The 72,089-nt window shown below is 39.8% G+C and overlaps 1 long non-coding RNA gene across 1 annotated transcript; it reads left to right on the top strand.

The window, feature by feature from the left end:
- The first annotated feature begins 40,100 nt into the window (after positions 1 to 40,100).
- LOC144589133 (uncharacterized) lies at positions 40,101 to 67,733 on the top strand. Its single transcript, XR_013545038.1, has 2 exons — positions 40,101 to 50,999; positions 53,656 to 67,733. It is a non-coding gene; the product is annotated as an uncharacterized LOC144589133 (long non-coding RNA).
- Positions 67,734 to 72,089: the final 4,356 nt, after the last annotated feature.

The raw sequence follows: 72,089 nt of genomic DNA, 5'->3' as shown, positions 1-72,089 counted from the left end.
TTTTTTGTGTGCAATAATCCCTGGTCCTTGTGGCTGGGTAGAGTTTGTTGACCTTTTGCAGGCTGTATTTTTCAGTATTGGGAGCCAGGCCTTGTTTAGTTTTAGGCCTTCTTCTTTTTTGTTGAAGTTCTGTTGATGTTTATCGATTTCGATGGCTTCCCTGTGCAGTCTAACAAGTAGTGTTAATTGGACCTGAGATTTGGTGTTTGGCTGAAGCTGGCATAGTCTCCAAGACCACATGTTATAATGGGGCTAGGGGAAGACACATAATGGGATGCAATTTATTTGCAATAGGCAATAGTCAAGAGTCTCAGAGTTGATGTGTGGATGATGGAAAGCCACATACAAATAAAAGACCTACTGAGAAACTGGGAGAGGGTGAAAGTTCTATCTATTATGACAAACATACTAATCCTCCTATGCTCCTGACTCTTTGGAAGGATATACTGGCCTGAATCCTCTTCAGATGTCCCTGTTCTCATCAGAAGCCAGCCCTCATAGCATGACTATCAGTCTCATTACTGTAAAGTAAGAGGTAAAATGGAAAGACTTAAACTCTGCAAAGTATACATATACAGTATTGTATTTGAAAATGGGGCATTGCTTCCCTCTTTCTTTCTCCCCACCTGCAAATCTTAATCATGTTTTTTATCAGATTGTTAATATTTTAAATAACCATGTTTTTATTTTTATTTTTTTTAAAAAAACCCAAAATATTTCTGTCTCCTGTTGTTGTAGGAATGACAAGGGGTGGAAAGGGGTGTCTCTGATCTTTCGTTCAGCTCATGACCAATATAGGATATGTAATTGTTGGTAAGACAATTAGACTGATGCAGTGTAAGGCAGCTTCGTTTGTTTCTTTCTCTGACTTTCTTTTTCTAGAAGACAAAATGCTTCCTTTTGTAGACTACAAGTCCCAGAATCCCCCCACCCATCCTGAGTGGGAGTTGGAGTCTAAAAACTACAACTTTTCAAGCTCTGCCTTTAACCAGCAAAGCATCTGATAGGAGCAACATTTCCTTCTATCACAAATGTTTCTTTGACCCTTTAATAACCTTTGCCTTGGCACATCCAGTGTTGTGGCATAAGGTCATCGAACACCAAGGGGATGGGGAGAGGCCATGGAGGGGGAAATCAGGGAGCAGAAAAAAAATAACATCTCAACATCTGTTCTGGTTCCTCCGCCAAAATCTGGAGGGAACATTGTTGCCAGTACAGCAGCCGTTCCTACAGCTTTGCAGTCAGCTTGTATGCAGTGCCAGCGTTAATAATGTGGGCTTCCTGCCGTGGGGCTGGCATTGGCAGCTTACTAATTAGAATCTTCTAAAAGTGGAGACTTCTGAACTGGTCATTTCTCTCTCTCTCTCTCTCTCTCTTTCTCTCTCTCTCTCTCTGCCTCCCCTCCACTTTCGCCCTGGTTTTGGCGTAAGGTTTAGGTGATATTTTTATCTTGGCCTTGGGTAGAGGATGGGACTGCTTCCCTCCTCCACTTCTTTGTCTTTCAGTCTTTCTTCAAAGAGAGCAGGACGAAATGATCCAAAGACTTAATAGGTTGAACTGTTATAAAGGCCAACTTGCCTTGGGGGTGCATAGATATGACTGGTTGGATTTCACAGCTCATACGTTTTCCTGAATAAGCTTGACAGCGAGATCCCCTATACCCAAACATGTTTTACAGAGCAGTCTATGCCTGACAGAGAAGTGTACCACAAACAAAAAGAATGAAAAGGAATATGCAAGGAGTGTCATTAAAGGAAAATACATGCTATTGACTTTGGTGGGTCTTACTTTAGAGTAAATATGCAACCATATCATGATTGCATATTACTCTAAAGTAAATATGCAGAGTAAATATTACTCTTCTCATTAAAAAAAGCCAGATTTGGCAAGTTTGGGCCATGAAGCCTGGTTTAACTGATATATACAAGGAGTATGATGTTAATGTTGCAATGTTCGCAAATAAAGGTGTATGCTGGGAAATGTATTTATTAATTATTATTTATTTATTTCATTTTTATACTGCCCATCTGGTTGCCAAAATCACTCGGGCAGTGTACAAGTAGGATAAAACAATAATATAACAACAAGGATAGCCAACAACAGCCAAACAAAATATAAAAGGTACAGTACTAAACAAATTACATTAAAAACCACATAATAAAACATAAAATAAAATGAAATGTAAAGTAAAATGAAAATGACAAGGAAGATCTTGCACACCACAATCTTACACAACTCTCAGTGAATGGCTCTGAGGCTGTTGGTGTGAAAATGTCAAGGAGTGATGGTGTTACTGTTTGAAATAGAAGAATCCATCAAGTGGGGTTTCTCCCACATATGAATTCTTTGCTCTCACATTCTTTCCAACAAATGTGTGAATAAATTTCCACTCCCAAATAAGAAAAGTTCCTATGTGCTACTGCTGCCTTGCTCTTTGCCCCATTTCAAGAATGGAGAATTGACTTCTATTCATTCTCTTATATTTTCCTGCCTCACTCTCTGTCTCCCAGTCTATCCTGACAAGTTCTTGTTTTGGATCAATGTGAGTTAGAACTGTGGCCCCTTATACTACTTTCCTTCCCCCCTTTGATCTGGTTTTATTCATGCCAAACTTCCATTTCTATAGTCATTTTCTTTCCAATGTAATCCACTTAAAGAACTTCCAGACCAGAATATACTCCTTCCTTCTCCTTCATCTACTCCCTCCTTCCCTCTCATATTCATTCCATTCCTCATGATGTCTTCGCTCCTTGTCTTCTTCCCTCCATTGACTTGCCTGATTTGATAGTGCAGATTTCAATTTTGTGAGTGTTTTCCTAATATAGGGAAAACTCTGAGGAGTTTAAAGAACAGCTTAGAAACATTAACACTTTTTTCGTGTGTGTGTGTGTGTGTGTGTGTGTGTGTGTGTGTGTGTGTGTGTGTGTGTGTGTGTGTGTGTGTGTGTGTGTGTGTGTGTGTGAAAACAGTGTATTATATTGATCCTGCCAAGGATGAAGCAGAAGGTGGGACACAGCAAGAAATACTCTATTTTCCCCTCACTATTCAGAGCATCATCCAGAAGCAGGCCTGCTCTGTCCTGAAAAGAATACTTCTACAGCTGACACCATAGCTGATGCCAGGGGGAGTTCTAATTGTGTACCCAGGACATATATGAGTTCAAGAAGAGGGAACAGAATGGTATAATAGATCTGAAAAAACCCTGACTGTAATAAAAATGCACTCCTCCAGCAAAACCAAATAACCCTGAAGTGGAAGGGAAATAGGAGGAATTGATTTAAGAGTCCAGTAATGTCACATAAATTTGTTAAACTAATCTGAATAGATGGACAACTGAACTTTCTTTTAAGTAGAAACAAACAGAATGTGTGGATGGGCTCTCTGTCTTCATCTTTTTCATCCCCACAAAGAATGTGATAGGTCTTGAAGTTTAGAAAGAAGGGAGCACCTTCACCTCTCATGAGGCATGAGGAAGTGGACTGGCTGGAGAAAGCTTGGGCCTGATGTGGGACAGAGCCAAATGTGTCAACAACAGCACTATTATATTACAGCTGTCAATTAAGATAGTCATTTGCTAATGTACAGTAAGTGAGCAAGTGACTTATCTGCTTTACTCTGTTAAAAATGAGTGACTTGGGTTTGAAAATAAGCATAGCTGTTCAGTCTATGAGGAAAATCCAAAAAGAGGTTTAGATAACATAAATGCTGGAACACTAAAAAAAAAAAAAAAAAAAAAATAAAAAAATAAAAAAAAATACCAGTCCTACAGGACTCTGGAGGATCACTGCAGAGTATGTGGTGGGGCTGGCGGAAAAGTAAAATAGAAAAGTCCAAAACTCATCCTCGCTAAGTGTTAAAGCTAAAGTATTTCATACATTTAGGCTAAATTTGATTTCCAGCTTTTCTGATATGGAATTTTCCATGTTTCTGATCATGTCTGTCATCACTTTAGTGATTTCGGTAATTACAGACTTTCCCCCATGCTTCCCCACAAAAGAGATCCTTAGAGATCCCTAGGAACTTTGGAGAGAAACTGGAAAATTTTAATTTCTGAAGAACCACCATGGTGGCTGATATCACCAGCCTTATGCAGCATAAATTACACTACTGGATGTCAGCCAAGAAACTGGGTACATTGATTCTACATCCCATGAGGTGAAACCTGGTATGCCCACATCTCAAATGTCTTCTTTAAGTGGGCAGTCTATAAAAGAACTTTAGTTTAACTCAGATCCAGCCTGGAAACTTTGTTTGAATTTTCAGGTTCTCATTCTGCATTGCCCTCCATACCATAAACTGAAAGAAAGGAGGAAGGTAAGGAAATTAGATCAAGAGAGATGAGATTAAGAAGGAAGGGGAAAGGGAAAGGAAATGGTTTTTGGTGGGGGTGAAAGAGTCTTTTTAAAAAGGAATGCAGCTGCTTCCTTCTTTCTAAAGCTCAAAACAGGGAGAGAGGAAGAAGTCAAATCATACAATCATGTGCCATAAGTCAATCCTGACTTACGGCAACCCATTTCAGGGTTTTCCAGGTAGAGAATACACAGAAGTGGTTTACTATTCCCTTCTTCTGGAGGTGCCCTGGTACTGCACAGCTTGCTCAAGGCCACACGGGCTGGCTCTACTCATAGGAGGCGCAGTGGGGAATCAAACTGCCCACCTCTAGCCCCACAGCCAGCTACCGAAACCACTGAGGTATCCAGTCAGCTTACAGCAGTGTTACAGATAGAAAAATATGCATAACAGATCAGATGCCAAGGTTACCGTGCATCTTGAAAACCTGGCATCCAATCCAATACTTGACAAACCCCACAGACACAATTTACTCTGACACAGTTGAGCGCATGTGCAGAAAAAGATTCAAAATAAATCACATTCATAATTGAGTTAAAATAAACAAGCCCCTAGTGGGTGTTTTAAGAAACTTGCTTTTCGAACTGAAAAACATGCTTCCCGGCCAAAAAAATGCTCGCTCAGCTGCATGCAGTGTAAATGGATATTTTAAAATTGATTTCAAGTGTGCAAAACCCAATGCAAACCCAGGAATATTTCAATGTGCAACCACACCTTTACTCTGTTAAAAATAGGCTGGCTTTTCAAAAGCATTGCTATGTAGACTCAAACGTATACACAACAAGTAACTTCGTTGGTTTCATACCTGTGTGTGTGTTAGACCAATCTACAAAAAATCCAAAAAGTACCTCAAAAGTTAATCTTGTCAGTATATGTGGGTATAACGGCAAGCTGAGTGTTGAAATCAATTGTACAATACAGTGCTCTAGGTTTAGAAGTTGAACTCCTTCCCACTCTATGGGCTAATTCCAAAATTTTCCATTTGAGCTGGCATGTGCATATCTCTGTTCAGTAACCCTACATTCAGCCTCTAACTGGGAAATGGAAAGAGCCAGCTATTGGCAATCTTCCTCACCCTCTTCCTTAAATAGAAGTCCTTGGCATTGTCATGCGTTCTGACTGGTAATGCATTGTGATTGATATTACAGACTGTGTCCAAAGTGCAGAATAATAGGAGTCTTCTAGCAGGCATGTTCTTTTCACAGAAGCATATGCAATTCAATTGACTAGCTGTCAGGGTGAGGGGAACTGCTACCCCTTGATACTTCCCATAAGTCAGGAAATACAATGCAATAATTAAGCCATTTCAGTATATGGATGTTTGGCTCTTGTAAGGTAAAGGTAACACTGACGTTCTTTCCCTTGCCATCTGCTAATGAAGCACACAAACACATACACACAAATACACACACATTTGTGTGTATGTGCATGTGTGCATGCATGTCCTTCATTAGCAGATGACAAGGGAAATACTGTTCATGTTACCTTACTTTACATGAGTCAAATAGCCAAACACACACACATATATGTAAACAGTAGAATGTCCCTCGTAAGTTACAATGCCTGGCAGGGGAAGGTGTGTGTGTGGGGAGAAACTAACTTCTATGCTCAAGAAAGCAGATAAGTCACTTGTTCACAACCATATTGCATCTGCACCATATCTCTATTCTGAATGCTCTGGCTTTTCCAGGCTGTGCTCCAAGGGAAGTTTAGAGGAGATGGTAGCCACCATGCACAGGGATTTTGGGAAGTACCATAATAATTTCAGGAAGTCCAGAACTTGGAAAGTTATTTTTTAAAAGTAATAGCAGTTATAGTTCCAGGCTCTTAAATAGTTAGTTATAATTATTCAAAAAGTAACTCCAATCATTATTTCTACTTAATTTTTTTAAAAAATAGGGTTCTACAAGCCTTTGATACAAAATATACCTGCAAAACTAGGAAAGGTAAAGAATACTCATTAAATTATTTGTTCTCTCCTGTTTAAGTGATCTTGACTTTATAAAATACATCAAGAGGGAATTGTCAAGACCTGAGAATTTTTTTCTTCCAGGAGAAAAAAAAATGGGTGCCATTTTTCCTGATCAAGGGAAACCATACGTTGCACAGAACTGTCTACATAAAACTAGTAGAGTGCAACTAGTAGAGCAAGGAGGATTATTTTGCAGTTCTTTGAGGATGATACAGTGGAAAATTTACCTCCTTGGAATTTCAATGTAATTTAACGGTTCCTCAGTTATTGCAAAAGGAAATCAAGTCGAAGTAAAATATTATCTATAAAAAGGAAGTTTCACATTCTAAGGCTGGCATTGCCTCTTTTTTGCAGCCTTCTGCACCAATCAGGTAGGCACAGCTTCATACTATGTATGAAGGCTGGTGAAGTTAGGAGAGACATTGGGTATCCACCTTAAAAAAAAAAACACCCAGTCCTCAAGTAATGCTAACAATAATTGTAAATCTAAACAAAATACAATCCAATCCCCAGGCCCATCCTTGCTTCTCACATGGGCTGCTCTGTGCTTGGAATATCCTCACAGTTAATCCTGTCCTCTTATCTTCAGCCATTTCACATGTGGAAAAATTGTGCTTGCTGAAAGATTCCTGCACCCAATGGTAGAGCCTGGGGGGGAAAACCTTTTTTGGCCTATAACTCCCAGAATGCCCCAAGCGGCCAGTTATATATACAGTACAAAGGCTGGATTAGCCCCCTGTAATTTTGCTGACATAAAATCAATAATTTAATATAATTTTTTGGGGTGGGAGAATTGCCTTCTACTGCAAAAAGCTATACAGCAAAAGTCAGTTATTCATTAGTAATGTATTCTTCTGAAAACTGAAGAAAACCTTTTCTTTGGCTCTTTTCCATTTTTTTAAAAAAAGATTTATTTTCTGTCTCTTATCTGTACATTTCTTGGAAACAAACTGAACATATTCAAAACATACTAATATAGTAAGTGATTTATTGACTTGCATGACTGATCCATCCACTCATTCTTGTCTACAGCAGTATCTAGTTCTGGGAGCATTAGAGGGTTTTTGTTTTTATAGGAAATATAATCCAGCAAAAGGAAACCGAGACTTATTTTGGAACATATTTCTTGAGCACATAATGTCCCAGTTATTTTAGAATGTTTTCCATATTCAGCAAAAAAATTACACTTCTTTTAGATCCATAGGTTGTCCTAGGTTGGGTTGAAACTAAAAAAAATACTTAGATACTTTTTAGAAAATAAGAGCATATCAAAATTTCCAAAATTCTTCATAAGCAGGAGAAAAAGAACTTGAACATTTATTTTAAAATTAAAATTAAGGTGGAAGAAAGGAAAATTGATAGAAAACATCGATCCAGAGAGAGGGCTTTCAATCCTTACTTCTCAAAAGTCTCAGCTTGGATATCTATGCATTCAGCCAAGTATGTGATCCTATTAATTTTTACAGAATTTGGAATGCCTGGCTAAATTCTTCTAGCTGCACAGCAGAAGTGCAGAGATTCAAAGAGTAGAATCAGTTTTTGTTTCCCAGAATAATCCACACCCTTTTCTCATCAACTGGCACTTAATAACTTAATCTGCAACATTAGTAGAAGAATAATAATGTTTCATTTACTTACAATTGAATAGATCAAACAGCAAACTGAAAACATGACTGCTTTTTCACAACAGGCCTTAATAGATTCTAACTTTCAACAGACAGATTGACTTCAACAGACAAAAGAGAGAGGAAAAGAAACAGAGTGGAGAGGTGAGGCTCTCTTTGAACTCAGAGTCAGGAAGGAATGATTGGCCAGTGCCAGACAGATTGACAGTCATCCTAGCCCAAAAAGATCTCTCCCAGCCAGACCTACTAAAGGCACTATGTGAGGTTACAAAAAGCTCCAACAATAATTACACAATAGGCATGTAAATACAGTCCTCACCATGCCTGGGTGTACAAACTTAGTTGGGTTGGTGCAAATGGAGGGTGATTTCATTCACTTTTTGAAGAACCTTTAAAAATTCACACATCTTCTCATAAACAGAATGAACTAATATAGAGAAAGCAAGACTGACTTCTCCATCCTCAAAAAAATAAAAACTTTTCTGTTAAGAAACATTATATTTGCTTTGTATGTCACATAGTGGAATTCAACCCTATACAGAAATAAGTCTCACTGAGTTCAGTAGTATTTATAGAACTGAGGTTAATGGGGTAAGTATTTATAGAACTGGAGCCCAGGAGTTTAACATGGTAGATGAAATTTAATCCTTTGTAGGTAATTTTTGGGAAGCTTGGTCAAATTCTTCTTTGAGAAACTGGTAACAATAATAAAGATAGTTGTAATAGTTACGGTAAGTTGTTACTACTGCTCGTATTCTTGTTGATGATATTATTTTTTTCCTTCTCTTCTTCCTCCTTCTCCCTCTTCCTATTCTTATTCTTTTATATGGTACCAGTACTGTGCATAGCACAGAGATGTCTTTTCACAAGGACATGCAGTCAACAATTCATATTCCATTTATTACTGCTTGTCTCAGGGGTGTGGGAATTTGAAGCATCATGACGTCATATCAATCCCATTTAGCCTCAGTCATGGTTCGTAAGAAATATAGGAAGGGGAAATATCCTGCTGTGAGAGACCAAGATTAGCAAAAGAAAATATGCATATTTCAAGGGTTGCTTGTTTTGTATTTATTAAAAATGCACAGCATTGGAAAATGGAGAAACTGTTGTCTTATTGGCTATGAGAAGCAGAACGTGTTAGAAATGTTTTGCTTATATTGAGCATTTAGACTTACAGAAAAGTTCCAACATTAACTCCTAATGCTAGTATCCTGTTACCTAAATGCAGAAGAGATACTGCATAAGTCCATGTTCCCGCTTCTAGTAGGTTCCTTGTTCTGTGCTTGTTCTTGTTGTGGGTGCAGGATCATTTGTGTAAGTTGTCATCCACTCTATTGGTGGGCATATCATACGCAATTCTCTTCCACTCTGTGTCCAGGCAACAGGATACTGGTCTAAGAATAAAGCCTATTCATATAGTCATTACTTTCCCAGTGTTCTGTGCAAATGATGACAAAAAGCACATCAAAAACCAAACAAACCCCTGAAATCTTTTGGCATCTGAGTCTCAAATCAGAAATCTCTTATGTGGACAATGAGTGACTGCAATCCCATCTCATTAAGCTGACATAGCTAGATACAAGTAAAACTTGTCATTAAGATGGCATAGATAAAAACAAGAAAAATAAGAGGAGCAGTTTTTTTCTTGCATCTGTAAAGACTGGATATTTTGTTTTTCTGGATGAGCCTTCCCCACTCTGGTGACCTTCAGATGTGTTGGTCTGCAGCTCCTGGTGTATGATGGCAGTTGTAGTCAAACCCACCTAGAGGATAGTCAGTTTGGGAAATTCAATATGATATGTTACTAGAATGATGAGAATATGAGATCCAGAGCAGCTCCTTTTTCTCATAGCAGCCACACATCCTAATCAGGCTCATATCACACACTAAAGCATCCTGAGCAATGCTTTGATTTTGCGAACTCTTTTCTTACCCATCAAAAGAGTAAATGGCTGTGCTGTTGGGAAGACTCACCTTTTTTGCCATTCTGTATCCATTTTCTTCTTATCTCCACTCCAGTGATCATAAGATACTGGCTTCTAACCAGACTAGTCTTGTATGACAGATTCAAAAAGAGCTTTAAGGAGCCACTTCCAGCAGAGAAGCAGCAGGCATGTAACATATGCTAGCTATCGGCAGGCAGATGGGGTCAGTCAAGGCTGATGAAGCATAAGAGAGGGGCTAGAGTAGGGAGAGGATAAAGATTCTCTACTAGCTGGTTGGATGCCATCACCCAGGCAATGTTAACAGCTTGTTGATGTTCCCTGAAGGGCTTGCAGGTCAACACTATAGGTCGACGGAATTGAGAGTGATGCTTCATATAGAATTGGAAGGTATGGGAAGTTGGGAAAATGCAGCTGGTTTTGGACACAGGATAAGTTGCATCCTGAAGAAGGGCAAGAGGAAGGACACCCAGCTCCAGTCTCTACCTGACTAACAGGGAACAGCCATCTGTCCAGTTTCTACCTGGAAATCTCTGCACACTGTGTTGAAACTCACTGTACTAATTAAAAGCAAACTTGCCCAATGGCATGAGATGTTGGACAGCAGCTGATTCATGACCTAGTCAAAGCCACAGGGAAGAAGGAACAGTATTTTTTTTTGGAGCCAGGATCCACAAGCATATGGCTGGCTGCATACGTGGGGGCTGGATCCATATGGTCCACTCCAGAGCCCATATGTTCCAAGTGGCCCTCTTGTCACAATGAGCCAATGACCCTTGTTCTCCTTTAGCTGTTGGCTGCAATTATTACAGTGACTCATGCTGCTAAAGACAACAAACAAAGAGTGAAGGAGCAATGCCATCAGTCAAGAGACAGACTTCACTTCCTTTCATCACAAATGGTTTTTTTCCCCTTGTTGACTGCTTCACCTTGTTGTAATGTTCTAGGTGACATGAAGCAGGTGACGTGTTCTGCTTTGTGGGGTACTGGGTAGACGAGCCTGAGCCTTCATTTTGCAGACAGCGAAGATTATCTGATCCATAGGGCTTGCAATGGTTCTGTCAGGTTTGGGGGGGGGGACTGCAGAGGGTTTAAGGTGACCCTGTGACTTCACTTGGTTGCTTTAGAGATGGTTCTCTGCTTTTTTTCTCCATGTGCTCCTACCCTTCTTCCTCCATGTATCCTCCCTCTCACTTACTCCTCCAGCATGTTCATTACTCCACTCAGTTTAGCAAGGCAGAAACACTGCAAAATGAAATACCTGCTTCTGGATTTCTGGCCACACTGATCTTTTTCCCCTCAGAAGATTTGTGTGCATGAGTGTGGCTGGATGCCTTGACAGAATTCACTTTGCTAATTGGGACATTTGCCCAACTGCTGGATGGAAATAGGTGTTTGCTCAGTACATGACTGCCATTGCTGCATGTTGATGCTGTGCTTCTTTCCCATCACTATTATAATCCCACAAAGAGATCTTACAATGTTTTCATGCTACTAATATGGAGAGCTTTGAAACATTCCTCTTTTTTTTGGACAATGACTCCCAGAATTCCCAGTCAGCATAGAGTATTGTAATACTAGGACTTGTTGTTCAAAAATACATTATCCTTGTATGTAAGTCAGAGTCACTGAGATGGGTCAAACTGAAAAAAAAAATTGGTGGAAAGACACTCTGCTGGAATGACCCTTGCTGCGGAAAACCTGGAGTGGATCATCAACAGTGGATCATCACCTCAGTTATCAATAAATGAAAAATGGATGTAGCAACAGAGCAGTAAGGCAGGGTAGTAATAGGGCCAGATCTAATAACATGCAAATTGATTTCTTATCATGGAACTACCTCCCTCCCTCCTCAGTTTTCACATAGATCCACCTAACCTCCTCTAGAGCAGTTTTCAATTCTGTGGAATGGGTTTTGGAATCATATGACTGGCCATGGCAGGAAGGAGGGAGGGAAAGTCCGTCCCACCAGTAGTGTCAATTTGGATGACAAGTACATATCAAGAAATACAGCCTAGAGTACAGATTTCAAACTTTTTGTCCAATGTTGAAGATCACAGATAGGAATCTTGTGGTCCTCTATGTGTTGAAGAACTATTATTTCTATTTTGTTTCATCAGCTAAGTGGGATGTGGCTGATAGGAACTGGAGTTTAACAGTATCAGGAGCACCACAGTTTCCTCAGCCCAGTTGAATTTGTTTATTTGTGAAACAGTTTTCAACTATAATCCACCTTAACTGTCTATGTGAATAAAATGGTCTGTGCCATGTTATAGAAGGTCAATAGAGAGGAAGCATGACAGAATTACCAGTCCTTTAATGATTCTGACGGACTCCAAAGTATCACAATACTAGTTCTGGGAGCAGAGGCTCTAAACTTGGTTTTTCTTCAAAACAGCAACACTCCTTGGCACATGGAGCACATTTTAGAAGCTGGTAGCAGAGTCAAAATGATAAAGAAAATCAAAGATTGTACTAGAGTCCCTTAGAAGCTTAATCAGTTAACTCTGGTTAACTCTCAATCAATATATTTAATGCAAAAAGTCACTACAGTGTTTTGTGGTCCATGGAACAGCACTGAGATCAGGCATGAGAACAGCAACTTGTTAATTGGCAATATACCCTCCTGTGACATATCCAGTTACACCTAATGCCTACATACATCCCAAATAGGATTCTAGCTGTTAGATCTCCCCTCCTAAGGATGAAGAAGATAATTTATCCTTGAGGAAGGGGAGGAAAGCTCATGTCCTCCCTCTCAGCTGCCACAGAAACACCAAGAGCTAGTTCCTCTCAGATGTTGGAGTGGCTTTTTAAAAAGTATATTTTGGCAATGGCAGTGGACATCCTCATCTCCAGACCTACTTTTCTAGTGGTTCCTGATCTATGGTAGTGCCAGAGTGAGGATGTAATTTCTCATTATCAAGGAAGAAGAGTGCCATGACATCCATCAGAAAATGGTCAACTCTTCCTAAAAGACCTTTCACTCCCGTATGAGAGTAAAATGATCAGCACTTTTTTCCCAATTAGCAGTAGCATTAACAAAATAATTTACAAAAAAAGACTAAGGCCAAATAAGAGGGCCTGTGTCCTAATCCAAGGTTTACTGCACACAGTGCAGGGATTTTGCCTCAGTTCCCCCTCACGACTTTTGATAACTTTTCATGAAAAAAAGTGGGAAGGAAGGAAGGAAGGAAGGATAATTTCTACTTGCCCAGTGAAAAGACTTTTGAAAATGTTGACTCTTGTAAGAAAAAGCAGGGATCTACATCCCTACTCAGAAGATGTTATAGATCAATTCTGTCCCATTGGTTTAAATGAGAGGAAATTAGTTATAAGATAGATGGGAAGCAGTGAAAGTGTTTTCCCTCCAATACTTTCTCTGAGATCAAAGTTTTGGTAACATCATATATATAGGATATATATAGGATTCTGCAAAGATGAACACTCACACAGTCAAATGACCCTGAATGTGGAGACTGTATCAAGCCATCATACTTGCAGCTGTTTGCTAGTTCCAGGGACTAAGACTATGATCCTGCTGTTCTGTCCTCAACTCTTGCAGTGTCAGGCCTTCAGCGAAGTGAAAAATGGGCTGGCATCTTACAATGAATTTAAATATTCGCAACCTAGGAATAAATGGATCTCATGGCTCATTTATCTTTCAGGCTTTAATTAATGGCGGTTAATTGTAGTTATGTGGCATTCCAGTCTCTATCATCCATGTATTTCATTTAATGCATTCCCACAAAGATGGTGTTAGCTTGGAAAAGAATATTATTGAAAATACCAGTTGTCTACAAAACTATCAGCTTTCTATTTAAATACCTTTTGATTGAAAATGGAAGGGATGCATATTTTCACCCATGTAACAAACTGTAGATGCTGAGCTCAAGACATGGACTCAAGAACCCCATTGCTTTTCCAAACAAGCCAGCTACTTTCCTTATAGACCTGGATGACTTAAGGATAGTTTTCTGTACCTTTTTTTTAAAGCTAATATCTCTATATGCCAGTCTACACATTGGTCTAAGGCAGTAGTTCTCAACCTTAGAATTATAGAATAATTTGCCATCGGGTCCAATCTCAGTGAAGGAATCCAAATCAAAGTGAATCTGACAGATGCTTGTGCAATTTTCTCATTCACTGCCATCAGTTAAGAAATCTCCATAGGCCTTACCCACTGCATGCCAAGTCACACAACTCTCAGTATGGCAGCTTGCATTTAAATGTTACTCTAATTGCACAACAGGATTTCAGCCAATTTCTTCTATACTTACTAATCTCATGCAAAGGCTTCAAAAACCTTCGCCCAATGGCTTAAGATTTCAGCTGTTGTTTCACATGTACAAGTTTATAAATCATCGAATAATTGGGTTGGAAGGGGCCTATGAGGCCATTGAGTCCAACCCTCTGCTCAAACCAGATTGGCAGTTTGGTTCCCCACTGTGCCTCCTTGAACTTTATGATCCATAGGTTCCCTTCCAGCGCTGCAATTCTAAGATTGTTGTTGTTGTTGTTGCTTGCTGCTGTTATAAAACTGCACCTGTGGAACATTCTAGGCAATTAGCTTTCAGTGTTATAATTCAAGATTTTAGCTTTCATGTTTATGAATAAGTGACTGCCTAGAAGAGGAGATGCATCACAAGAAAAGCAAGAGTACTCACCTCTAAGTACTAATTACAGGTTGTATTCTAGCATTACTTGCACTACTGCTTATAGACCACCCAACTGGCAGTGTGCTAGGGGTTCTGGGAGTTACAGAGCAATAGAGTAACTTTTCTAATCTATATCCATTTCTCTTGGTGAACAAAGGAACTGTTTCCTACAATATATAAAATCAGTATGTAACATGTAAAAACAAGTGAATGTATGGAAATCTGCAAGCAGTATATGAGTTTAATATATGTATCTAATGTATGTCGAAATTGTAAAATATTGCATCACATGCAATTTGTAAAAAACATTTTCCTGTCATAAAATAGAATTTCTTATATAAAATTTATGTTGCAATTTACATGAATCCCTAACTATTTTCATAGTCATACATACTATTTAATATGTGGTAAATGTAAGATTTTTTAAAAAATATATTTTTATTTCATAAAATGTTATTCCTCTGTGAATCATATGTATTCCTTCAGGCAAATTCATTAAATCATAATTCATTAAATAGATTTCATTCACTAATTTCTACCTTTATATACTCTGTATTTCACAGGAACTAAGTTCAATAAAGCAGCAGCAGCAGTAATTGCAGCTGTAGTTCTCTGATGCTAAATAATCCCATAGATTTAAGCTTCTTAAAGCACAAGTAAACTCTTAAATAATAAAGAGCTGTTATAGCAAAACAATCAAAGACACAGGAAAAGAAATGCTGGAGAATACCCCAGGAAAGAACAGCAGTTGGAGATTGTGCCTTCAAATTAACACTGACCAAAAGGCTAGCACTCTGCCTAATTGAGGTTCTTCTTTAGCTTTAGTGGATTGCCACTGAATTTCAGCCGCAAAGTACAATACTTTTTTTAAAAAATGATTTCCCTGGGGACCACTGTGGTTATAAAAAGGGGCTTATTATTTTAATTAAGATGTTTTAAATGTTTTAATTTTAATTGGATTTTAATAATAAATGAATTTAATTCTGTTTTACTATTTGTAGCTTTACTGTATTTTAACTCTTTTTAAAAAACTATATTATATTGAGTCCCAGGCAGCATATTACATGCATGCATGCATGCATGCATGCATGCATGCATGCATGCATGCATGCATACATACATACATACATACATACATACATACATACATACATACATACATACATACATACATACATACATACATACATACATACATACATACATACATGGGCCATGGCTGGCACTTTAGCTACCCAAGTTTCTTTTTAAATTGTTTTTAAAAATTGTTTCTGCTTGGATAGAGGCCAAATTTTCTGTGACTGTGTAGAAATTCAATCAACGCAGAACTTATGTGCATGCAATTTAAGCCCCAACCACATGTCCAAAAGGAGATCTAGTGAATGGCTGAGATAATGCTATTGAAGTAGATTAATTCAGGTCAAAAATAGTCTAATTGTTTTAACATGATAATTTATTTTAATTTTTTCCTATGTTGCATATACATGCATAATTTTAAACTTTGCAGTGCTCAGGAAGGAAGGAAGGAAGGAAGGAAGGAAGGAAGGAAGGAAGGAAGGAAGGAAGAAAGGAAGAAAGAAAGAAAGAAAGAAAGAAAGAAAGAAAGAAAGAAAGAAAGAAAGAAAGAAAGAAAGAAAGAAGAGACCAAAAAAGCTATATCTGCAATCTCTAGCCAGATGTTAGGTTTGGTATATGTGATTTATATCTATATCTATCTATCTATCTATCTATCTATCTATCTATAGATATAGATATAGATATAGATATAGATATAGATATAGATAGATTTAGATAGATAGATATATCTATATTTATATATATATATGTGTGTGTGTGTCTGTGACATATTTGAATCTGTCTCAGAGAACTGCTCTGAAAGATGTCTCAGTAAAGATGATTAAGGAGATTAAAAACCAGATTTTCTATTTAAATTATTAAAGAATAGGTTAATAGATTTTGAACCAAAGGGAAAGATTTGATTCCCAATACTGCTACATCAGCAGGATGAAACCTACATAAATTTTGAGGAGATATTTGTGGTGAATCTCTATTCATCTACGTCTCAATTGTCTTTTGTAGTGAACTTTTATTAAAGCTTGAGATATTTTGAAAACAAAAATCACAGCTTAATGAATTTGTCCCTTGAAGCATAAGGACACATTTAGGTCTTTTAAATGAATGAATGAAAAATAAATAAAACAGTGATGCTTCTTCCTTTTGCTATTCAAATGGATGAGTCAAGATAATCCCAGATATTATGACTACATGAAATGTTTGAAGTGGATTTTAAACAAAATATGTATGCAATAAATAATATCCTGGTGTGTTTGGTTTCAAGAATAATATTGCTTAACACAAGATAGAATGGCATATGACATCCTGGCAATGCGCCGTTGGAGAAATAATATACTGTAGTTAGCTGAAGACATTTGTGTAAAAAAGATGGCTTTGTCTGGACAACCTGCTAAATGATGATCAGAAATTGGATTTACGTAATGCTTCCATGTGACCTAGAGGAAGAGTTAAAATTATTTCACTTTTATTTTGGATGAATAGCATCTTATATTGTAGAAGTTGACAACTATGGTTTGTCTTGATTATGGGTAAATTAAACTGAAAATAAGGTTTTGATGACTTGACTGAAACTCACCATGATTAAAATTAACCACAGTTTGGAGGGTTATACAGTATACGACACAGTGAGATATTATTCATCAAAGCATAAGACTGAACTTCTAATCTTCTTTTCACAAGTGTTCTAGAGGAGGAGGAGAAACAGGGGGAAGAGGGGGGACAAGTAATGGACATAAATGCCCATTCATATCTTGCTAAACCAAAGACTGGCATCACAGTTTAAGTCAACTAAGAATGCAAGATGTTTTGATGGCTGGGAAGATGGAATTTTTAGCTAGACATTGTGGTTCACAGAGGTCTAGATGTACTTGGTCAATTTTGGAAAAAAAAACACCAAGCCCATTACTTCAGAAAAAGTTTTTATTTATTAATTTATTATATGTCACCTTTCTCCCCATAGGAACCCAAGACTCACAATAAGCCTCACAAGAAGTAAAAATAAGAAATTTTAAAACATGATATAAATATCATGATTAAAAGATAACTAAGCATTAAGATTAAATCAATAAAGCATAACAAACACGCAAATAAAAACCATTAAAAAACCTATAAGTTAAAAACCAGCATTCCTGAGATAAGGTACTGCTAAAAGGCCTACCAGAGGAGGAAGGTCTTTGCCTGGTGACAGAAGTACAAGAGAGAAGGGTTTCTCAGTGCAATGCATTCCAAAGTCTAGGAGCAGTCACTCCCATATCCTCACCAAACGAGCTAGGGAAGGTGGTGGAACCGAGAGAAGGGCCTCCCCGGAAGATCCTAAAAGCTGAGAAGGTTGATATGGAGTGATATGATGCTTCAAATAGCCTGGACCCAAGCACCACTTAGGACAGACTAATGGCTGTATATATGAACACACAAAACGAAATCCCTCTCAATTAAAATATAAAGGCAGACTGGACTTATTTTAGCTCCCAAATCTTCATCTTCTCCCTCAATTTTCTGCCTCTGAAAAAGATACATTTTGAAATATAAGCCTAGAGTCTCTTGGCTAGTGTGGCCGTATTCTGGATGAGGGATACTAGAAGCTATTATAAGAAGAATAGCTTTTCCAAGCTCTGTGCATCTCTAGGGTGGTGCAGGTGGGCAGTGAAAACAGCAGAGGAAAATGTGATGGCAGCTGGGAACAAAATCTTATAGAGCAAAATCTTATAGAACCCTTGCTTTCAGAAGGGAACCACATGACTTACAAGAAAAAAAAATTACCAAATGGCATTTTATGTAGAACAACTCTCTATTTAAATAATAACCCCTAAAAGCCTTACTGTTTATAAGCTTCTATGAGATGGTATCCTCCTGTCTTTGCACTGGCACATCAAGAAACAGTTGCACATATCTCTATAGTTAATTAAGGAGAATTTTCTGAAACAAGAAACACTGAAACAAGCATTACAGCAGGAAAAAATGTTTCTACAGTACAGCCTTAGGTCTAATGACAATGAACATATCTTCTATATGGAACCAACAAAACAAAAGCATTTAGCAACAGCTATGCTACCAAGAATAAAAAAAAGCAAGATGAATGTTCTAATACATCATTTCCCTCTTCTGCTATTAACTCTATATTACAGGGACTCTACACATCTACTCTAAATAACAAAAGTAGTAGCAAGTATTACAGAAAGAGAGGATTCAAAAGATTTACCTATCCTCTTGTCTATATTGGGAACAAGATCACCTGGCATAGCTAACAATATGCCTCATAACTGTCAAATAGACATTACTGATGGCAAAACATTGCAACGTGAAATTAAACTACTATCCAAAGGGCTGAACTTCTGCCTCATACCTAAAGAACACAATACAGTACAGATGAAGGGTGACATTGAAGCATTTGGAATGAAATATTGTCTTGTGATAACTCCAAGGGCAATATCCTTTCTTTGCCACAGAGATCCAGTTTCAGCCAACAGAAATTCACTGTCAATTGAAATTCACCCCGGGAATCCCTTTTCTCTCAGTTAACAGAATTGTTAACAAGCACACAGTAGCACTTACTATGATAACCTTTTAGAATAAGGAAGGCATGGCCCTAAGGAATGTACAGATGCAGCCAAATATAAACCATGTGGCCTGGTGAGAAAGGGAGTATTGAAGTAGTACAGTACTAAACACTTCAGAGTAGATAGCAAGGATAAAAAGAACTGATGGACAGAAAAAATGTACAAGTTCTTGAACAAAGATACCACCATTGAACCTAACAATCATATTAGTGAAACCATCTGAAACCTTACAAACAGGATACATCATAATCATGACCAAAAATCCATGAGTGAACAGCTCAGGACATCCTACTGTTTCATGACATGACTGCTGAGAAGATCGCTCTATATATTGACTTGATATAGCAAACAAAACAAATCCCACCCATCCTGCACCAGAAACACCAATAATTTCTACACAAGTTTGAGTCTTTGAATTTACAGTATCACATTGTTAATGACACCATATTGGTTACATTGGGTGTCATATCTTTTTACATTAACATACTGAATAATGATGGACTTCAAACAAAAAAACAGGAGCTTTAAGTATCTTTCCACCAGGCCTTACCTGTAATAATTTCACGTTCAGTGGCAAGCATTATTTAAAGATATGTACAGCAACAGACACTTTCTTGTTTCCGTCTTATGCCAATACATTTATGGGCAAAGTGCAAAAATTACATGTTCAAAGAAGCCAGTAAGGAATCTCTTACATGTTGCAGTATGTTGACAGCAACTGTCCAGTTTGAATGAAATTCAAGTAAAGCCTTGAGAGTTTTAAATATCAACTTGGTTCACTCCACAGTTAAATTTAATTTGATTTCAAATAAGAAAGAAAAGGAAAAAAAGGTAATGTGGCAAACCCTAGAGCTTTAATTCTGACCTATTTGCTCAAAGCCCATATAAGAAGAACAGACTCACACAATCTTAGTGTAAAGATAGTGTAAATTTTAGTAAACTAAGCTGAATAAGAAAGAAAATAAAACAAATTTCTAGAACATGAAGCCAGCAATGATGTTGTAAATCTTTCACAGTAGGTACACAAGATAGGTGGCCAGATGAACTGAGTTGAACTAGAAGCCATTAATCATTTGAGGCAACTAGTTCTCCCTGATCCTTTTGGCAACCATTCTTAAATCTGAATCTCACTGTTCCTGTTGCTAACTTTTTAATTTGTGTTGCATCTAGTGAAATTAAATGCAGCAAGTTTAGCCAAGATGAAGAGATGTGCAAATCAGCAAAACCCAGGCTCCTTGAGGTTGTCCAGCTTCCGCTTCAAAGCTCAACACAGGAATTCCAAAATAATAAATCAACATTTTGTTTCAAGAATATTAATGGCCACATTATGATAACATTTCCAGTTCATGGGATACTGGCTGAAATCCAGCAGTAAGTCACAACTAGAGTTTTGTTGCTATGGGCCATCAGGTCAAAATGGACTTCTAGTGACCCTAATAGAGCTTCCAAGGTAAGTGAGATTTTAAGGTGTGGTTTTTGTTGAAGCTTTCTTTTCAACCTTGCATACTACCTGTGATTTGACTGAGAGGGACTTTTTCTGGGCTGGGTGATTGTTGATCTATCCAGCTCTAACCAATTGGTCTCTTCCACCTTTGAATTCATAGAAAGACCCTCCTCTCTGTTGAATATCCTCTTTCTCTGTCTTTAGTCTGTTGAAGTAAATTTGTTTGCTGATGGTCTGTTCACAACTGTAAGTAATGAAATATTTTTATCCTTTCTGCTACAAATGTCTCAGAGTAAATTATTCAGAACTTAAGTGCCACTTAATGAGAAAGGGGTTGACTACTTGGAGAACTTGTAGCTATTCTCCTCTGTGAGTCTCTGTACTTGTACTGCATAGCACAAGGCATGTTACCAGAAATTCAAAATTTTGCAACAGTTTTACCAGTTCCACATCCCCAGTGAGTTAATTAATTGTTATAAATTTTTCTTGAACTTGTTGTCCTTTATGTTGTAAGCTGCCTAGAGTGGTCGAAATGACTAGATAAGCGGGGTATAAATAAATAAATAAATAAATAAATAAATAAATAAATAAATAAATAAATAAATAAATAAATGTTTTTTTCTACATTACTGCAAAATATGAGATACAGTAGGACCCCCATATCCATTGGAGATTGGTTCCATGCCCTCTGTGGATATTGAAAGCAAACACTACAATGCTATATCTATCTATCTATCTATCTATCTATCTATCTATCTATCTATCTATCTATCTATCTATCTATCTATCTATCTATCTATCTATCTATCTATCTATCTATCTATCTATCTATCTATCTATCTATCTATCTATCTATCTATCTATCTATCTAGTGGTAAAAGGAAAAAAATCTAGAAAAAATATTTTCACATGCATTACCAGAACTGGCCATGAGAGGGCACAGAGACCATGCTATGTATTCTTCTTTATCAAGTGTTCATAGTATGGTCCCTCTAGTGGCCTGTTCTGGTAATACATGCGAGAATAGTTTTTCTGGATTTTTTTCTTTTGATATTTTTAATATTTTCAGACTGTGGATAATTGACATTGTGGATACTGACCCTGTGGAGATGTGGATCCTACTGTATTAAGAAAGGCAGTTGTTGCCTTGTTGTATAAATTAATAAAACTAGGAGCAATGAATAGTTTGTTTGCTTTGTAGCCAATCAACCTAGCCTTTGTCATAGTGCTTGCTATATATGTGTGCTTAGATCAAAGGAAAAAGACCTCAGTTCACGCAGTAACAGGAAGTACACAAACTGAAAAGACTGCAATGAATAGCCCCACCACCTTGATAACCTCAGCGACACACAGGATCAAAATATATTGAGGAGGCTGGATTATGCTGTTTTATCATGTAAAGATAGGGAGCAACAATTTATCTAATTGCAACCTTGAACCCAAAGTACTGGGGATTAAACGTGAACTGGAAACATATACGTTGTATACATGCTGCATAGGACCTGTAGTACATGTACTTTGTTTATGTTTCAACTGAAGCAGGCACCCAAATTCCTGAAGAAGACTTTGTTTTTCACTGTACAATGAGCGTAAGTGTTTCTAGATGACATGTTTTCATGCCAGATCAGTCTCAATATTCCCTGCATTAGCATGTTCGCTGAAGGGGAGAAGATGCTTATCTGGCTCGACAGCTTCAGTGTCAGTGGGATTGTTGACAGTCCCAAGAAACTGCAATGGGCCAACGACAATCTTTATTTATATAGAATGGAGACATATGGCTAGAATAATCTGCTCTCTTTCCTTGGTAATTAAAACATCTGTGAGCTCAAGAGGGCTGTAAGAAGAAAGGGAGGAACACCCCTCATGGTGGTAAATAAAACAGGAGCACAAAGCATTTACAGAATGGTGAGGGGGTGTTCTTCTCCTGAAGTGACTGTCTCCGAGGATTGGCCCTTGTAACTTTCCCGTAACAGCTGTCAGTCAGAGTCAGTGCACTGAAATTGCTCTGCTGGTGGCAGGTCTTGTTTACCCATAGCTGCTTGCTTTCTTATGCTGGATTACCTGACTTGTGTACTAACAGCAAAAGCCATAGTTGATTGTGACAGATGTGGAGGGAGGTCCATCACAAACATAATGGTCATAGCATTAGGAATTAGCAGACCTGTTAAGTCTATTTCCATGGATTTCCCCATTTTCCCACTTCCAGGAAAATAGGAGCAGAAGAACATACAACACTGGGAGTCATCTAGACCCTAGGTACCCAACCTTTGTTACTCGGATGTTTTTGAACTGCAACTCCCAGAAACCCCAGCCAGCACAGTTGGTGGTGAAGGCTTCTGGGAGTTGCAGTCCACAATTCCTGAGTAAGCCAAGGTTGAGAACCAGTGATCTAGACCAGTGTTGTTGACTCTTTGATTGAAAGCAGCTGTCCAGGGTTTCGGGCAGGATTGTCTCCTAGCCGTACCCAAAGAGGCTGCAAGTTGAACTTTGGACTTGCTGTATACAAAGAATGTGCTCTGCCAGTGAACTCCTCCTTCCAAGACAGTTCCATGCATTGATTTTGTTTAAAATTGGCCGGCTGGATTGTCTTTGTATTTTTATGTGTATTTTTCAAGTAGTCGCATTTATGGAGGCATGCTACCAGTAATCAAAATGTATTTGGTGAATTTTGGAAATGTAATTTGCTTTGTATTTTATTCAAATGTATACATGTTGTTGGACATATTTTTTTCTTTCTTTCACGAATGCCTTGCAAAACATCAGCTTTGATTGCAGAGCTGTGTTCAGTTTGGGAAGTGTGAATTTAAACAAAATTCAGTTGAGCAAATGTTTCACACATCTCTAACATATATACTTGTAACATTATTTATTGGGAGTGGTGTCTTATGAACATACTGGATTCCCGAATATTTTCTAAGAAAGCTTGTCCGTATATCTAGCTAATTCTGATTCTGGGTCAGATTAGATGTTAAGAGGAACATGTATTTTTTTCAGATTAACAATTTTCACTCCTACAAGAGGAAAGTATTAGAGACACAGGCATCAATTATCAAACATGCCAGTGTTTACCTTCTGATAGCCAGTCATGAAACAAAGCATGGCAAGTGCATGATAGACAATTGAAGAAAATCTGAGGGTATTCAAAGGACATCTGATTTGGTTCAGAACCCAGTTCAGTGATTTGGATTTACATTTCAGTTGATGTGAACTTGTTCTGATCTGATTCAGATCCAGAACCATGCCACGACTGGGAAATCCTAATCTTCCTATCTGCTATTGACTTCCTTTGGGAAACAGCCATATAACTTTTAATTTTTTAAATACAAAATTGGGAGCTTTGGTAGCCCACACATTGCAGCTTCTTTCTCCCAAATCTGAAAGAGATAGGTCTGGAGGCTTTCATGCTAGTCATATTTAAGATTTGTCTGAAAATGGCCATATCTTTCAAAGATCAAATAACAGCTCTCTGCCTACCTTTCCCTTCCTAGTTATTTTCTCATATGGTGATATTCCTCAGCAGTTTGGAGACTATGCAGCATTTACTGTCTGGACTTTTAACTATTCAGATCACTAAGTCAATCTAAAAAAAAAGACCAGTCCGAACTTCAGTAGAACCAGAACTGGATTGGTTTGATTGGATTTGGATTCAATCCAAATCAGCCCACTTCAGTTTGGGATTCAGGAGTCGATGGAATCTGTTGCAAGTCTCAATGGAAAACAAAGAGTACGAGCTAGACCAGTGGTTCCCAAACCTGGTTCCCTAGATGTTCTTGGACTAAGACTCTCAGAAGCCTTTACTGTTAGCTGTGCTGGACAGGATTTCTGGGAATTGTAGTCCAAGAACATCTGGGGAACCAAGGTTGGGAACCACTATCCTAGATAGTTCCTGGGTTAAAGAGAAGTTGCCAATAACTATTCCTTTCTCTCTTCCTTCATTATGAGATAAATTCTTTTCTCCTATTGATAATATTACAACCTAGGGATTCAGGATCATCCAATGAAGCTGAGTGATGGGAGATTTTTGGATAGATGAAAGGAAGCACTTTATCACACAGTGAAGAGTTAAGTTGGAGAATTTGCTAACCCACTATTTAAAGCACTTATCTTCTCTACTTGGGTTGAAAACATCAACGATGTGTTCAAAACATATCAGCAGAAACTAATCAAAACTGAAGAGGGAATAGGGATGACTGAAAGTGAGGCTGCAATCACAAAGATACACATCCTGGGGTAACCCCTGCTGAACACAGTAGGGTTTTGTTCTGAGTAAACATACAAAATATTGTGCTGTCAAAGTTTAATCCACTGGTGGGTGGAAGGTAGCATAAGCCCAATGTTTATAAAAATAATAGGTGGGCATTTAAGTAATGAAAAGGCTTTTAACCACTACAACTTGACGCCAGAACTTTGGAAAGTTTTTTTTTTAGCTGAATGCTGACCAAAAATGCTGGGGGCACTATGAACGCTGGAGGCATTCAAGAGAAAATTGGGCAGTCTTCTGTCAGATGTGCTTTGATTTGGATTCCTCCATGGAGCTATGGGCTTGGACTCAGTGGCATTATAGGCCTCTCCCAACTCAACTGTTCTATGATTATTCTATGATTCTACGTGACAACAGTATAATTCAAGTATCCAATAAAAATTGTGATTTAAAAGTGTGAGCAGAGAGAGACCTTAGCTCCTGCCCCAACCTGCTGCTGTCTCTGTATGAAGGACAGACTGAAGAAGATATTAGATAAATAGTAATCTTGCATGTACTATCATCGGCTATCAGTAGGAGGAGGGTTGACAGCCTGAGGTGATTGTCCTTTGTCCCTAATTTGATTAGTAAAGCTTTTCCTACCTCTGGCACTTAGCAAACCTTTGTCTCTGTTTGTTTGCTTCCGTTGTCTTTTTGATCACCCTACTCTTTTTTTCCCCTCTGATCATCCTCTGAGATGATCAGAGATGATGACGGGAGCTCTCTCCATGTCCATTTTTCTCTCCCTTTCTGACTGTAACTATGGGTGCTAACTGTGAATAAAGATGCGTTTTCTACTTGAAAGGTCCTTCCAGAGTGACTTTTGCTTCATCAAATGACTACCCAAACAAGGATTGCCAGTAAGCAGGAATCAAGGTTTGTGTGAGATTCTGATAGTATATCCTGTTCACATAAATTCTGGCTTTTATCTGTCTCTTAACTCATCATCCATTTCCTCCCTGACATGGTGGTAAATCCCATAAATCATCCTCTTGGAACTGGAACTGAAAAATCATAAGTTATCACTTGGAATTGATCACAAGCAGCAAATATATAATGCAAACAAGGTGATCCTTGCTGTCTCTTTTCTCACACACATAGTCAAAGTGATCAAATATATTTGAGTTATAGCCCATTAAAGCCTTTGGATTTGTCTGGCTCCGAGATTCTATTAAGCACAAGCCACTTATAAGTTTCAAATTAAAGTATCTGACAATCTTCACAGATATAAATGCTTAAGCTTGATAATGCCTTTATTTAACAGCAAGCTAACTTTCTCCAGGAACATTGGGAGGGGGGCAATAGGATGCCTCATGTGCATTCAGCCACACAAAGGAGCTCCTGGTTCTGCCGGTGCCATTTGAACTCAATACAGAGATTGTTTTTATAGTTTTTACTGATAGGCAAATCACATGTTACTGTCACCGTAACAATGAAGCTCAAAACATCAGTGTAGGATGGTTATTCTTTGTGCAATTTGTAAAAATTTGTAAGTGTTCTTCTACGTTTATCAGTGTTCTTTTCTTGTACGTTTTATTTGATCTCATTTTTTTTCTTTCTAGTTACAAAAATGTGTATTTTTTGTAAGTTCACATAAACAACAAAATAAACTAAATTAGCTATCTGTCCCGGCCAATAATGTATCAGCCTGCCTATTAAAGATAAGAAAACTGCCAGACAGTTCAGTGGTTTAAGGATCTGGCTGTGGAGCCAGAAGGTTGGGAGTATGATTCCCTATTGTGTCTCCTTCGCAGAACTCAAGGGCCTGTAGGGTCTTTTTCAGTTTAGCAATTCCAAGATGATGATGATGATGATCTATCAAAAAAGAAAGGTTGTTATCCTAACTGAGGGCACACTTACATAGCAAGAAAAGTGTGAATGCATCTGCAGAGAAGTAGCACCCAGGAAGTTGGGATTCTCCCAGTGAATTCACTTTAGCTGACTGCACAGGAGTCAACAAGAAGAGAGTTGTTGTTTAGTCACTAAGTCGTGTCCAACTCTTTGTGACCCCCATGGACCAGAGCACGCCAGGCCCTCCTGTCTTCCACTGCCTCACGGAATTGGGTCAAATTCATGTTGGTAGCTTCGATGACACTGTCCATCCATTTCGTCCTCTGTTGTCCCCTTCTCCTCTTGCCTTCACACTTTCACAACATCGTGGTGTTTTCCAGGGAGTCTTCTCTTCTCATCAGATGGCCAAAGGATTGGAGCATCAGTTTCAGGATCTGCCCTTCCAGCGAGCACTCAGAGTTGATTTCCTTCAAAATGGATAGATTTGTTCTCCTTGAAATCCAGGGGACTCTCAAGAGTCTCCTCCAGCACCACAATTCAAAAGCATAATTCTTTGGCAGTCAGCCTTCTTTATTGTCCAGCTCTCACTTCCATACATCGCTATGGGAAAAAACATAGCTTTGACTATGCACACGTTTGTCAGCAAGGTGTTGTCTCTGCTTTTTAAGAAGTTGTCTAGGTTTGTCATCACTTTCCTCCCAAGAAGTGTCTTTTAATTTTGTGGCTGCTGTCAACATCGGTAGTGATCATGGAGCCCAGGAAAGTAAAATCTGTCACTACCTCCATATCTTCCCCTTCTATTTGCCAGGAGGTGATGGGACCAGTGGCCATGATCTTAGTTTTTTTGATGTTGAGCTTCAGACCATTTTTTGAGTTCTCCTCTTTCACCATCATTGAGAGGTTCTTTAATTCCTCCCCACTTTCTGCCATCAGAGTGGTATCATCTGCATATCGGAGGTTGTTGATATTTATTCCAGCAATCTTAATTCCGGTGTGGGATTCATCCAGTCCACTTCATTGCATAGTCAATGAAGCAGAAGTAGACGTTTTTCTGGAACTCTCTGGCTTTCTCCAAATTCCACTGCATGCTAGCAATTTGGTCTCTAGTTCCTCTGCCCCTTTGAAATCCAGCCTGTACTTCTGGGAGTTATTGGTTCACATACTGCTGAAGCCTGCCTTGTAGGATTTTGAGCATAACCTTGCTAACGTGTGAAATGAGTGCAATTGTATGGCAGTTGGAGCATTCTTTGGCACTGCCCTTCTTTGAGATTGGGATGTAGACTGATCTTTTCCAATCCTCTGGCAACTGCAGAGTTTTCCAAACTTGCTGGCATATTGAGTGTGGCACCCTTACAGTGTCATCTTTTAAGATTTTAAATAGTTCAGCTGGAATGCCATCACCTCCACTGGCCTTGTTGTTAGCTGTGCTTTCCAAAGCCCACTTGACTTCACTCTCAAGTTTGTCTGGCTCAAGATCAGCAACCACACTATCTGGGTTATCTGGCACATCCAGATCTTTCTGGTATAATTCCTCTGTGGATTCTTGCCACCTCTTCTTGATGTCTTCTGCTTCTGTTAGGTCCCTACCATTTTTGTCCTTTATCATGTTCATCTTTACACAAAATGTTCCTTTAATATCTCCAATTTTCTTGAACAGATCTCTGGTTTTTTCTCTTTCTATTATTTCCCTCTGTTTCTTTGCACTGTTCATTTAAGGAGACCCTCTTGTCTCTCCTTGCTATTCTCTGGAAGTCTGCATTCAATTTTATGTATCTTTCCCTATCTCCCTTGCGTTTTGTTTCCCTTCTCTTCTCTGCTATTTGGAAGGTCTCACTGGAGAGCCACTTTGCTTTCTTGCATTTCCTTTTCTTTGAGATGGTTTTTGTTGCTACCTCCTGTACAATGTTATGAGCCTTCATCAATAGTTCTTCAGGCACTCTGTCCAGCAAATCTAGTTCCTTAAATCTGTTCTTCACTTCCACTGTGTATTCATAAGGGATTTGGTTTAGATTAACCTGACTAGCCCAGTGGTTTTTTCTACTTCCTTCAGTTTAATCTTGAGTTTTGCTATAAGAAGCTGATGATCAGAGCCACAATCAGCTTCAGGTCTTGTTTTCGCTGACTGTATAGAGCTTCTCCATCTTTGGCTGCAGAGAATGCAATCAATCTGATTTTGGTATTGCCCATCTGGTGATGTCCATGTGTAGAGTCCCCTCTTGTGTTGTTGGAAAAGAATGTTTGTGATGACCATCTTGTTCTCTTGACAAAACTCTATTAGCCTTTGCCCTACTTCGTTTTGAACTCCAGGGTCAAACTTACCTGTTGTTCCTTTTATCTCTTGACTTCCTACTTTAGCATTCCAGTCCCCTATAATGAGAAGAACATCTTTCTTTGGTGTCAGTTCTAGAAGGTGTTGTGTAAGTCTTCATAGAATTGGTCAATTTCAGCCTCTTCAGCATTAGTGGTTGGTGCATAAACTTGGATTACTGTGATGTTAATCACAGTTTGGCAATCCAACCAAACCCTGACATTCTGATCACTACAACTCACTCACTCACTCACTCACTCACTCACTCACTCACTCACTCACTCACTCTCTCTCTCTCTCTCTCTCTCTCTCTCCCTCTCTCCCTCTCCCTCCCTCCCTCCCTCCCTGCCTGCCTGCCTGCCTGCCTGCCTGCCTGCCTGCCTGCCTGCCTGCCTACCTACCTACCTACCTACCTAATCCTGTTTTGAGATATTACAAAGCTTTCTGGATAACATTGTCTTTTCTATCTGGAATGACCTGTTAACAAGATGTTTGCTTTATTCCTTTATTGAGCTCTATTGCTTTCTGTCTTCTGGCATCCTCGACTCTGTCTTCCCTTGTGCTTTAGCTGTCTCTCAGAATAAAGCAAAACATTTAAAAGCCTGATGTCAGAAGTGAACAGCTTTGTGAACAAAAATGCATCGGGGATTCTTTTATTTATTTAGGAATAGGCATTTATTTTTCAAAACAGTAAATAATAACTTGAATCCCCGGGTTGAAAGTAGGAAGAGCATGGGTCATAAATACTGCAGATCAAGTGGTGCCAGGTGAGTTTTTACACAGTTTTTCCATTTGCCACCTTCTCCTAGCCCAACCCAAGTGAGTCTGCAGTTTATTAAGAAGAAATCAAGACAAAGTGAACTACATCATTTCTTCTCTATAGTCTGATTGCTTTTGTTCCTTCACTTGACATGTCATGACATCTTGAGAAAGCCTGACAGAATACAGCAACATATTTTGCTTAATGTCTCCTTTATTATGAGCCAAGCTAGAGAAAGGTATAAACATGAATATGCTGTCTGGGAAATTATGGTTCTGATGCCCCAAACAGATTTACATTTGAAAGAACATTACTAACACACCCCTGTGGAGATGTTTCTCAGAGAGCAAATAGTGAAATGGGAAACCAGCACAGCTTTTACCTGAGAAAACCATTTATAATATTTGTTAACAAGAGGTGGGGGAAAAATCCTTCCATATTCTCACTGCAGGCCTTCATAGCTGGGTAGTGTTAACATTGCTTCTGCCAGCATAAAGGGAATTGTAGTAAGTCTTCCAAGAATGGAGAGCTAGTTTCATCTTGTTTGACACATTGTTTCCTGATAAGAGCTTCTGGGAAAATACTTCAGTTTTCTTGTCAGACAGAGCTTGCTGAGTTGCCAAGAGAGACCCTGAACCCATAGGCTTCTGGCAAGAAAAAACAGAGGATCCAGTCTAAGAGCGGAGGAGGGGGATTGGTTGCAAGATGGATGGATGGAGCCTAGTGGCAGGTCTGTGAAATGTGGGCAAATACTGGTATGAATAGAAATCAAATATGTCTTTGGCAACACTTGAGAAAGGAGGGAAAACTTAAGCAGAACTCACCCTCACTCAGAATATTGCTGTTGTTTTAAAGCAAATGAATGTATGTTCTCATGTGCGTACCTGTACAGATGTCACTACCGATACCATAAAATATAGGAAACATTTAAAAACAAGAATGTAATCTGTGTAGTAGTACACAGCCCATTTTTATGGCCTCAGACATATGATTCCACAGTGCTCTGAGAAACACTCAGAGGAGAAACATCAGGGTGCTTTCATTCAGGGAGAACCTTCACTACTGCCTCTGTAATGAAAGGATGTGGCTCCACCTTGAATTCAGAAGATAAGAAGCCTCTAGTCAAACCTTCATCTCTTCAACTTTACAAGAGACAAAGGGTAAAACAAACAAATAAAAAAAAGTAAGCTAGGCCCTTCAAAGAAGATCCAGTTCCTTCAAGGAAGCGGGCCTAATGCAGCACAAGCCTTACTTGCTCTTGTAATACTTTGGGTAGCTTAAATTTCCTTTGCTGCAGCAACATCTCCTTGTTGTGTTCAATGAGGGAGAAGTTCCAGCTAGCTGAAGCTCATTGGCAGTTACTGAATCTCTGATAAACTTTGCTTCCAGTACTCTGTGCTACAGTTCTCTAACCATGAAACTTACCTGATGTAACTCTCACTAGCAGCTCATAGACTAATTGAGGGCTTGGGGCCAAACTTAGGGAGAAATTTACTTAGTATGTGACTTACTCTTGATGACTATGTACTGAGATTTTACTGGATGTGATCTTACCTGAGGTGATTTTTTCATTTTAAAATGAATTTTCTTGTTGAGATTATTTTGGATGATACTCTGTTACTGTAACTTTCCTGAATGTAATAGGTTCATCAATACTCTGCTTAATGACCTTTCCCCAAAGTAAGTCCTAGGCCATTGCGTAAAGAGATGTGTTCATGTGTACTGTGGGACAGCCTGCTTCAGTGGTGTTGCAGTTCTGGTAGCAATAGACATTGTTGATGGATACTAGCCAAGGAAGATAAAAAATGATTAAACGATTTCAAGAAGACAGGTCCGTGATTGGTTATCACAGTTCTGAGCAAATGATCTTATGACTAACATAGCTACAACTTCTAAAACTACAATTAAGCCAAAGTAAGCCAGTTAGAGTAGACCCATTGGAATCACTGGAACATATGGAGGCACTGACTCAACAAATCTCCACTGATTCCATGGGCCTACTGTATGCAATCTGCTTCCGTAAGCCTCAAATTTCAGTCTTTGTTACTACTGTTTTTGTTTTCAGTCTCTGTATTAAAATTATATGACACCTTGAGTCTTTCTTGGAAAATAAAATGTAAATAATAAAAAATACCAATAAGAATGAAAATGACCATCGAAGCAGCAGTGGCCGTGCATCAGAGTTCCTTAAACAAAGCTACAACACTCACATACACATGGGCAGAGATTTAAACAGAGAACTAAAAGCAATTTCCCTAACAGCCATTCAAAATCAGAAACATGTCTTTAACCACCTCTGTGATCTCTGTGATCTTTGCATTTTTCAACACTCATCCCTGTGTGAATTCCGATAAACCTCTGGCACAATCAGAGATGCAGAGTCTGTCCAAATTAATTGTTGTTAAAGCAAAAAGAGAGCTAAGCTGAACCACACAAATGTACATATGCAGACGCACACAAACACATCCCAAACCTTTATAAATTACCTATGAAGTTCCATAAACATTGGATTGTAGCTTTTGGGGAATGGAGAGTTAATTGCAGCTTTAAATGTTTAATCCCTTTAGATACGTTTTCAGTGGACACTCAAAAGGATGCTGATAGTGCTTTTGCGACAGCTTCCTTCCTGTCAAATGGACAGTGCTCCCAGAAATAATAGCCCAGATTCCCCTAAAGAAATCTGCTTCAAATTGATGTTGAGCTGGTCTGGCATCTGAGAAAGAGCTAGGGAAGCCAGTATTAACCCACTAATTGCTCTGGGATACAGAGTTCACAGCTAGTGAGAGGAGGGACATCAACAGAGAGAACTACTAGGTAATAAGAATGACTACATTGGCTGTATCTGGGAATGAAATGCATAGGAGATGAAGGAATGCCACCACCCATATTGTTCAATCTCCTGCACACTCTAGGGCTGATCTGCCTCCCTCCCACTATTTGAACACAGCAATAAGTGAATTGCAAATTACTGCAGAGTTGTGTGAAATTATCAGAGTTTAATTTTGAAATATTCCCCTCCAAACACTGAAACTTATTAGAAAATTCTGCTGCGCCTTTGAATTTTAGCTGCTTATACAGTACTTTTGATACCATTCCTTTGTCATTGTTAACTGTAAGTAAAGAGCTCAGATCTTTTTGTGATGATGATGATGATTTTATTTTATAATAATAATAATAATAATAATAATAATAATAATAATAATAATAATAATAATAATAATAATAATAATAATAATAATAATAATAATAATAATAATAATAATAATAATAATAATAATAATAATAGCATACCATCCAGTCAATCCTGACTTATGGAGACCCTTTCAGAGTTTTCTAGATAAAGAATAGAAGTGGTTTACCACTCCCTTCTTCTGGAGGCATCACGGGATATGCAGCTTGCTCAAGACTGCCTGAATCACTGAGCTATCCAGTCAGCTATTTCACTTCTACTCATACTATAACTTTATGTGGTAGTCCTGAAAATACATTTTTAAAAAGGCTACGGAACACTGTTTTGAATCCTAGGCCTATAGTGGCAGAATGCAAAATTCAAGTAGTTCTGTATTTTCTTCACTCACATGAAGGAACGTCCTAAATTTCCTCAAGCAGATGTTTTCCGGTGGCTGTTGAGTGTATTGTGAAAAGGCCAAGTGGCACAATGGAGCTGGCTAATAATCTAACCAGTGCTCAGTCAAATAACTGAGCATAGCTTCCCCTCCTTCACATGCCCCCACCCGATTTTATCTTAGAATTGCAGAGCTGGAAGGGATCCTATGGATCATCGAGTCCAGTCCAGGTCATGGAGGCACAATGAGGAATCAAACTCCCAACCTCTGGCTCTTCAGCCAGGTACCTAAGCCACTAAGCTATCCAGCTGGTGATAAGAACTTAGCAAGCATAAGAAGTAAATAAAGTATTGATGTTAGAATAACTGATACATCATTGCATTTTTTAAAAAAACATATTCTTTAGCATTGCTGTAATAGCAGCAGTAAACAAATAGCTAGGAGAAAGGAATGGCAATAAACCAGTTTAACAGAAAGGCAGGATTAGCAAAGAGGAAGACAGAAACATTCTATGGCTTAGGTGGTAAGTTGTAGAGCTTTTGGCACTGGTGACACTGGACTATGCAGTCCAGCAACATTTGTTGAGCTCCAGCTTGACCTGCCCAATCAGGATGACATTTTGGTCAGTGTGACAGAACTGAACCTGGGAGACCAGTATTCAGAGCCTCATCCACATGAAACTTCCAGGGTGACCTTCGGCCAGCCTCAATCTCTCAGACAAAATATGTGGAAAGTGTGTTCTGAGAATAAAACTGGGAGGAAAACCATATGTGCTACCCTGAGGATCTTGGAACAAAAATAAGGGGACAAAAATATAACCAATAATCAGACATCTTCTGCATGTCTTGCTGTTATACTGCATCAGAACACTGCATCATGTAGTGTGATGATGTGTGTAGGCATCCTTCAGTCTTGAGAGACTATGGTAACGTGCTCTGAGTGGAGGACTTGGAACAGTATCTAGTGTGGCTGAGAATGCCAATCTGAAAGCGACAATCCCTTCCACACTGAAGACAAATACAGCATGTCCCCTGTCCAGCCTCCTGATTTTGCTGCTTTCGGGACTGCCTCAGCCTGCTGGACAAGGGTTTCTTCAAATTGGGAGAGGCCTTGATGCATCGCCTGCCTCCAGGCTGAATGCTCAGATGTCAAGGTTGTCCTCTCCAGAGCACAAAGCCTGGGTAAAATATTATGGAGGATAGGCTGTTACCCAAGCAGCAAATCCCCCCTCTCCACATCACTGAAAATCCAATGGAAAGGCAAGAGCCAATACAACTGGTTCCAGCGACATTGCAGGAGTTGCCAGAACGACACGAACTGCCTCCAGGACTCCAGCTCTGGATTTTGCCTCGAGGTAAGCATTTTCCATCAGTGGATATAGCCACAAGGCAGTGGAGGTCTGAAAGCGGAGTTTTCCTTCTTCTAGTGTGATGATGTGGTTAAGATATAATGAAAGGAATCAAAACAGTCTCTCTGTGTCCTTCATTGGAAGAGGGACACCAGATGACGTGGAGGGAGCAGTCAGATAATAAGGGAAGTATTGGAAAATATTCCTCTCATCAATTGCATGGCTGTTCTCACATACAGGCAATACCCCACTGAACCATGCAACAGAGTTCTGAAATGGGGACAGGTGTTACTGAGAACAGGACTCTGAAGTTTTTTTACCTGCAAGAGCAGGTAAAAGCTATCTATATTTAGACCCCAGAGATTGTAAATTATGGCAGGTGGTGCCCCTCAAGAAGGTAAATATCAGCAGGAACAGATCCCATGAACGCAACAATGGGACTGGCCATCAGCCCCTGAAATGGAAAGCTTTTTACGGGCCTCAGCCCTAGTGCCATCTTAGTGAAGGGCAACACCACTGGTCCCTTAGTTGTAGCCATTTCATTCCACTTTCCCTACTCTTCCCATGGGCCTTATCTCCTTTCCTGTCCTGCCTCCAGAGTTAGTGGAGGCAGGAAAGCAGTCACTTTTGGATCCCAGGGGCCAGCCTGCTCCAGCTCCTGTTTGAAGCTGTTGGTTCACTCTCCCCAAATTTGTTGCTCTCTCTTTCACTCCTTTTCCCCATGTACTTTTTCTTCTGTCCATTTCGTCCCTCATATCATTGGCATTGGTCTGTGGTGCTCATCTTTTCCCTTCCTTCCTTCATTTCCATGGTTTGCAACCAGCCTCTCCCTTGCCTAATTCTATATATTCTCCCTCTTCCTTTTCCTGCTGCTATTTCTCTCTCAATGACCACAAAGATGAGGGTCCACTGAGCAGGTCTGTGCCCCCCACTGCCACCAATAAAAGTGACAGGTACAGCTGCACGCTCACAGACTTTATCACAAATGGTCATTGTGGTGACATGGAAAGGATGAAGATTTCCAGAACACACAAGACCTTTGATTGTAATGCCATATTTTGGAGAGGTCATTTTAGAGCTCTAATACACTTGAATCAAACTTTGAACTGAATTTACTTTTAATGCAATTTGCTTACAACTGTAAGACACTGCTCTCTCTGCTGGCGCCTGCCTTAAGGCAATCTGTCCTGTAGTCAAGCACCCATGAAAAGTCACTGCCACCTTCATGAAACTCTTCCATCAATACTCCAAGTTTCTCAACTGACATAAAGAGTAGAAGAGTTTACAGCAGGCAAATGAGATCAATTAATTTCTAACACAAACCTAATGAGTGTTTTAGAAGAGGATTTAATGTCTCATTTACACCCTATAGCTATCTTGTTAAATGCCAATTAAGTATCTAAATATTTTTAGCAGCTTAATGAATTACAGTATAATAAGTAATAAGGGATCACTAGTCTTTCCTAATGTGTAAGGAATGTGTTAGCTTCCTTACAAAGCACAAGCACTGTTATTACGATTCTAACCACTGCTTTCAAATGGATTGAGATCAATAGGGATCATGACCATGGAAATAGAAGGTAGGACGTGTAAACTAGGGATGGGGAAACTCATAGGTCTAGGAGCTGCACTTGCTCTCATTTTCATACTTCGCCCTGCAAATATTTTTCTTTAATACAGGCTTTGAAAAATCTGGAGAAGTCACAAGGTTTCAAGGATGGGGCATCCTTGATGCCCATTAGGTTCTATTGAGGGCACCTCCCATGGGGTTGCCCACACATGAAGCTTTGTGACTCCCAGGTAACCCTGTGACTCCCAGGGAGCACTGGGACAATTCCTTATTTTTCAAAGGAAAAGCACATATAGATGTATGGAAATCTCCTCTATTGCCTTCTGGGTCTTGGTTTCATATCCCTAAAATTTGTCTGGGGGTTCTATGTGAGTTCTGGGAGTCGGAGTCCAAAAAATTTGCAAGTCCTACTCATATTAGTTTGTCATGCATTTTCATAATGACAAGGCTATATCTGTGACCATATGCCAAGCAAGGGTGGTCCTGAAGCAGGTAATGTGTGGAACCAAAGCCAAAAATAGATGAACTTGCACAATTTCTCTTCTTCTATCGGTTGGAGAATAAAGGGTGTAGGTAAAGGACAGATCACTTTTGCGAAAGCCTGAATCACTTGCCAACAGAGAGCTTTTAAAATAAGAACAAGAACCCATATGATCAGGCTGAAGGCTGCAGGACACCCACTCATAGTCTACAGAATGGTTTATAATGCAATCCGTATTAGAAAAATATTCTGATGTTGGTTTGGAAAGGGCTTCCTGAGCTTTTCCTTTCTTGGATGGAAAGGGCTTCCTGAGCTTTTCCTTTCTTGGATGGAAATTAAAGTAGCAGTAGGAACCAATTTAAGGTAAAAAGAAAAATCATGTTTCGCTCACTGCTTTCTGTAGATTCCATAAAGACATCAGTGGTTTAGTAAAAGGAAAAATAATAAAAAAGAAGTAAAGATAAAAATAGATTTCTCTCTCAACTACGTGAGCCAGAAATTCCCCACCTTACACAGAGCATTTTACTCAGCTTCCATGCTCTTGGTCATGGTGGGATCAACCAGCACTGGACAAAGAGCAATAAAGTACAGTGGTGCCTCGCACAACGAGGTTAATCCATCCCGGATTAACCCTCGCTGTGTGAAACATCGCTCAGCGGAAAGTAAAAAGCGATTGGAACGCATTAAACAGCGTTTAATGCATTCCAATTCGGCCGAATACTCACCATTGTGCGATGTTCCTCTATGGCCGGCAGCCATTTTCGCGGCCTCCCCTCGCTTTATGAGGGCACAAAAATGGCTGCGATCAGCTGTCCGGCGGGTCCAAAATGGCCGCCGGAACAGCCGAAATGGCCGGCCGCAGCGTTTTCGCGCCCTTGGTAAGCGAGGGGAGGGTGCGAAAACGCTGCGCGCAGCCATTTCGGCTGTTCCGGCAGCGTTTTCGCGCCCTCCCCTTGCTTACCAAGGGCACGAAAATGCTGCACCCAGCCCTTTCGTCTGTTCCGGCAGCCATTTTGAAGCCGCGGAACAGCTGATCGGCGGGTCGCAAAGCGAAGGTTGGTAAGCGAACCGCTTACCGACCTTCGCTCTGCGATTTTTGCCCATTGGGGCCATCGCTCTGCGATCGCATTAGCGATCGCAAAAGCGTCATCGTAGAGCGAATTCATCGCTCTACGGGGCGCTCGTTGTGCGAGGCACCACTGTACAGTAGTACTGTGATATACATGGGGGATTGGTTCCAAGGCCCTCCTACTGATGCTGGAAATAATGATCATAAAGATCATTATTTCATACAGTGGTGCCTCAACTTACAGACGCCCCTACTTATGACCAATTTGATGTACAAACAGCTCTGGCCACAAAATTTTGCTTCGACTTGCGGCCAGAGCTTTGACTTGCAACCAGGAAAGGCAGGGGGGAAAGGAGGGAAATTTAAACTGTTGGTGGCGAACAGGCTGCTTCTTTGCAGCTCTTTCACCCCAACAGTTAGGGAAAGGGATGCGGTGGTAGCAGTGGACCAGCACCGGGAGGCTGAGCCTGACTGGGATGCTCCGGCCACTCACTTCCCGATGGGCTCCAACAAGGCCGGGATCGGCCGATGGCGGAAAATTCAAATGTACCAATGACCAGTCAGGAGGCGAGCAGCCGGAGCATCTCAGCCAAGCTCAGCCTCCCTGCGCTGGGCCACCACTGCCACTCCTCGCCGCCCTCCGTGGGCCATAGATACATTTGAATTTCCCGCCACTGGCCTGTGGAGGGCGGCAAGGAGTGTCGAGGCCCAATGTGGCCGCCCCAATGAGCAGACGCTGGTGCCGGTTCTGGAGCTGGAGGTGGCGTTGGGCACCAGCAGCAGTGGTGGCGGCATCAGCCCACAGAAGGCAGCGAGGAGCGGAAGCGGTGGCCCAGCGCCAGGAAGCTGAGTCTGGCTGGGATGCAGTGGCGGTGGCATCGACCCACGGAGGCCATCAGAGGAGGATTGGGTCTGCCTGGTAAGGTAAGGGGCCTTTTTTGGTGTTTAAAAACTGTTATGGGTCAGTTCTGCATGGCTGGGGGGGTTGTTTATGTGGTGTGTTGTTTGTTTTTGGGTGTTTTTTTTCCAGTCCCAGTGTGGGGCTTGCAGTGTTTTATTTTTATTTCATTTTTGAGGGGTTTTATTTTTTGGGCCGGAATGGATTAATCACATTCCTATGGGAGTGCATGCTTCAACTTACGACTATTTCAACTTATGTTCCATCTTCTGGAATGGATTATGGTTGTAAGTTGACACACCACTGAATATAACATAGTCTCTGGTTCCCTCCACTGGCCAGTTATGCTAATACATCTTGGCAATGTGTATTTCTGGGGTCCTATTTAATATTTTCAGGCAGTGGATAAGTGAAACTGTAGATACTAAACCTGAGGATATAGCAGCCCTACTGTATTAATAGGTGAAGCAAGGGGGAGGGGGACTTCTCAGCGTGGGAAGAGAAGGGGTTTGCTAATTAATTAGTAAGGGACAAATAAGCAAGCAAGCAAACAAGTTCATTAGCTAGGTGAAATGTTTGTTCCACCAACATAAGCATGCATTATATTTACATGCAAGATTGCAAACATTCCTCAAAATCCTTTGCAGTGGCTAATCCCAGATCTCCCACACAACTGGATTTACCAGTTTATGCCAGATTCCACACAGTCCTAGTTGACTTAGTTTCAGCTCAGCCAGCTCTCAGAACTTTTGGCTAGTTAGGATTGTACTCTTATCTAGAGAGTTACAAGCTGAAGCACTGATGTTCAAATACGGTCCCTTAGGCAGAAAGTGACACTGTGGCCTGTATCGTTTTGTACCATTTTGGGACTATATTACTGTATGTTAAAAAAAACATTAATTGGATAACACTATTAGGAGTTTGATTCCCCTATGTAGCTTTGGGCAAGCTGCAGAGTCCCAGACTGGCCCAGAAGAAGAGAATGGTAAATCACTTCTGAGTGCTGTATACCTAGAAAACCCTGGAAAAGATTGCCATGAGTCAGAATGGCCTTGACCTTTGTTGTTATTGTTGTGGCTGCTGCTACCTTCCCTCCTCTTGATACTTAACTTATTTCGCCATCCTCTAGTGTAGTAACATTGTTGTTTTATTTTATTTTAATACCATTGTTAGCCACCCACAGTAAACTTTGGTCTAAATGGGCAGGAAATAATTAAACAAACAAACAAACAAACAAATAAATAAATAAACACCACCACCACCACCACCACCACCACAATAATAATAATAATAATAATAATAATAATAATAATAATAATAATAATAATAATAATAATAATAATAATAATAATAATAATAATAATAATAATAATAATAATAATAATAATAATAATTTTATATCTCACATTTCTCACAAAAGCTGATTACAGCACATATGGTCCTATCCCATTTAATCGTCATATCTGGCCTTTGAGGTAGATTGGGACAAGAGGTAGTGTCTAGCTCAAGATTATCTACTGAACTTTATGGCTGAGCAGCAATTTCAACATATACAGCTAGTTCCTATCGGAATGAATTAATTCAAATAACAAATTAATGAAAATTACAAAAGTATTAGCCTACATTGACCATGTTTCTGTGAGTTTACTTTAGTTGGCTTTAGGCCTGTGCTTCCTCAGATCTAGTCTAAGATCTCTCGGGGTGGAACAACCACTTTTCCAGAATTATCATAGTACAACCTGTATGAAATGAATACCTGAATGAAAACAGGTATTAAATAAACAGAATATTAACATTCAGTTACAACCCTAAATAGCCGACAAATTTAAAAGTTTATTGACTTTGCTGCATGGCTCAAAATCTGACCAGATAAGATTTTGGAAAACCTCCAAGAACACACAACAGAGATCACATTACCAATTTATGTGCAATAGTAGTTATCCTGAGAGCCATCTTCCATTTTCCCATCCCTTACCATCACTGGTGTGAGCTGTAATCTGTGTTATTGATTATGAGTAGACGCAAGATGTGATCGTTCGTATACTGGATTAGTTAATGTCTATCGAGAAGAATGCTGCAGGACTGGGAAAAGTGAAAGAAAGGGCAATCAAAATGATCAGGTGATTAGTATAACACTTCTGTGACGAAAGGTTACAACTCTGGAGAATTTTGGTTTAGAAAAAGAGTGAATAAAAGGAATGTCACAAAGGTTTTAAAATGATCCATGGTGTTGAAAAAATGAGAAAGAGTTTATTATCCACTTTCTTAGTGCTTGAACCTAGAGTCCCAGAATCATCCAATGAAGCTCAATCGTAAAAAAAATTCAGGATAGGTACTAGGAATCACTTTTTTCCAAAATTCATAAACTACACAAGTTACTACCACAGGCTCTACTGAGGGCCACCAATTTACATGTAGATGTAAGATGGTTGTAAAAAGTGATTAGAAGGCTTTGTGGAAGATAAAGCTAGTCCTCAAAATATTACTTACAAAACAGTAGGACCCCTGTATCCATGGGGGATCAGTTCCAAGCCCTCCCTACAGCTGATGAAAACCGCAGACTATAGAAAACACTATTTTAGTAGTGAATGCTATACATAGCATGATTTCTGGAACCCTCTAGTGTGGGTATGGTAATGACATTGTGGAAATACATTTCTCTAGCAAACGCTATATATAAGCATGGTCACTGGCTCCAACTAGTGGCCAGTTCTGGTAACTTCATCTTCACAAATATATATTTCTAGAATTTTTCTTTTGGTTTTTAAAATATTTTCAGACAGTGAATAAGTGAATCATCAGATACTGATCCCTTCTATATTGGATATACTGTGAATATTTTTGCTTTTAGCGGCCACAAAGAGGAAGGCTCTGTTATACTATCTGTGAGCTTCTTACAGATTCACTGGCCACTGTGGGTAACCAGATGCCTTTGGCAGACCTTAGACAGAACTTTGGGAAGATGATTCCAGCAGGGCTTTTGCTAGGTTCTTATGAGACATCTGTTATACGATATATATCTTCTTGTACAACCCAAAACATTGAGGAGAGCATATGGGTACAATGTATACAACGTAAAATCATTCAGTCACTTTGCATATACCGTATTTTTCGCTCCATAAGACACACCTTTCCATAAGACGCACCAATTTTTTAGGAGAAGAAAACAGGAAAATATAATCTGTTTTCTTCGCTCCATAAGACGCACAGACTTTCCAACCCCCTGTTTTGTGGGGGAAAAGTGCGTCTTATGGTGCGAAAAATACGGTACATGCCATTGAAAAATACACAGGGAAATCCTGTAAATTGAAGTCCAAGATGTTAACATTTCTGAGTGCTGAAGCAGGGCATATAGCTGCCCTCCCTGATAGCTGAAACCATTTGAAATGGAAGATGTTGGGACTTCTGTATGAAGTCAACATCTCTGTCATTGAGCCCTTTCTTCCTCCATTCTAAGAGTCCTCAATCAAAGCAAAACATGGTCTGCCTGTCTACCTATTGGCCCTAAGCTGAGAGGGGAAGGATGTTTGTAAAAAAACAAACACCACAACCACTCTCTTAGATAATGAAAATATGTGCTTATTATTTTTATTGTAACAGAGCCCATTATAACCAACCACACACACACAAAACCAGTTTACTTTCTGCCTATTTTTAAAAAGGAGGAAAGGGGCTCCAAAGAAAGGAAAGAATAATATCACACATCACGGTCACATTGGTGGGAAGCTCCCAAAGTATTTTCTTTCTGTGTTTACGAAATAAACCAACAAACGGAAAAAGGGGAGAGAGAAAAAAAAAAACCCAACACCATATCTTCCAAAGTTAAACTAATATGAAATGGCCCCTGTATTTGAACTTGTCGCACAGAGCTGGTTTAAATTTTAATGCAAGCTCTGGAGTAGATTTGTGTAAGGCAAGGTAAAGCAAGGCCCATGAAATATTGATTCTGTACATTTTCTTATGAATTTTTATACTCCAATTTAGTAAATTTTTCATCTTGCCTGCACTTAGAGGTTGCCTATAAAGTTGTTACTACCAATTGTATTAACTGTTGTAAATAAATCATCTTGGTTGGGGCTATTTGTCTGAACATGGGCCGACAGGGCCCAGTTTTGTTTGAGCTCTGACATTCACCTGCTCCCGACTGAAAAGGGCTAAAAGTGGATGATCAAAATTTAAAAGCAGCTGGAATGGGACAAGAGCAGCAGATGACTATTCTCAGTTTGTCACAGGCAAACATGGGATTCCTCCGGATTTACCCCTTAGTAGGTAATGGGGGCACAATAATACTAGCCATTGCTAGTCTTGAACATTTGAGACTCTCTCTCTCTCTCTCTCTCTCTCTCTCACACACACACACACACACACACACACACACACACACACACACACACACACACACACACACACACACACACACACACACACACACACACACAGAGGGGGGGCAATCCTCTCCAAAGCCACATTCACACATCCCTCCGCAAAACACCCTGGTACAAAGTTAGTGAAGCACTGATTTATTGAAGAGGCTTGCAAACAAAGTTAGAGAGCTTCTGAAAAAGCCTAAGGCTCCAGACCTCCCTCCTTCCAAATTATTGAGCTAGGGAGCAGAATGAAACAAGGGATATTCAGAATACCAGTATTTTGAAGCCCGCAATCAAGATCTGAGAGCTTGTAAGAGTGGGATTGGTCTGTGGGTTCAAGATCAGAAATGAGAGGTCTTTTTTATTGGGGGAGGCTACAGTTCCAAGAATACTGAAGGCTTACTAGGGTATTCTGGGAGTTGTAGTCCAAAGCCCCCCCATGTTTTGCCATGTCTATTCCAGATCACTGTGTGTATGAACAGCACACACTTGCTCTGCTGTTCTGCACCTTGTATTATCCATTAACTTTCCTTTTCATGTCTGTTGCTCACTTTTAATGAATGACAGAGTTTCCAGGAAGTGTAGGAAGAAGGAGAGAGAGAAGTGCCATACCAGGGAAATAACATGTGTTCTAGATTCCAACAAACACACCGTGCAATGCCATTTGTTTCCCCCTTGTTTGTCATGGATCAGTTTGTTCTTTCTCCACATAGCGGTACAATCATAGGTTTCATCTCAGTTTATATTTTTAAGTTGTTATGTACATAATTTTTGTATCTAAAAAGATAAGGCAGGAAGAATAGCCCAGTGCTTCTACTTTCAAAAGCAGCTCTGCATGTTGAACTAATCTTCATTATTTTAAATACATGTCTATTAGTTAAGTGATCACTTTGAGGATTGTCTTCCTTCTCCTTCAGCTGAAGATGGATATGGTTGGGCCTGATCCACTAAATTGTAAGTACAATAATTCTAATCATGGAGGAGATTGTGAGCAGATCATCTGCCCTCCAGGATTCTTGCTTTTCCTACCTATTGTTACTAATCTTTAAAACAGACTTCAACTGGACAGGCCTTTGGATGGAAGAGAGGTAAGCAAATTGACATCCTCCAACTGTGGTTGGACTTTGTATTCCCAGCATCCCTCCCTATGCTGGGTAGAATTGACGGCTGTTGTCGTCCAACAATATCTGAGGGTTCCCTTTTGCCCAGCACCGGAATAGAAGATACCTTCAGACTAAAGACTTATTTCCCTCTGATCTATGATGTTCAGATTCTACTTGCTTGCCAACTCTGGGACACAATTCTGGTTTTCAACTTATTTCCATCTGGGAATTGGGAATGGGGTTGGGGGTGGAGATGTAGAAGGCACTTTGTCATCCAGCTTCTCCGACATGGTCCTCGTTCTGCTGTTCGTTAACATTGGCAATCTAAGGTCAAAGCAGAGAATCCAGAGCTTGGAATGTTGACCCAAATCCTCTTATTCTGCCTAAGAGGATTTCTCAACTTGAGACAATTTGCCCCCAAAAGTTATGCCATTATTGTTACACCAACATAATGGTGCCAGAGAATTGTAGCTGTTTTTATAAAAACACAAAACAAAACAAAGTGAGTCATTATCCTAATCCTTAGTTTGCAGCAGTCCAATGGCTGTTATCTTTATCATTGACACACTCATACATAATAATAATAACTTACTGCATTTCATATTCTTGCTCCATTCTGCCATTGCTGACAGCATGCCAGAAACATACAAAGAAATACTCTGTGGTTCCTAGTAATGGGTAATGATGATATTTTACATTGAAAGTACTTAAAAATGCAAAAGAAAATACAGAGCGACATTTCTAGCATTTATTATGGAGGGATGGCTCTCAAATGCAAACAATTCCTATCCAGAGTTCTCTAAAATGCCTTTAAAATATCCTTTATGACATTTGAAAATAACTAGAAAATGTTCCTTATTAGGTCAAAATGTAACTTTTTCATCTGCATATTATGTCACTTTTGAAATGCAACACAGTTAATTCTTGTAACCAAAAAAGGAACTTATTTTATTAAATCTTTGATTAGGCAGTGCCTCTGGGAAGACCACATGCAAGATAGAACTGCAACACCTGCTTCTCAGCTGTGTACGCTAGCACATTATATACAGAGGCTTATCGGTCGGCAATGTCATCAAAATGAGTAGCTAGTTTTTTAACACATGTAGCCATCATGAAGCCTGCCTCTGTAACATTCAAAACTGATTGTTTTTACAAGACTACTTCTACCATTTTGTAAATAATTGGAAAAGCGATGAAACCAAACCTAAAACTATCCTCAAGCCATCACAAATAATAATAACTTTTTGTTAGAACTCTCTCTTTTTTCCTTTACCCCCCAAATGAGCTGTCTTTCATTGCTCTGCCCTCCCATTGTAGAGGGATATTTTTAACTTGATTTTGTAAAGCATCGTCAATGTAAGCAGGGAAATGCTACTACAAGCAACATTGGGGAACAAATCTTACATCAATGACATTTTAAAAAAAATAGTCACTGATTTTCATTACACAGTACTCACATCTGTCCCTGCCATCCACATCATCCCACTTTCTCATCATATGCCTTCTTGCCTCATATTTAATTAAACGTAGAGTTTGAGACTGACCTCTGGGCCATCTGTGTATTCATAAGTGTTTTTGTAAACAGCAGGGGATCTTCTTAATTACAGAGCCTTCCTCCCATTGAGTACAGCAATTTATTTATTTATTTATTTATTTTATTTATATCCCGCCTATCTAGTCGCGAAGGACTACTCTAGGCGGCTTACAACAAAGTTAAAATACAATAAAAATAAAACAACAAATTACAAAACAGGTAAAAGTAAAAAGACAATAAAAAATAAGAAAATCAAAAATAATCTGGTGAGAAGGCCTGCCGAAACATCCAGGTCTTCAGTAGATTCTTGAAAGTGCCCAGCGAGGGAGCTCCGCGAATGTCAGGAGGTAAATTATTCCACAGGCGAGGAGCCACCGCCGAGAAGGCCCTATTTCTTGTTTTCTCTTTTCGGGCCTCCCTCGGCGTTAGGCTCCTCAGCCTCACCTCCTGGCTCGCCCGTGTGACCCGGGTAGAACTTGGTGGGAGAAGGCGCTCCGCCAGGTATCGAGGCCCTAAACCGTTTAGGGCTTTATACGTAAGCATTAGCACTTTGAAGTCGATGCGGAACCTGATGGGCAGCCTTCTCTGATTGCAAGAAAAGATACCAATAGTCTACTTAGAGACAGGAAGAATCTTCAGAAAGGGAAAACAAAAAGTCAAGGGAACCACATGACCACATATTTGAAAAAAAAAAAAGCACACAGTCAAATACAGGAGCAAAAGTGCTGTGTGTAAGAGGCACTTCCTCCTACCCCAGTTCATTTCAGAGAAATTCCAGAAATGGTACAGAGAATAGCAAATCTTTGTAGCTCCAAAAAAGAGCACATGTTTGACAAGCAAAGCATCTCCAATTTCCTTCCTGCACCTTCAAATAGGGCTGGGGAAGTGGGCTTTCTGAACTTGAACGTTCTGCATTTCAGTTCCTTCTGACTTCCCTCTCCAGCTATGCACTTGGTAAGCTACAAGATAACACTTCAAACGACTGACAAAGTGGAGTGTACTCCATGGATTACATAAAATGTCAGGTTAAGACTCATTGGCTAGTGCAGTTGAATTTCCCTCTGCATCCTTCCCCTACTTTTGCTTTCTGGAGAATTTTTCAGTCCTCTAGTACAAATTTGGAGGATGTAAGGGACAAGAGTATTATCCCTGTAAGCAGGATGCTTTGGCTGTTCCTGCATTGGCTCTGTGTCCCTTGGCAGACCTCATGGAGATCCCAGCAAAAGGCAATCTGAGGGCACAGAGAGGGAGAATGAGGTCCCAGGTAGGAGGAAGGAGGAAGAGATAAGCCAGACCTGGATGAGGGTCCAGAGGCTGGTCCAGGCTAGCAGGAGCTGGGTTTAAAGGAGGAGAAGGAAGGATTGATGGGGGACTCTTTCCTTTTGACAGACTCAGAGGGAGAGCAATGGGTAGGGGTTGAAGAGGATCCAGCCCCAATATTTTGCACCCTTGATGAGGATTGCCTCCTGGTGATTGAGAATCCTTGGACCAGGGAATGAATTCAGTCCCAGTCTGCTAAAGGACAAAGACACAATAGAGGTTTTCAGCTGTTCAACCGGCCACCAACGCTGATCTCCTGGAAGCCTAAATGACCTACTGGGTACCCTGATCCCACCTCAATCCAGAGGAGGCACTGGCATAGGAAACACAAAAGGAGTGCCTTCTACAGTCACCAGAGGCAGGAAGGGCTTGGAGGAGATGGGAGTTTACAAGATGTCCTTGTAGAATATCAGTCTGAAAAACCAGACCCTGGCCACAGACTGTGGACTGTATCAGCCCAATGATGGGAACTTGGGCCTGGATCAAAACTGGAAGCAACAGGGACTCAGCTCCCCCGCAGACAGAATGTACCCAATCATTGTGCTCTGCTACCCCACCTTAATAGAGACCAGAGTCTTGACTTTATGACCGAAGAGAATCTTCCTGCCACCCAACAGAGCCGGGGTAGTCACAATTCCCTTCCAAATTCAGCTCAGAGAAGCAGTTTTATCCAGTTGGATATTGGACTACGACAGTTTCTACAATAATAAATTTGTCTGTCTTTGCTATTTTTATGCTGCTGTTGTGGAGGAATCAGTGGGAATGTTGTATGGGCCAAAATATTGTTGATTGAATTACGCCTGGATAAAAATAATGACCTCATCAGTAGAAAATGATTGCCACTAATTAAAGAGTTTCTGCTTTGATCAAAGAGCTTGCCAGACATACCTGCAACTCATCCACAGTCTCATTGCAGGTGACCCAGAAGTTCTTAATTACCAATAATCTCCCCCACCGGTCATGTCACCCCCCCTATGCACATGCAATTTACTCAACAGGATTTTGGCCATTGTTTCATATTGAAATCTGCTTTAAGGACCTAAACAAACACCACCACCACCAAAACTGCAATATGATAAAGCAAGGAAGAATTGAGCTGCTTCTGGGAGAGGCTTTTATACACATTTTGGCTTTGCTTGTGAACAGTATTTACCCATCTCCTGCTGGAACAAGCAAATAGACAACTCTGAGCCTATGTGATCCCTCTGAGCTCATTATGCTGCAAGTGTGCTTCAAAGGACCTTGGGAGCAGGTTTCTAAGGGAGGGAGCAAGGTCGATGCTTGGATGGGAGAAGCCAATTGAAATCAATGGGAATTGATTTAGAGTGTGGGGGCACTGTGTTAAAATCTCCAGTCCTGTGATAGAGCTTCATGAATATTAACAGGGATGGAATCAATAACAAGCTGATTTTCAGATGTAAAAGTGACTCCTTTTTGTCTGTAGATTAAAAAAAATAGCCATCTTCTCCCCCTTCCCCCATTTAAAAAAATGAGATGCAAAATTTTTTTTAATAAAAAAACCAAGGTTTCAATATTTGAAACGCATATAGTATGTGGTATACAATTATTTCTAAACTCATTTCAAGTTATTAGATGGGAGCTATGTAGACATGTATTATTTATGGACATTGTTTTCTTCATATGACTTAAAATTGGGGTCTATTTTTGTCTTTTCCAATGGAATCAGCCAAGTATTAGATACTTTAGAGATCAACTACAGGCAAGAGGCAGAACTGTGACCTAGAATGGTACTGTTCCACATGTTGCCCAGGTCATAAGCCCTCTTGCTATATATACATGGGACACAATTTCTCCATCTACAATGTATGTGGGGGGCGAATAGGGGTGTGTGAAGAACCCACAGTGGCAGATTTCTCCCCCATGCCATCATTAGTTCATTGTTAGATTTTGTCTGATGTGTATTATGAGACAGGCATAGGCAGGCATAGGCATAGGCAGGCAGTCAGGAAGGAAGGAAGGAAGGAAGGAAGGAAGGAAGGAAGGAAGGAAGGAAGGAAGGAAGGAAGGAAGGAAGGAAGGAAGATGGTTGTTCATGCTGTTTTGTTTTGTTAATCAGCCGAATAGGTGTTTGGCACCTTGCAGCCCCAGTTTCTTTGGTAGATGCAGGTAAGTCAGAGCCTAAGTGGGTGCCCACCAGAGGAGGCGGGACTGCAAAACTCCAAACACCAGCTCAGCCAATAAATGCACTGGCATGAACTGCTGTAAGATAGCTAGATAGATCTGTGGCCAGACATCCCATTCATCTCTCTCTCTCTCTCTCTCTGTGCATAAAAAAAAAAAAAGAAATGACAGAAACATGTGTAAGCCAAATATGGAGGTAGGAAAGTGCCATATCCATGTGTGCACATTTGATATATCTGCACATCCCTATTACTACAGACCTATCTTGTTGTAGGATACAGAGAAACATATATGATAAGTACTCCCAAAATGTTTCATCTCCAGCAATTTCCCAACTGTCCTTATGTAAAGACTTCCTACTGCTGGTATAGCCACACAGGGTGATTGTTTCATATTGATTCACACTCCATGTACTACATAGCCACAGATGATACCAGTTGTATGATTCATACATCTGAGTTTCTTTTAGCCCAGGATGCTGCATTTCAACTGTCCAGTACTGGGTGATATTGTGACATGATTTTCCCAGATTTTTTTGTTGTGCTGCATTTCATGCTTCCATTGCATATACCTGCTGCTTCAAAATCTGTTGTTGTTGTTAAATTAACAACTAAAAGCTCACTGAAATGATATATCAGTATACCAGTACAGCATAAAATTTGTTTGACCTGATGTAGTGCTACAATAACTGAAAAAAAAAATCTTTAAATAAACAATAAGAGGCAATTATTTTAGTGGAAGTTCAAACTAGTAGGAAGGGAACAGGAATAAGTGTTCACTTTCAAACCATGACTCATTGGCTGAAATTCTCTTACTTAGTGTAGTAAGTCACACTAGAGTAGGCCCATTGAATCAGTAGAGATTTTGTGACTCAATGTCTCTGTAAGTGCCATTGATTCCAGTGGGCCTACTATGTTACTTACTAAGTAATTTGCAAGTACAGTAGACACATTTAAATCAATGGAACCTGCAGAGGAGTTGATTCACTAAATTCCCACTCATTCAATGGGCCTGCTCTAGTGCAATTTATTATACTAAGAAACATGATTTCCATCATTATAAACATCTCAGTCTATGTTTTCAAGAAATGTTTGGCAATGTTCCAGAAGGACTTAAAAATCCTTCGAATAATAAATTCTAAGCCAAAACAACAACAGCAAGGAAAGACAACAACAGGGATTTCTCTGCACAAAGAGAGAGAGAAAGAGAGAGAGAGAGATGGAAGGAAAAAAGACAGGCTGAGTAAAATGTACTAGATATTCATGGATCTACTTGGGTATAGCAAAAAAGCTGTTGGATTTTCAGATATAATATTGAAATCGTCAGTGAGAAACATGAGATAAGCAGCAGGACAAACGCCTCTGTGGTTGCATCCTGAATTTCCCTTTTCATAACCAAGATTTTTTGATTTGTAAAAACAAGACCTCAATCTCATTTTCCTCCTACTAGGTCCTTTTTTCCCCTCAGCAAACTACTAAGTCCTCAGGCCCTTTTTGGTAAACTCTGTGCAGGAAAGACACCATTCTGTACAGGAATTGTAACAATCCTGTATAACTTTGGGTTCTTTCTAAATTTTTCCAGGTGAATTCTGCACAGAAAATATGCTGTTCTGTGTAGAAAGTGTAATAAGCCAGCACGACTTGACTTCTGGAAAAATACCACACAACATGAGGAATCTGCGAGAGTTGTCTACAGGAACATCTGCAAAATTTGCCACCAGATTTCTCTTGAGCGCGGGAAGGTCACACAAAGAAATACCTCTGCAAGGAGAAAACAATGATTGCCTTCTCCTATTTCTTTCTGAGAACAAGAGGATGCAAGATTCACATCTCTAACACAGTCCAAACACAATAAAAATGGTGGATTGGACCTGAAGGTCCAAAGTCAATTATTTAGTGTTACAATTACAATTTTCAAATTAAAAATTTGTAAATTAAAAATTTTCAAATTAAAAATTTTCAACATTCTGTTTTCCTCGTTCTGAAAAGTAACTAAAATAATTAATGGCTAGAATCATATTGGGGATTTATGCAAGCTTCAAGTGAAATTGCATATATTATGGTAGTTAATTGCAGCTAAAGGCTAATCCATGCAGGTGAGGGGACGAAGACATACACTTGCTCTTCTTTTATAGCTGTGGAGACTTACAAGTTGAGCAGGAAAGTGTCTACTATGTGTAAAACCTCACCATATGATTGGGAATCCAAATTTTTCAGAGTTCCCAGTCACAAGGAGAGACTCTATGTGTAAGAATCAGAACTCTTGTAAGATAGTATTACCAAGATCCACCCCAGAAAGGTGCCCCAGAAGGATACCATGGTTGATGGTAACAAAAGCTGCCAAATGGTCCAGCAGAACCAACAGGAACATACTCCCCTTGTCCAATTCCTTGCACAGGTCATTCATCAAGGTGACCAAAGCTGTCTTTGTTGTATACAGGGGTGCCTCGCTTAATGATTGCCCCGCATTATGACAAAACCGCTTTACAATGATCTTTTTGCGATCGCAAACCCATCCCCAGGAACCTAGGGGGATGTGATTTCACCACATTCTCCAAAACCTTGCCCAATACAGTGGTATTCAAGGTGGGATTTTTTAAAACAAAGTTCTTACTATTGCATGCATGGTGTTTCCCTATCTTGCTGCAAGGAGACATTCACCACTCCCCTAACCCACTCAGCCAGCTCCCTTGTGGCTGTTTTGATATGTCCGGAAGGGCAAGTGTTGAGCTAACATGGAGCATTTTCACTTCTTCAAAGATCCTGGCTGCATCCTCAGTTTGAATCAACTAAAATGTATCAATTGTAACAGGAGTAGCAGGGGCCAAAGTCACATGAACAGAACCTGTCAACTACAGCATCTAAGTCAGAGCAGATCCAATTTACCTTGTTTGCAAAGTGCCATCCAGACTCTTTACAGCAGGCCATTGAGTGATCATTGCTCCTCTCTTGTGCGCAGCTATGCGCTAAGCCCCTGACCAGCCAAAAGAGCTCCATTGAATGACTCTGTGCAGATTCAGTGGTGGCAGAGAACAATCGCTTCTTTGTTGCCACGGAATAGTCTTTCCAGTAAGGTCTAGCCCATGTTCAATTGGATCAGCTCTAAGTTTTCCACCATTGTTGCTCTAGTCTCCATCCCACTCATTACATTGTCCACAGCTCCCTAGCAGATAAAGGAGCTGTTTGACTACACTCTGTGGAAGGGGATGCTAAGGAGTGATCATTGTCGAAAGCCACCTCTACATTCCAGTGATCCACCAAGGCTTCAACAGTTTCTGCCAAGACAAGAGAAACTCCATCAAGAGCTATCAGGAAACCATTTGGGCCCATTAGTATCCTAGGGCAGGCCCTTTCAATTGCCCATCACCACCACTGCAGAGGTATAGAGTTCCCATAAGCCTAAATCTGTCCATGACAACAGAAGTAATGAGAATTCCTCTACACCTGGATTATCGTCATCCAGCCCAGTACAGAAAACCAGGTCAAGACTATTATTCTGCGACATGAGGGGGGGTCAGATACCACTTGGGACAGCCTCATAGTCTTTGTGGTAGACATGAAGTCCTGAATCACTCAAAATAAGGCAGTATCTGCATGTATTTTGTAGTCGCCCAATGCAACAAACTGAAGTGACTGAAACACAATACCTTTGACCACCTCAGGCGGAAAGACTGTCGTGCAACAAGGTGGGTGGTACACCAACAAATTCCTGTTCTGTCCTGGGCACCCACTCTCAGGTACAAGCTCTCAAATCCTGCAATATGTGGAACAGGACCCATGTAAGGCTTATTTAATTTTTATAGACTATTGCAACTCCTCTTACATGTGAGACTTAGGGCAGGGTGTAAAAATGGACCCCCTGTGAAAAAATAGTGGAATCCAGAGGACTTGTGAGGGTGGAGATCTCTTTCCACACTGTAGCTCTATGCACCCAAAAATGGCTCTGGAGAACTGGAAAAACTTCTGCAAGAAAAAAAAAGTTCTGTTACAGCTGCAATACTATGTGATTTAAATATTAAGTTGCTTTTGGATCCAACCTTTATTTGCCTCTTGAATGTGTGTGATGTGTATTAAGTCAACATTTATCCATTAATCACACACACACACACACACACACACACACAGAGCGAGAGAGAGCAAAGGGCAGCCGTATTCTCATTTGTGTTCATTTTAGGTCTATGTCTTACCCTCACACTGCAAACCCAATTGAAGTACACACCACTTTAAATTTCATGTATGAGAAAAATGCTTGTAGAAAAGCAAACTCTTATCTGCAAGTCTTTTTTCTGGCCAGCCCCACAATAGTACAGATGCATTTAATTGACACATTGTGGATCAAGCATACTGCTGATAGTTCGTTTTAATGCACTAGCATTTCAAGGGTTGGGGGTAGATTAAAGGCACTCCTCTTGCATTCTACAGTCACTGGAAATCACAGCAAATTAACTAAAGCTGGCCTGTTAACCAAACAGCTTTCAAATGGAACTGTCAATTCCAATGCTAATTTCTTGTTCTTTTTTTTTCCCTACATAGGAGAAGTTAAAAAAAGAAGAGAGAAAAGAAAGAAAGAGGGGGAGAGGACTGGGATCACAGTTTTTAAAAGGCACACCACTCTTCTCTGGGGAAAACAAAGAAAATTCCTGATTTCACAGACGCTCCTGCTTAAAAGAGGTCTCGTTACTTTATAGCTCATGAAAGACAAAAAGGCAACTGCTTACTGGGATTTGATGTTTATCTGCTCACAGAAAATCAAAGTTTTACAGGGTACAGAAATGCCAAAGCAGCATATTTTGTATTGCTCAAAAAAAGAGGGAGGGGCAGTGTCTGGGAGTAGAAAACATCTGCATCTAAAACAGGACAATTAACAAGCCATGAGTGATGCTGATGGTCTTGGTCTATTTTTGGTCACCAGCTACGTGATCAGGAAAAGCAAGGAATGTAACTGTCTTGCTTAACACTTCATGCATTGGGTTGTCTTAAATAATGACCCTTATTTGTTAAAAAAAGGGGGGGAAGTATGCTGGACTGAATACAGTACAGTTAATCTTTTACATCTGGAGGAGAAAACATCTACACTTGTCTTAAAAAATAAGTTGGACTCATAGTGTCATTATGGTTATCTATCTATCTATCTATCTATTTATTTATTTATTTAACTTATTTATTTAACTTATACGCCGCCCACACTACCCAAAGGTCTCTGGGTGGACTGGACCCGTCTGGCATACTTTGTTTTATCTTCTTATGGTTTCACTGCCATCATAGACATGTTTCATGAAGGTGCAATAAGAGCCCATCTTAGAGACTGCTCCTTCACTTTTTACTTCCTGGCATGAGAAGCTTCCTTCTCCTCCTCCTGTCTCCCTTCAGTCCTCAGGAGAAGGCATTAATACTTGGGTAGAGTTTTGATGACTACGATGATGCTATGATGCTGTTGAAGGAGGTCTAACCAGTTGAGTGCTTGCTATTTCTTTTACTGTTGAGTTTTAATTGGCTTTTTAATGCATTTCATCTTCTGTTCTGTATTAATCACAATTTAGTTTTGAATCTGCCTTTTATTATTGTGAGCCACTGAACAAATTTTTTTTTGGCAGAAAGTTGAGGTATATGGAAAATAACTAAATAAATACAGTGGACCCTCTACTTAAGGAATTAATCCGTATTGGAATGGTGGCTGCAAGTCGAAAAGTCTGTAAGTCGAATCTCCATTGACCTACAATGCACTGAAAACCGATTAATCCCATAACCAGTGGTTTTTATTCTATTTTTATTCCATTTTGGTTTTTTCTGGTCTGTAAGTCGATTCTCTGGCTGCAAGTCGAATCTAAATTTTGCAGCCAGAGAAGTCTGTAACTCGAAAAGTCTGTAAGTCGAGCCGTCTGTAAGTCGAGGATCCACTGTATGGGAATAACGAACAGCAGAGGAAGGCAATGAGTGCTCTTAATTCTGATAAAAGTTAAGTAAGTATGGCTCTAATCAGTGCCCAGGTTGAACCACAGTGAGCTTTCAGTTTAAACACTGCTTCACTAAAAAGCAGTATTTACACAAGTTAGAAACATATGCCTACTATGCTTTAAAGTGCTACTCAGTCAGAGGTGTCCAGAGCTGCTCATTTCTATATTCAAAGAAAGTAATGACAGTCAGGTACATTGCTCTAATATTAAGCAATGGAAGAAGTGTGCCATGTTAGATGACATTATCACCATTGCACATTTGGAGCTATTGAGCAGAATTGTACCTAGTCTGTTGTAGTGGATAGAGTGATGGACTAGGATAGAGGAGACCTATGGTCAAATCCCTGCTTGACCATGGAAACTCTGTGTGTCAGCAGGGTGCATGTGGCAATCATAAAATTATTCCTTAAATATCTCACATACTTTGACAACCATATAAGGGTCATAACAAGCTGGATACCACTTGGCAGCGCATAACGACAATCGTTAAATAATATCTTCTATCCCCAGTCTTCTCTTTCTTTAAAAGCAAATGGTCACATTCTTTCATGCGACTGGTTTAATCCTAAAGTTGTAGAGATCTTGAAGAAATACTTTTTTTCTGTTCATTTTTTTTTTAAAAAATATTGTAATAATTTATTATTTACTTTCCAACCCTGTTTCCTTTAATATTGTAAGCTGCCTTGGTTCCTTAGGAAAAGGGTGGCATATAACTAACTAACTAACTAACTAACTAACTAACTAACTAACTAACTAACTAACTAAATAAATAAATAAATAAATAAATAAATAAATGCATGCGTGCGTGCATGCATGCATGCAGTCAGGAAATTATGCTGTGAAGCACTCTGCTAGACAGACATTATGTATTTTGTTAAAATGGGAGTTGCCATCCAATCAATTTCACATTTTTCCTTTTCTGTAAACTCTTAGGCTTTTTGTTTCAAAATATTCTGTGGGGAAATTTTAACTCTACCAGAGGTACAGTTTGAAGGACAAAATTGTTCAGTATCATTGTAATAAACTAAAATAAAAGGATCATAGTATATTTCTGCCAGGGGTATTCTTGGCTCATGTCACATAAATGCTATACATTTCTAACATTTCAAATGCCATCAGTTATAATAATTGATTTTGTATTTATGGCTCCTCTGGGGATGTCTTGCATGCATGTTTTAAACATTCATTGACACTATTTACATTAACCCCTGAAGAGTTGAGAGATTTAGAGGGGGAAGGGAGCTAAAGAAATTGTTTTAAATCTAAAATTAAACAATATCTTTACCAGGACCAACCAAAAATGTCACAAAAGACAGTGCAAATTTTCAAATTCTCTGGAGTTTTTCATCAGACTCCGTCGGTCAAAAAGCAGGGGTTAGCAAAGAAAATGAAAGATTGAAAAATAAGGCCCGATGTTGTGGTGGCTATATTGCACACCTCATGCTTTGACATGCTAAACATGTGTTTGATTCACACTTCAAATGTGAAATTACTTAGTCTGTACATCCTGGGACTGAACATCTCTATTTTCAATTTCAGCACCAAGGTTTAACCTTGAAATGCATTTAAGAAAGGATGGGAGTGTCCCTTTGAAACCACAGATCATCAGCTCTTTTGAGCATTTGCACCTCTGAAGTTTATGGAAAGGATTCTAATTCATGGATCAGTTTATAGACAACAGATGTGCAATATGTGGCTTGTCAACCATATGCAGTTTCTGGGGCCCAGATGCATCCCTCAGCATCCGCTCATAATTTAAAAATAGGCTCAGAAACCCACTTAGGTTTTCTATGGCGTGCAGGGCCAATTTTGCCACATTTTTAGGCATCCCATGGGACCCCAAATTTTTATTTTTAATATACAGTGGTGTCTCACTTTATAATTGCCCCACATTATGACGAAACAACATTACGACAATATTTTTGCGATCGCAATTGCGATCGCAAAACAATGTTCTGAATAGGGGTTTTTCGCTTTGCGATGATCGGTTCCCTGCTTTGGGAACCGATTCTTCGCAAAACAACGATTTTCGGACAGCTGATTGGCAGTTTCAAAATGGCCGCCGGGTAAATAAAATGGCTCCCCGCTGTTTTCTGGGACAGATTCCTCGCTGCATAGGCACCAAAAATGGCCGCCCTATGGAGGATCTTCACTGGACAGTGACTTTCATAGCATTGTGTTAGTGACACAAAAGGAGCCTTCTCCAAAGAGTGAAAAAGCATTGTGAGTACACTTGGGCATCCCCGAGACAACAGTGTGCAGCCAGGAAATCCGTCGCTTCCAGAAGCATTGCACTGGAACAACATTGAACCTACCCACTCCATGGATGCCAACCCCGTTTCTTCACACATCTCAAGCCGTGACCACTTCTGGTCCAAAACAGTCTGATTGTCTTGACATTTTAATTGTTTTTTGATTTGGCCTATATTTCATGTGTTTCCATGATTTTGAATTGTGCAACATAAAGAAAGAAAGAAAGAAAGAAAGAAAGAAAGAAAGAAAGAAAGAAAGAAAGAAAGAAAGAAAGAATCCTGCCTTGCCCCATCCTATCTCCTTCTCCTTCCTAGAGGAAGTTTTCAATTTAAAAACAAAATGTTTTCTGAAAGATATAGTATATCAGTACTGCCCTACCTAAGCTTTTTTTTTTTTTTTTTTTGCTTCTTCCATCTCTCCTTCCATGGGAGGAGATTCTCAGCATTGTTAAGTGACTAATTTGTCTGCTTAACTCAGTTAACAATGTTGAGAAATTGAATGTCTTTGGAAAATTGAGATCACCAGGCCATCCGCTTTTGGTTTAATCCCAGAGATTGCATATGATGGAACCAAACCAAAACAGAGCAAGCCTACTTGCACCTAAAAAAGAGTAGCCCCTGACAGGGAACGAAAAAGATGAAAGTAGAAATGCTATGTATGATTTTGTTTGGGTTCACACTAGCACTTACTTTGTATGGTTGCCAGGAAAAGGAGTGAACTGGCTTGTCCTCAGAGTGGATCAAACAATAGGACAGACTGTAACTGGATCCAAATCCCCATACAGTTATGAAACTCACTGGGTGACCTTTGACCATTTTCTTAGTCTCATTGGATGCTCTGAGGTGATTAGAAGAAAGGTGGGATATAAGTGTAACAAATTATTTTGATAAGGTTTAGAAATTAAGAATGTGGGAGAAGATGTAACTGCTAGAATCATCCATTGAGACAGTGGATGTTCCGCTGTTGAATGGCTGGGATGAAGTTCTTGTGTATTTAAGGAAGGAAGGAAGGAAGGAAGGAAGGAAGGAAGGAAGGAAGGAAGGAAGGAAGGAAGGAAGGAAGGAAGTGTACTGAATGGAGTGTTACACTTGAACTCCTGAGATATAGGTTCAATCCCTACCTGGCTATGGAAACTGACTGGGGAGGGGTAGTGTTAAAAGTAAAACCACTCTGTAAACATCTCAAATACCCTGAATACCCTATTTGTATTGGTCAGATGCAAATTGTATTTGTATTGGTCAGATGCAAATTGATGACACATAACAATCACAAAAACTTCCCAAAGAAAATTCCAGGCACTCTCCATTGTATTGCTATTGGAGGAAAGTAGCTAGAGATGCTGAAGCTTCTCTTGCAGAATAAACAGCAGATGCAGTGGGTTCAATGAATTTTTGGGGAGGGCAATGCAGTGTGAGAGGAAAGAATTTTTCTAAAGAAAAACTCCTTCCCTCTGTTGTAGTCTTGACCTAGAATGGATGATGGTATATGTGTGTGTGTGTTTAAGCAAACACAGTCATGTACTTAATATTTCATCTAGTGTGGCCTACAGGTAATTGTGATCTTGTCCAGCTACTGTTCATTTAACTACATTTGGTGGATGGGAAAGTTCTGGAGGGGTGTGCCTGTATGTAAAACATCCACTAGTGGGGGATATGACACAATAGGATTTGTCTGCTATTGCAAGGTGCTTTCTAATCCCCCGTCTCTTATTTCTGACAGTTCCTCTTTCTAACAAGTATTTTATTTCTAACAGCAATGAAAAATGTGAGATTCAGATGTTGTCTATCTGGATGTGTCCAGATAGAGTGGGGACATGGGGTGGGGGAAGCAGGGGAAGCCCTGAAAGTCTGCAATATTTTTCCTCTTTCTAGCATATTGTATTTGGATCATTTAAAGAATCTTCATTTTTCATCTTTCCAGAATTTCCTTCCATTTCTATTTGAAATAGTATCCGTTGTCCTTTTGTGGCGGGTGAGTCGTGCATCTCAAATGGGTTTGCGGCGTGGGGGAGTGGGGGGGGAGAAAAAGAAAAAGAGAGGCCTTGAAATCTATGGCATTAAAAATAGAGAAATGAATGGCTCATGAGGGACCTATAGAGAACTTAGCAGCGCAACACCCACTTTCATTGAGAATTCGAGCCACAGTTTCTCATCCATCTCCCTCTCAGACTCCTGCCCCCGTCTCCCTCTCCTTGGGCCACACATGTGTTTAATCTTAGGCATGGACGTAAACCTGTCTATCCATTATTTTGCATCCTTCAAGTATTATTATAATCAGGCCAGTTTATTAAGAATTAATGCCCCTTCGTGAACTGAGGGTAATGGAATGGCCACATTTCCTCTCATGCTGGACTGTGATTTACTAATAGGGGTTTCAAGGGAAAGGATCATAAAAGAGGGAGGCCCCCACCTCTGGATTAATATTTAATCAGGTGTTGAGAGCCTTGTGCAGGATTCTGGAGTTGCCAATGGAAACCTGCCAGGAAAGCAAGAGGGCCCGGGTTCTGAAAGGGAGAGGGCTAGCTTTTCAGGCTGCTGTGTCTTTCTTTTTAAAGGGGTGGGAACACAACTGAGTACGTATTGTATCAAAGATACACATCCATTCTTTCTCTGTTTGTGTCAGAAGTACCACAGTACAATGAAGAAAATAAATCAGTTAATTTTCACCCAATAATGGACAACATCAAGAGCATTTGGAGCAGCTAACATAACATCTTTCACAGTACCTGTTGAGGGCCACAAAATAGGTGTAAAGTTGCCTATTTTCTGTTCAAAGAACTGTGTTGGTGCAACGGGCCCATTTACTTAGGCTCACCCCGATTCTGCCGACTCCTGTCTTTTGCCTACTAAGTGGCTTCCAAGTAATATAGTTCTTTCTATGACTGGAGACTAGACGTTCCTGAAGTTCCACTCATTTTAAGAGGGGGGCATTTCTTTCCTTATGGGTTCAGCTAAGCTGTTCAATCCATGGTTAACTTTAGTCATGAATCACCTGTAGCAGGATGTCTGGAACGCTATTATCCAAACAGAAGATGAATAAAATTACGAAGACAGACAAGCTTTTTCAGCAAGTGTAGTTAGCAAGGAATCCTAAATTTTGAAAAGGGCACCATGATTTCTGTGTGAAAGGCCCTTGAACAACTGGTCATATTCCAGGGAAGTACAGATGAGCATATTTTATTTTTCAGACAATGGGATTGATAGTGGGTAACTTAGGTATTTTGAACTGCATCTCCCAGAAATCCTGGTCAGAACAACTAGTGGTGAAGGATTCAGGAGCTGCAGTCCAAGAAAACCTGGATATCCAAGGTTGGGAACCATTGATATAGATGGTCTACACAGTGTGCATGTGAATGTCAACCACATACTAAATGTTTCAGTTTTAAATAGCTTCCTTTTGGTTCCACATGCCTTAATGTCATTTGATGGTGGTGGTGGTGGTGGTGGTGGTGGTGGTGGTGGTGGTGGTGGTGGTGGTGGTGGTGGTGTGTGTGTGTGTGTGTGTGTGTGTGTGTGTGTGTGTGTGTGTGTGTGTGTGTGTGTGTGTGTTGGGGAGACATAAATTTGTGATACATGGCCCCTTAATGTACACACCATGATCCCATACCATCTGAAACACACATAAGCTTGTGTGATTTTGGAAGCTTCATGGAACAGGCTGATCCACTAGGCAGAATAATCTGGAGAGTAGCTGCCTACTGGGATAGAGAAGCAAAATGGTGGCTTGTGTGTGGAAGCTTTCTATGTTCCTATGTTCTTCCTTATGTGCCAATAGATGCCACTTCTTTTTTAATTTTTTTAATTTCAGAAGTTGAGAACATGGAATTCTCTAAAGGATCTGCTGGAAAATAGTGTAGTATTTACTGAAGTGCTAGTGTTTCATGTTTTAGGATCAAAAGAGACTAAAACAGGGTTGTGGGTTAGATACCCACAAATTCCATATTTTGAACCGTATCAGTCTGATTTGGATAGATTTGCATAAAGTCTATATTGAAGCATCAGAATCAGATTCAGTAGTGAGGCGAAGCAAACCAAAAGTACAAATCAGTCTGTGTCCAGTGCACAAAGTGAATTTGATGCAAAATAAATTTCTTCACCCTTTTTCTCCTCTCCTCTCCTCTCCTCTTTTTTGGGTGGGCATGGGAAAGCATATTTTCAAAAAAGGACCTGTGCAAACCCAAAAAGATAAGCATCTTTATTTTGGTAGGCTTGCTCCCCAATGTAGGGTCTATCATTTCTCCAGATTTCATGGACCACACTGTACAACAACAACAACAAATATATACAGTGGTGCCTCGCAAGACGAATGTAATTCGATTCTCGAGAAGCGCTGTCTTCCGAAAAAAATGAAATTTATTTGTCTTGCAAGGCATCGGTCTCGAAAAAAAATTCTTGTGAAGCATGGTCATAGAAGAAACCGTCTTGCGAGGCACCATAGCGATAGCAAAAATCAATCATCTTGTGGGGTTTTCGTCCCACGAGGCATTCATCTTGTGAGGCACCACTGTATGTGTGTTTTTGTTTTCCAATATAATGCTTACAAATGGACTCAGATCTGGGGGCACAAACTGTTCAGTTCTGAATAGAATTGGGACACATTTCAAAGCTTCAAATTGGATCATATATCTAATCGAGGACTTGTGCGCAGCCCTAGAATAAAACACATACAATTATTCACAGCTATAGTCCACTACCCACTTTACCATCCTGAAAAGTGGTAAAAAAACTGCTTTTCTCTTGTCCCTACGTAAATGTTTGCTAGTGGGGAATGTGACATAGATGGACTTATTACTTTAGAGGAAAAAGTATGTTTATCATCCGGTGTTGCAGAATGCAGTTTCATGTCTCTGCAGCTGCACATTTCTTATTTTTAACAACAGCACCAAAATCCCACTGCACGATGGAACAGTTTAGCTCTTGGTAAATGGTCTATATTTATCACTTTACCCTGACAAACCACCCATTAGTGATATTACATCTCAATTAAAGGCTATGCTACAAAGAGCTATAACTGTAGCATGTTATTGCATCACTGTGAGGCAACGGCAACGGCAGCCTTCTTCTGATCAGTGGCAAATGCACGCTTCAAAAACATTACTTCCCTCCTCCCCTCCTTCCAGGTGGACCCATGCAATTAGCTGAGTTCATCACTGTGCTGTTAAACTTGCTGTTCAACTTCACACCCCTGTGGTTTCCAGGAAACCAGTCAAACATGTGAGTAGGAATTGCAGGCTGAATTGTTCCTAAGATGCTCCCCCTCCCCTTCCCAGTTAACTCTGTCTCCCAAGCATACATCATTCACAGAGCTGTTCATCAGGGGCAGCATAGTATGATCTCTCATATATCACCCCAGAGTGTGGTGTCATGATGCTTTAAAGCTGTGTACTGAGTAGTTTGGCTTTGATTGACCTCCGCCGTGCATCTGTTCTGCATGCTTCCATGCCATGTAATGCTTTGTGTATTTGAAAAAGAAAACCAATAAAAAGCATCTGTGTATCTGGATGAGTGGGTATATATCTTGTGTCACATTCATTCTTCTTTCCTTTATAAGCACAGAAACCAGTCTACTGGTCTATGACATTGCAATGGCATTTTTAATTGACTGTTCTTTGTTCATTCTCAGGGTTCATATGTGTATTCAGGGGCCAGTTTTCTGGTCTTTACAAGTTCAAAAAATTTGGGTCATTAATTTTTCTCTCTTTTTCAGGTTCACTAACCATCATGTTGCTGTGGCACAGTTGGAACATCATGGATTTAAACTGGCCTGTTCTGTAACTTATCTTAGCATTGTGGTTGTTTAGTCATTAAGTCATGTCCAACTCTTCATGACCCCATGGATGAGAGCACGCCAGGCCCTCCTGTCTTCCACTGCCTCACAGAATTTGGCAAAATTCATGTTGGTAGCTTTGATGACGCTGTCCAACCATCTCATCCTCTGTCGTTCCCTGCTCCTCTTGCTTTCACATTTTCTCAACATCAGGGTCTTTTCCAGGGAGTCTTCTCTTCTCATGAGATGGCCAAAGTATTGGAGCCTCAGTTTCAGGATCTGTCCTTCCAGTGAGCACTCAGGCTTGATTTCCTTCAGAAAGGATAGGTTTGATCTCCTTGCAGTCCAGGGGACTCTCTCCTCCAGCACCACAATTCAAAAGCATCAGTTCTTCGGTGGTCAGCCTTCCTTAAGGTCCAGCTCTCACTTCCATACATTGCTACTGGAAAAACCATAGATTTGACTATGTGGACCTTTGTCGGCAAGGTGATGTCTCTGCTTTTTAAGATGTTGTCTAGGTTTGTCATCGCTTCCCAAGAAGCAGGTGTCTTTTAATTTTGTGGCTGCTGCCACCATATGTAGTGATCATGGAGCCCAGGAAAGTAAAATCTGTCACTGCCTCCATATCTTCCCCTTCTATTTCCCAGGAGGTGGTGGGACCAGTGGCCACGATATTAGTTTTTTTGATCCTGAGCTACAGACCATTTTTGTGCTCTCCTTTTTCACCTTCATTAAGAGGTTCTTTAATTCCTCCTCACTTTCTGCCATCAGAGTGGTATCATCTGCATATTGGAGGTTGTTGATATTTCTTCCAGCAATCTTAATTCCGGTTTGGGATTCCTCCAGTCCAGCCTTCCGCTTGATGTATTCTGCATATAAGTTAAATAAGCTGGGGGACAATATACAGCCTTGTCGTACTCCTTTCCCAATTTTGAACCAATCAGTTGTTCCATAGCCAGTTCTAACTGTTGCTTCCGGTCCCACATATAGATTTCTCAGGAGACAGACAAGGTGGTCAGGCAGTCCCATTTCTTGAAGAACTTGCCATAGTTTGCTGTGATCCAAACAGTCAAAGGCTTTTGTGTAGTCAATGAAGCAGAAGTAGATGTTTTTTTTGGAACTCTCTGGCTTTCTTCATAATCCAGCAGATGTTAGCAATTTGGTCTCTAGTTCCTCTGCCCCTTCGAATTCCAGCTTGTACTTCTGGGATTTTTCAGTCCACATACTGCTGAAGCTTGCCTTGGAAGATTTTGAGCATAACCTTTGTAGCGTGTGAAATCAGTGCAATTGTATGGTAGTTGCAGCATTCTGATTCAATCTGATTTCAGTACTGCCCATCTGGTGATGTCCATGTGTAGAGGTGATGCCTCTTGTGTTGTTGGAAAAGAGTGTTTGTGATGACCAGCTTGTTCTCTTGACAAAACTCTATTAGCCTTTGCCCTGCTTCATTTTGAACTCCAAGGCCAAACTTTCCTGTTGTTGCTTTTATCTCTTGACTCCCAACCTTAGCATTGCAGTCCCCTATAATGACAAGAACATCTTTCTTTGGTGTCAGTTCTAGAAGGTCTTGTAAGTCTTCATAGAATTGGTCAGTTTCAGCCTCTTCAGCATCGGTGGCTGGTGCATAAACTTTGATTACTGTGATGTTGAAAGGTCAGTCTGCCTTGAATTCATATTGAAATCCCTCCATCATTTTTGAGATTGTATCCCAGTACATCTTTTCCCACTCTTTTGTTGACTACGAGGGCTACTCCATTTCTTCTATGGGATTCTTGCGCACAATAGTAGATGTGGTAACCGTCTGAATTAAATTCTCCCATTCCTGTCCATTTTAGTTCACTGATGCCCAGGATATCAATGTTTATTCTTGCCATCTTCTGTTTGACCTTATCCAGCTTACCAAGGTTCATAGATCTTACATTCCAGGTTCCTATGCAGTATTTTTCTTTGCAGCATTGGACTTTCCTTTCACTTCCAGGCGTGTCCACAGCTGAGTGTCCTTTCACCTTTGGGCCAACAACTTCATTAGCTCTGGAGCTACTTATACGTGTTCTCTGCTCTTCCTCAGTAGCATGTTGGACACCTTCTGACCTGAGGGGCTCATCTTCCAGCGTCATATCTTTTAGCCTTTTGTTTCTGTCCATGGAGGCTTCTTGGCAAAGATACTGGAGCGGCCAGTTCCTGCTCCTGATGGATCATGTTTAGTCAGAACTCTTTACTATGACCTGTCTGCCTTGGGTGTCCCTGCACAGCATAGCCCATAGCTTCTCTGAATTACTCAAGCCCCTTCGCCATGACAAGGCAGCAATCTGTGAAGGTTTATCTTAGCGTAGTCAGTCACAATTAGAGTAGGCTTATTTGAATCAGTTAAACTTATGGAAGAGTTGACTCCTCATTTCAAAGCATAGATGACTAAAATGTTTAGCTCTCGAAATTATGCACACATTTGTAAATTAGGCAAATCTGTACATAAATGTGCACATTAAAGGAAATGTACTGGCAGTGTGTATGAATTTCCAGACAAAAATAAATAAATACAAAGCAAATGAACAAACAAACAAAATCACACATAAAATCCCAAACCCACTGAATTCTCATGGTTCACAGCAAAACAAGAAGCAAAAGAGAGATGAATTTTCAGAGAAAATTACATGTTATGGCATCCACATACAAGGTATACGGAGTATAAAAGTATTACATGGCATAGAATTTACACAGAGGGGGGACTGATTAAATCTATAGGGTCATACTGGCAGATTCCACACCTTTCACATAACTTTTTAACAAGCTTATGCATATACTCACATGTTGCAGACATGCAGATTCTAGTCATTCTGTCAGGTCTCCTACAAAAAGCAGGATACACATATAGTACATGTTAGCTCTTTCATAAACTATAGTGGTAAAGTAATGTTGAACAAATAGAGAAAGCAGAGCCTGTGAACTCAAGGCTCATTCTCCTTGTATGTATTTTGAGCACACACCAGTAAGAGATGCACATGGTCTATGGTGTATCAAATGTTGTGCAAAGTAAGTAGCACAGAAAAGTGTGGGTGTGTCTGTTACAGAGAGCTATATGCTTTCCCAAAGATATCACAGCCATCATGGAGCCATTTCTTAATGCACTAATCTTCATGGCGACAACGAATCATTCATATACAGCATTTTATAAGATTTGCAAAATGCATTAAAACTTTTATTATGTTTTTCACTGAACAACTTTGTGGTTTAAGATATTACAACAACAAAATAATTCAAACAGATGCAATTACATGTCAGTTTCAGGGTCACCCAGTTTCTCAGCTTTTCTCTCCCTTTAAGATCTTTATGACCAGTTTCTGCACCAATTCATGGAGGGGAGGAAGTCCACATGAAAGTTCATACCCATTTTTGTGTACATTCTTCTTTTTTGTATTTTTTAAAAATTATATTTAATTCATATTTCATGAATATGAGAAAGAGGCAAACAAATGTTCAGTGCTTGCCACTGCTGAATGTTCATGAATCTAAGAATCAGTTGTCCCAGCTTTGTGTGGATTTTTTTGCACCCCTTGTACCAAAATCATCCTTGCAAATGTGAGGACAGATCACATTTTGTGCGAATAATTATATTTATTAATGAGAATAAAAGTATAGAAAAATACAGAGAAAAAGTACAAATATTTTTAATTCCCCAGATTTTTAATTCAAAATACATAATTTGTCTATATATAGTCCACCTTTCCAACCCCAGGATATAGTCATACTTTTTGCTTCATGCTTCATGCCTCATTTTTCTCCAAAAGTAAAATGAACCTTGTATTCCTGGTAATATGTATACATTTTTGTAGTAATTTCTTTTTCCATGCACTTTTAATGAGGAGGAGGAGGAGGAGGAAGCGAGATTTTAGCTGAAGCAGGAGTCTATACCTCCTTGGGGCAGGGAAAATGTTCTGCATTGCTTTGTGGGTTTCACACAGAAAGCACTATCTGTCAGGCACTGAAAAGCAGCAAACAGCAAAATGTGATGCTTCATTCAACATGCCATGCACAGGGCAGGCACTGCTGGCATGCTAGAGCCATATTTTCCAGGAGGCCAAGAGAGGAAATCATTGGCAGAAAAATAATGAGCTATCAAGGCCTGAACCCTGTGAACACTGGCTGAAGAAAAAACAGGTAATAATAATAAAAATAACAAAGAATAACAATAATAATGAAAGCCAGTGTCTCCTGTCGAGGACAAGGCCATGCTCTGTCCTACTTGAAGGATAGCTACAAGGACAGAGAGAAATGGATAACCTATTGCGGTGATAGCATTCACTAAAACATTTTCAAGTCAATTTAGTGAGGGGACCTTATGTGTGCAGAAGCAGACTTCTGTCTGTATATGTCTAGCTGGATGAGGAACCGCCTGTGAAAACAAGCACTGCTTGCGGAGATCTTTCACCAATCAGGGCTCTCTCTCTCTCTCTCTCTCTCTCTCTCTCTCTCTCTCTTTCTCTCTCTCTGTGTGTGTGTGTGTGTGTGTGTGTGTGTTTGTCTCAGTTTGAAGAAATGTTATTTTATTTTATTGGGTGGTTGGTTTTTTTTATCTGCTTATCTCCCTGAAACTGTGGCTAAAGGTATCTTACAGTATAATTTTAAAAAGCAAAAATAATTTTACAAGTCCTAGCTATTAAAATATGTTTAAGGCTATGAGGACACAGTCAAATACCACAGGATCTGCTCTGATCACATGACTCAATGGCTGATTTAAATCAGTCTGGCCCTTTTAACTTCCCACATTGCTTTGTTCTTAGCCACTGAGGGCTTCTACTTTTTCCAAGCTATAACTATTAAAACAGACTCCCCCCCCCCGTATAGAAAGTTGATTTGTTCTTCTAAAGTGTGTGTGTGTGTGTGTGTGTGTGTGTGTGTCTGTGTCTGTGTCTGTGTCTGTGTCTGTGTGTCTCTGTGTGTGTGTGTGTGTGTGTGTGTGTGTGTGTGTGTGGCTTTTGGTGACATAGGCAGTTGGGGTTTGATGCTCAGGACTGTGGGAACATCCTTCCTTGTTTTTTCCCTCCAATCGTCGTCCAATATTTTTATTTTATTTCCTACATCCTACTAGATTAGTGCTAGATCACTTTATCACTACCATTGATGTACTAGTTTGGTGCTAGATTACCTTCAGTAACAATCCACACAACCGAGCCCTCAGCAAGGCATTTCACAATCTGGAAGTGGCCATGAAAAAAGCTCATAACCTCATCAAAAATTCCTTTTAAGGTGGATATAACGGCATCATTTCCATTATTATCCACCAATCATAAGTGGAAAGGAAGGGTGGGGGCTCAGTTTCATGCCTCCTATTTCTAACAGTTGATCAGCGCAGGGCCCCTTTTGTCTGCATCAGCATCCTGGGTTTTTCATGAACATACACATGGATTGGGATTATTGACTCCATATATTAATTGTGCTTTCAAATTCAAGGACAGGATCCTCAAGCAGCATTCCCCTATTGTAAAAATAATACAACAAACCAGGCTTCCCAGTGAGGAAATGCTACAGATAAATTTGTACTTGACTTGCCTTCACAAGAGTTGCAACCTGATTCTCTTCACTGCAGAGGATCTCCTTTTGCTTTCAGTTCTGTCATGTCTGGACATGAAAAACTGGAACCACTTCTCCTTTGAGTTATAGAATTTAAGCAGTTTTATACTTTGGGTGGGTTGCTTGCCTCTTTCTTAACAATTAGGCAATATTTCTGTACTTGCTGTGTATATTGTTTTCATTTTCCAGCAGAAAAGACCAGTGGTGTGAATGTTTTTCACATACCGTGGACATCATGCACAAGCAGCCTTTTGGCCCTTACGTTATCTGGCCACCTCAAACTCTCAGTTTCCCTGGACCCATGTGTCCAGGCACAGTGGTTCCACTTTGTCCCTTGCCTCTTGAGTCTGCAGTCTTTTGCAGAGATAGTTCTCTTCACCCACTAGCCTCTTAGTGCTCACATCTAAGGGGGGGGCGTACCCCAAAAAGTTGCATTTGCTAAGCTATGAAACATAGGATTTCCATGGAGAAGGCTTCAAATTTGCATCTAGCATCTACAGGGAGGAGTATAAAATAATGATGCACAAACCCTTGGACAGCCAGTGCTCATCTATGTTCATATTTCTAAGAACAGATGGAGCAATGGTTTGTCTACAACACAGTTTTCTGTTTCCACGGTTCAGGTAGCCCCCACCCCCCACCTCTCTCTCTCTCTCTCTCTCTCTCTCTCTGTGTGTGTGTGTGTGTGTGTGTGTGTGTGTGTGTCCCTGCATGCATCTGTGTATCAGACTCTCATTTTTGATACATGGAATACCAACAGTAGTATTGGTATTTCATTGGAGGCAAATGTCCTTGTTTATGTTAAGCATCTGTGGTTTGGGAAGTCTTTTAAAAAACACAAAAACAAACAAAAAAATTAACATTCCATGCTATGTTTTATTTAGGCTAGGCTTTTATTGCTTTTATTTCTGAGTATTTACACACAGAATCCATGATGAGATACTATTAAGTTTTTATAGCGGTGACCATTGGAGAATTGCATTATTCACCAAGACACCAAAGGTCCTGACACTGAAGTGGCTAATCATCCGCAGTAGCAAACCACATCATCACGTAGCTTCTCCATGGTATACATTTTCTTAATTTTAAAAAGGTTTGTGTGGTAATTCTCTGTCTCTGCCTGTTTTCTTCCATTTCAAATCTTACTTAACTGTGGAAACAGCCATACCACATGAGCCTGAGAGTGGCTTAACTACGTATGTTCCAAAAAGTGCAAAGGAAAAAAATCATTTATTCTGTAGCTTCATTTCTTTCCCATGGCAAATGAAAAACAAGTAAGAAAACTGAAGAATGGAGGAGTAAAGCCATCCATGCTGGCTGCACACAGATCCCAACAAGTTTTCAGACAACAAAATGTGTGGATCAGTATACACACAAACACACAGAGAGAGCATGGAAAAATTCCTGACAGGGACACAACTCCCAGAATCTTCCATTCAGCATGGAGTTGTAGTCTAGAAAAAGTAATTTGCTTATTCAGGGTTCTCTAATTGTATATACAGCTGATACATACATCCAGTTTTTCCACATTTTTTATTGAAAGGAGGATGGGGTATGAAATGTGGGAATAAATACAATAAATACAAAAATAAATACAATTATAAATAAAATAAGCAATATATTACATATATGAGAACACCAGCATGTGGCAAATGTATTCCTCAAACTCAACTATTTATGATTAGTTTTCAGTGGAAAAAGCCAGCACAAAAGTACTTTGGTTAGAGAGTGAGAAGTACAGTTTAACTGTGTGTTACCATTTAAGCTCTGATTTTTCTAACCCTTGTGGAATACTATGAAGACCCAAACCTTCAAACAAGAAATTGAATCCTCTCAGATTTTCAACAGGAAACTCAGAACAAAACAAAAACAAACAAACAAATATGGCACTATAAAGAACGTACTATCTTTTAATGTATGCTTTCATGGAACGTTGCCCACTTCTTCAAACATATTGTTTAGAATACAGAAACTTCATGGAAGACCCCTAGAGACAGTACTGTTTGGTTGTATTTCACACCTTGTAATGATTTAAAACCCATTTGATATTCAGTTCATTCAAAGTCTGGTGCTGTAAGCACTGGTGCTGTAAACACTCCAACAAGAAACACAGAAACACAGAATCTAGCACTTGCTAGATTTTTTCAGAGTGTAGACTTCATGTTAAACAAAGCAAATTATTATGCTTTGACAATGCATATTAATTTGTATTTAATTTTTGCCTCTTGTTTATTCACCAAGGCTCAAAGACAGCTAATAACAATAATATAAAAATAGTTATGCCAACACACTGACCATTAAGGAAGAAGGAAGACCTACACAAGTAAAAAGGCATGCAGCAGACATCCATGTGATCAAAGACTCCAATTATATGAGGTTCTGGATTATGTTGAGTCTTCTCTCTGTGTAGCTATATACACATGATCCTAACTTCTACAAATGTTTGAATCATATACCTGAGAATTGCAAGGGGTTCTGTGCAAACTGCACAGTGTACCATGCTTCTTCTCCCATGCCCCAACATAGAATCATAGAAAAGTAAAGTTGGAAGGGGCCTGCAAGGTCATCAAATCCAATCCCCTGCTCAATGCAGGAATACGATCTAAGCATATCTGACAGGTGATTGTCTTAAGTTTTTTTTTAATGCCCCCAGTGTTGGAGCTGGATATTTGCATATTTATTTGTTGGAGCTGGATAACATGCATATTTGTCACTGAATAATTGAATGGCAATAATAGTCCATATGCTTTAGGCATGGATACAATGAAATAGTTAACCATGGAGTTCCAATGGTACTGTATTTCAAAGGAGCAGCTTCAAGCAGCTTGAAGAAAATGCTTTTTGGAGAACAACTCCCAGAATCCACTACTCAGCACTGACCAGTCACCAATGCCTATGCTGACTGAGGGAGTTTGGTAACTATTGTCCAAAAAGTTCACTCTTCCAATGTCTGGATAGGAATACATAGAGCAGCATAAAGCGTATTGCCGGTATGTACAATAAAGCTACCCTTTCATCCAGAATAAAATAGCTACCTTACATTGGCTTGTCATACTTGACTTTTGCAAATGTACTTTGGCTTTCCTTCCCCACTCCTTCCTTCTCCCCTTCAGCCTTAATATATAAGTTTGTCTGATTTTAGACTGGGTTATTTGAATGTCAAACTTTCAATAACACTTTAATAGAGGTGTCCATTAACCCGTGCTAAATTACAGTGGAACATCTCTGGAAATCCATATGACATCTACATGAATACCAAATGAATTCATTAGGAGCCACGCTATTATAATGAATAACAAATGAAATCCCCATGTGGATGGGAATGTCTCTCTTGTAAAATGACTTTTTCTCCAGCACAGCTTGTCATCCCATCCTCTGTTTAATCCCAGTCATGAGAGGTGGCAGTCCACCCTTTGTTTGGCTAAA

Source organism: Pogona vitticeps, chromosome 4 (genome assembly GCF_051106095.1).
Source record: "Pogona vitticeps strain Pit_001003342236 chromosome 4, PviZW2.1, whole genome shotgun sequence".
NCBI lineage: Eukaryota > Metazoa > Chordata > Lepidosauria > Squamata > Agamidae > Pogona > Pogona vitticeps.
The sequence above is the reverse complement of the archived record's forward strand: the minus strand, read 5'-3'. Positions and strand labels throughout refer to the sequence as shown.